Below are 69,807 nucleotides of genomic sequence, written 5' to 3' on the forward strand. Positions count from 1 at the left end.
AATTAATATTAAATAAATTCTAACAACAGCTGATCAAGCTTAAACGTGCTGCTGTTGTTTAACGCGACATCCGCTGGTTTCCTCTTTCTGGCGCAAAGTGGGCGATAAATAAACGAGAGAAAAGCCGATCAGCTGATCATTGATCAGTTTCGTGATTGAAGTAGCAACAGGAGAGAATGAGAGAAGAAGAGGCAGCTGTGCAGCTTCAGCTTTGTGTCTTTTTCATTGTAGCTGAAGTCCGGGACAAACTGTGTTCCTTTTCACCTCAGTACGAAACGCGTAATATTTTCTCTGAATACGAGACGATTCTGTGTTTTTACGGGACGGTTGGCAACTCTAACAATTAACCTTATGAACAAAATAAAGTTCAACATCAGTAACATAGCACCCACCCAGCTATATAGAAACTCCGTCATGCTAGCTAGCACGCAGTACGGAAAAAGTCAGAATAACGAAAATAAACTCCACCTAAACTTGGTTTATATCTGACCCAGATAGACTGCAGGTCATAACTTCTTACCTGAAGTTCAGTTCACACTTGGACCGGCGGCCGCTTCTCTCCTCCTCCTGCCTCCCCTTTCCCTCATCCACCTGCTGGCCTCCACCACTTGCTAATATTAGTGAATCTGTGGAAGCTCCGCGATATCCACCACACGAAGTAACGAGTAACAACCCTATCTAAATCCCAGTAACGACCAGTGTTGGGCAAGTTACTTTGAAAAAGTAATTCAATTATAGTTACTAGTTACTTCTTCAAAAAAGTAACTAGTTAGTAACTGAGTTACAATATTCTAAAAGTAATTAATTACTTGAAAAGTAACTACTGCGTTACTTTTAAAAAAACATTTAACCCTGTGGGGTCCAGGGTATAATTGGCCATTTTTAACTACTTTTGATTTTCTCTCCACATTTTACCTTTAAAAACTGTTTACTTTGCCTTGTTTGGTATCATCCTTTTTAGCACAACCTCACGTGTCTGAATTTACAGTTATGTTTTCATGTTGACATACTGTATTAACACAATTGATCTAAAATCAGACAAAAAACATAAAATCAGAGTAGAAAAAGTTATATTTTTACTGTAACAACCACAAACATGTTTAATGAATCATAACTTTAAAAGCAAATATAATTTGTCAATTTTAAAATCCTATGCACAAGTTTTGCAAACAACAAAGTTATTTGCATCCATTTACCTTTTACCCTTTTTTAAAATAACCATTTCAAACTATTTAAAGAACAATCAGCTGTTCTTCAATAAGATGCCACAAATTATTTGTGTCACTCCAAAAAAATCATTCCTGTCCACTACAAAGGAGAACATCACAGCCTGATACCTGCAGGTCTGACAGCAGCAGGTGTATCACTGCTGTTTCTACCTGGAGACAGCAGTCGCCTCATTGTTCTAACACACAACACAAAACTATCCACAACACTACACACTAACTACACAAGACAACACATTAACTACACACTCCAAACACGCTAAACGTCACAAATCTCACATCTCAAAACTCGCTCTCTCTCTTTTCCTGCTCTCTCTCTCTCTCTCGCCGTCACTCCTAAAACTTCCCCTGTTTTTTTTGTTTTTTTTGTTGCTCATAAGCAGAGAGTGCTTGCTAGCGCTAACGTGACGAAACTATTGAGGGAAAAACGCCGCGTATATCTTGTTTATCATGACTCTGGTTTTACGTGGCCTATCGACACAATTTAAAACTGGTATATATCACCTTGTTGCTTTGTCTTGAAGTGGTCACGTGATTGACTTACCACGACTACTTTATTCTTCCTCAGTCAAACAGCAGCACTCGATTGTTTTGCCCCCTGAGCACCAGGTGTTGTGCTAGACAGTGATCGTGATTACCGTCCGCGGGAGCGCGCAGCTGCTTAAAGCTGTAGCGTCCAGATTACTTACAGCTACTTCCTGCAGCTGATATAAGATGCTGTAAGCTGAACACAGCTTCAACCGTCTGTTTGATGAAAAATAGTAACGGACCGCGTTTTCTTGTTAGTAACTGTAACGCCGTTGTAACGATAGGAATAGTAATTAGTTAGATTACTCGTTACTGAAAAAAGTAACGCCGTTAGTAACGCCGTTACTTGTAACGCCGTTATTCCCATCACTGAAAACGACTAACGCGTTCCTGATTTTGGCATACTAACTAGTTACCGTGCTCGTTACCACAATAATAACGTAGTTACTGTAACGTGTTACTTAATAACGCGTTAGTCCCAACACTGCTTATATCCAGGTTCTTCCTTTTTGCTGCCATCCTCCTCCTTGCAGGCTTGCCGCTGCTAAAACTAAACAGAGCTCCCTGAAAGGTACAGCCAGTCACATTGGCCATATTTGTCACATGAGGTAGGACTCCAGTAGAGAACGTAATTTAAGTCTTTCTGCACCGCTGGGTGAATGAGACGTTGACAGATTGTTTTTTTCTTTCTATCGGGTTTATTTTTCTTTACTCAAAGAGATCATATTATTGGTGGGAACGATTCAATAATGGCTGGATGTTGGTGGGGACATGTCCCTTCCGTCCATGCCAAATCTACGCCCTTGGGGGACAGTTCCAGGTTCAGGTCTGAAGGGTCACTTCACTGTGATGGCCTGCAGTTTCACACAGACCTTCCTTCTTTAGGCCTCATTCTTTTATCTAACATCCAGTTCATGTATTTGGACAGTCTCTCCTGAACTCCACACATCAGTGTAGAAATAACTGTGGTTGACATGCAGCGGCTCTCACACAAAGTACTCAAATTATAAGCATTCCACAGTGATTGGACTCAGCTGCTGTGGTTGGTGTTTAGAACCAGTGAACATGAAGCAGTCAAGACTTTAAGTTCAAGTTCCTACATCACTATGATTTCTCCATAACAGTCTCCAGCTGCCCCAAACAAAAAGTCATGTGACTGAAAGGAAGGTGTGGCCTGTTAGCAGCCCATAAAAACAGCTGATTCTGTGCACTCAAGCTCAGAACTTTCTTTCTCCAAGACTGCAGCAACCTCACGACTGAACCACTAACACCTGCTGAGCAAACAGGATCAGCCGCACCTCTCTGCAGGTCTGCTTTGTCACTCTATTGCACATACACTAACCAATGAAAACACTTCATTTAAAGGGTTTTTACATCCGGATTTAAACCGTTAAAGACACGAACTGATGAAGTTTAACGAAGTGTGTGTGCGTGTGTGTGTGTGTGTATGCGTGTGTGTGTGTGTGTGTGTGTGCAGTCTGATGCTGTTTCATGCATAAATGAACAACCACGCTGACAGGGATTCACAAACGACTGAATGACTTCATAACTGGATCAACGTGCATTAAACACAGGAACAAATAGGAAACTAAATGGACAAAAGTAAATGAAGTTGGGAGTTAATAGAAAGGCAAACAAATACAAAATCAAAGCATAAAAGCAGTTAAACTTTGAATATATTCATGTATAATTTCCTTTATTTCAAACGTTATTTTTAGTGCCTGTACTTTAATCACAAATTAATTTATCTGTAATTACATCATTTATTGATTGTCTTGTAGTTTTACTAAAGTTCCTGTTGGTGTTCTTACTTGTCTTATCCTGAAAGTGTGCAGACACATGTGGGCTGGCTCGCTTGCACATGGATTTGTTTAGTTTTCAGGCTTTTCGTTGAGCGAGGGACTGAAGATGCTGACGCAGCAGGATGGATCTGCCAGCTGTCATTTTGATTTTTCTGTCACTTTGACTTTTTATTTGTAATTCAGTTTCATTTGAGTTAGTTTCCAGAGTGGATTTTCTTGTTGCAGGTTAGTTTTTATTGTTTGAAAACTTTTAACTGCAGTGTTGTAACTATTATTGTATGCAGGGCGTACGTCCTGCGCCACATTTAGAGCAATCAGCACAGGTGATGCTATGAGGACAGAACTGTTGGAAGCAGTGACTCAGAGTCTCTTACAGACATCCAGAGTCTGAATGAACACATGAATGAAAGCCTCACCAGCCAATATCACAGCAAAGCATCAAACAGACACGCACGTCCACTGTGTCCACTTCACGCTTTGCCTCTCCACAGTGTGAAATGGACACGTGTGCAGAAGTAGCAGTGATGTGCACGCCCGGCTCCCGTGTCAGTAACGTCTGTTTGAACCCTTCCCAGTGATTCTTCTCCTGCTGGCTTTAAACATAATACTTAGACTAAGAGCATTTCCTCTGCAACTGTTTCAGTTATTTTTCATTTTTTCAAGTTTATTTTAGTGAACTAAAACGTTTTTATAATATCATAAAACTGAAATGGTTTGGCAGCATCTGACAGCTTCCTGATGAAGCTACGAGACTTTTTTGAGAGCGAACAAAGACACGCAGCTCTCGTCTCGTTTGTCCTGTAAGTGTTTGGTGCTGCAGGATTTACATCGAGGCCTGCCTCGATGCTCTTGGCTTCACTGCTTTGTCTCTACTGGACGACCTCCTCTGTTCGGCCCCATGACCCCGTCACACCTGACCTCTCACCACCTTACAGAGCTCGCAGAGACCTGCCTGAAGACAGCAGAGACCAAGCTGATCAAGTTCTGAATGCTGTCAAAGATTCTCTGTCTCTGTTTAAAGACGTGATGGAAAATATTAACCCTGATAAGGTGGTAGGTGTAATCAAAAGCCTTTCAAACTTCGCTAGCCTGGCGCCTGGCATTGGAGGTGTGGTCTCCTCTGTCATCAGCATGGTCCTAGTCTTCATCCCACAGGACGACCCAGTGCTGAAGGCAGTGAAGGAAGGCTTCGCTGAAGTAAACAGGAAGATGGATTCACTCTCCATCCAGATCTCTGACCTGGCAACAGACGTAGAGTGGTTCAGCTACATCAGCGTCTACTCTCAAGATGAACTCCGCATCCTCAACGCCTGGAGGAAGTTCAACGAGTTTCGAGAGAGTGGCGAGCTGATGCGAGGTGAGGACAAACAGCGACTGGCACAGATATTCACCAACTACTATGAGAACACGGGAGCTGAGACCGGTATGATCAACCTTTACCATTACCTGACAGTCACCAGCACGTCTCTGAGCGGAAACATCAACGAACTGCTGAAGAGAAAGTTTAAATGTGACACGAGTCAGATCGGAAAATACAACTTGTATTTAAGCAGCCTGCTGTAGAAGGGGATGCTAATCAACCAGTTCTACTGGAAACTCCTGGGTTTAAACACAGCAGCCAAAGAAGCTGAACACACGCAGATGTTCAAGAAAGTCTCTGAAGCTCAGATTTCAGCTGTACAGTTCTGTCTGACCAACTATGAGCAGTTCATGAAGAATGACGTGATAGAGACCGCCAAAGCTCTCAGTGCTAATAACAAGCAAGCCATCGCTGTTCAGGTGAAGACGGTTCTGGATCAGAAGTACAACTGGTACAGCTGGGTGGTGATGGTATATGACACAGATACAGACTGGACATATGCCTTTTATAATATGACAAAGATCCTTGTGGACAGTGTCACTGTGGCTGTGGGCTACACTCTGAAAGAAGAGCAGGACACTAAAGCAGCAGCAGTGGTAAAGGAGCTGGAGTTGTATAAGCCAGAGCCATATTACTCACATATGCCAGAAACAGACTGCGATCAAATCCCACAGAATATTTTAACCTGCAACCGCGAGGTCGATGGAGTTTCTGTAGGTCAGTTTTTAAAGGTGATGCACAGCATCAGGTTTGAGTGGGACGACTTAGTGGAAGTCCCAGCAGCCATGACGTCCTTCAGATGTTGGAGGGATGATTGGCTTCCATCTCGCTTCAGTAAAATCTGCTTCCATTACTCCCGGTCACTTGCCGTCTGCCATCCTGATACGTGTCTGAACGGGGGACAGTGCAAGAGGCTGCTGGACTCCAACCAACACCTGTGTGACTGCCCTGACAGTTACCTGGGAGACAGGTGTGAACACAAGATGAACACCACTGTGCCGCCAATAGATGTAGGGTTTACTGTGCAGAGAGCTCCGCCGTCACCGCCGAACTAAATCTGGAGGATCGGCGTGCACTCATTAAAAACCAAATTACTGTGAAGTTCACAGGAAACTCTGTAGCTCATCAAAAAAGCATCAGTAGAATAACGCAAAAATGATTTTGTTCAAGAATGAAATGCGCTGACACAGCAGTCGACTGCAAACATGACAACAAACAGACAGGACCAGCTGAGGTATCTGTGATCAGGCACGTGTAAGGCAGTCATGCTTTAACGATGTATTCGTTATGTTTTCTTTGTGCTTGCCATGAAAATAATTAACTATGTGACCACAAATAAAGACAGTGTGAACCTGGACTGTGTCTGATTCTTAAAATATCTCAAACCATGGCTGTGGTTGGGGATGGGATCCACTGGGAACTCCTTCTCCTTCATGCGTCCGCTGAAGCTTCACGGGTCAGAGTAACGTCGTGAAGTCATTCTGGAAGCTGCAAAAAACGGTGAAAATCTTTCATCTTTGGTTTGACAGCATTTTAGTAGAGAAAGTCAGATGGCTTGAACATGAATTGAGCTGGAGTTTGGGAAGGCCTCAGAGGGGCCGGGCTGACCTCCGTGTCCTAATGACAAGTAAAAGAACTGAAAAAGGAGCAGGGAGGGTGGGGCAGGAAAACGAACAGCTTGTAGGGCCGGCGATGTCATCTATAGACAGAGGACACGTTAGGAGGTGCAGTCCTGCTCCTCAAATTCAAATAATTTATCTCCAACTAATGCTGTCAAATAAAAGACATCATGTCCTCTTCATGCAGCTGATAACAGTCAGTGTGAAACAGAAGCTGTGCTGCTCTACGATCAGCTGTAAGGAGCAGCATACAGGCAGAATGCCGAGGAGGAAACATGCAACGACACACGTACAGGTAACATGGTGGCTCCGCCTTTGGACTTTTTTCCTCAGTTGGTTTAGATTTGGCTACAGATATGCTTAAAGTGTGATCAGCATTAAGTGCAGACATACATGACTGTTTCATGTTGGGTGGTGCTGAGCTGTGAATCTGAGGGCAGCTGGGGACAACACCGGGACAAATGAGTCGCTAGAGCTGCAAACGTGAGACGACAGCTCAGGTCTGCAGGTCTGCAGTCCTGCCTCATTCACCTGCAGGAAAACTGTAAAAAAAAGTTAGTGTTCATTGCATTTCAGTTAATTTCTCTCAGTGGGTGTGGGCTGCACAGTCTCTGTGGCAGACGTTACTCATTAACAATGATTCAGACTGCTTTGTAACCTCCACATTAACCCTTTCAGGCACAGTGGTCACTACAGCTATTCAAAGGCTGTTTGCTGGTATTTGTGTGCACTTGTATTGGTGTTGATGGTATACTTGCACATAAACCAGTACATTGGACACTGGTGTGTCACTCCATACCCTGCCACCTGCTGGTTGTGCATGAATTATGACAACCTCAATCAGGATTTTTTTCTTAAGTATTTTTATTCATCTTTTCAGGCATAATCCTGATTGAGGTTGTCATAATTCATGCATGACAGGGTTAAAAACAAACTCTGCTCCAAAGGTGAATATTTTTCTAAACATTTTGTTAAGATCAGCAGCAGTCACCACATAAACCCGATAATATCTCACTGCAGTCAGAGCTGCAGAGCCAGCGTCTGTACTGACATGAACATGGCTGTTCATCCTTTAACTGATACAGGTGTACTTTAACATTACTTTACTGAGTCTGTCCACTAAGCTCAGGGAAACTTTGCACTTTTGCACAAAAACAAGATTCAGTTTGCTTTTAAATAAAAGTATAAAATTAATCTATGAAAAACTCAATAAGCATACTTTCCTGTGAGAATAATCGGTGCAGTTTGCGCTGTAACTAAGTTTAAGAATATCATCCACCCACTGTTACCATCTTGGAGGCCCGTTCTCACTCCCGAGGCGTAACATCCTGACGTTTTGTCACGTCCCGCGGCATTCCTGAGGAACGCGAAAGGTGACCTTCCGCGTTCTTATGGTACGTGCCGGGTTCCAGCCCTGTATTGCAGCCCTAAACCTAACCTTATCCCTAAGCCTAACTATTACCGCAGAAGCACTAGCTGGTAGTCAGGCCGTACGCGTGTCCTTGTGCAGTTGAACATAATCCACAAAGTCCGCTTGTAGTTGAAAAACAAACAGGCACATTTATTTCCACAGTCTTGAAACACAATAATCCGTTTGTATGTTCATGTACACTGCAAACACGGTAAGAAAACTGTTTGACTCCACAGCCAGTTAGAGCCCCGTTACTCCACACTCTAGCTCGTGCACGCTCCCCCCGTGCACAGTTATCATTAAAGGAACAGTACGTAAAAATGAAATAAGGAAAGAAAATACAATTTAACTGTAAATATTACGCTAAACAAAATTAGAAAGTAGAAACTGAAATTACCCATTATCTTACACTTGTCCTTATCCAAAATAATTCAAATTATTAACAAATATACACTCTGTGCAATCCAAGTAAAGTAAGAGATGGTTAGGCCTTTTTCTTATACATTCCCGGCCCCTAATTGTGCTATAAACTTATAAACAATTATTAACAATTTGGCACAATGATCAAGTTCAACAGTATAGGCATTCAGTCCTTACAACATAATTACTTCTTTCTTCTGATGTCAGAGGTCACCAGTACATGACATACCGTTGGAGTGCAGTCTTTACCACTGACTCATACAGCTTCTAGGAACAGACAGACCTTAGTGATCGGTCTATCCAGTTCACTGGTCTTGGTCTTCACACGAACCCTGCGAACAAGTCCATGTTCATCCGGCATGGCTTGAGTGACTCTACCAATGAGCCAAGAGTTTCTCGGTGCGGTCTCGTCCACGAGCAAAACGATATCTCCAGGCACAAAGTTCCTAGACACCCGTGTCCACTTCTGCCGTGTCTGAAGCTGAGGCAAATACTCTCTCACCCAGCGCTTCCAGAAAAGATCTGCCATATATTGAACTTGCTTCCATCTTCGGCGGGCATAGATGTCCTCCCTCTGGAACAGTCCTGGAGGAAAGGATGGCTTTGCTTTCAAGAGCAGGAGATGATTTGGAGTGAGTGCTTCCAAGTCATTAGGGTCGTTGGAGGGCGTAGTAATAGGCCGACTGTTGAGGATTGCTTCGGTTTCACAAAGAAATGTCTGAAGGCTCTCCTCATCCAGATTCTGAGCTTTAAGGGTGGCACTAAGGATTGTTCTGACCGATTTAATCAAACGTTCCCATACCCCTCCATGGTGAGAAGCAGCTGGAGTGTTAAAGATCCACTTAATGCCCTTTTGCGTCAATGTGCTTTCTATTTTGCAGGTGTTCCACTCTTGAATAGCCTTCGTAAGCTCTCGTTCTGCACCGACAAAATTGGTCCCGTTATCTGAGCGCAGCTCTACCACTTGTCCTCTTCTTGCGATAAATCTGCGAAGAGCATTGATGAAAGAGTCTGTATCCAAAGATGCTGCTACCTCCAAGTGTACAGCTCGAATGGCCAAACAGGTGAAGATTACACCATATCTCTTCACAGTGCTTCTTCCACGTTTGACCTCAAAGGGCCCAAAATAGTCTACTCCTGTCCTCGTGAATGGCGGTTCGTCAGGTGTAACTCTGTTTTGTGGCAAGTCAGCCATCTGTTGTTGCCCGACGATGCCATGCAGTCGTCGACACACAGTGCATTTGGAAAGAACTTTCCTGATAGCGCTGTTTGCTCCGGGAATCCAGAACCTTTGCCGTAGCTTGGACAGGACATGGTTGCGTCCGCTATGACCCACCTCCCTGTGTATTTCTTGTAGAATGAGCTCAGACACCCTTAAGCTCTTGTCCAGAATGACGGGGTGTTTGAACTCTTCTGGCAAGGATGAGCGACTGAGCCTTCCCCCAACTCTCAAGATCCCATCCTGGAGAAGCGGATTGAGCTTGTATATGTGGCTGCTCCTTTTAACAGGCTCACCCTTTTGTAGGGCAGTGATTTCTTCTTGAAATTTTTGTCTTTGGCAGTGGCTTATAATCTCAAGTTCAGCTTCTTTTAAGTCATCCACTGTGAGGTTTTCTTTGCGGTGGCTTAACCTGATGTTTGTCAGGTTTCGACTTTGCTCTCTCTGTGCTTTACTGATGTCTTGTGCAGTGTCAGCAGTCTGTTCTAGCCGTTCTTTGGCTCGAACCAGCAAGATGTTCTTTGCCTTAAGGATCCATGCCACAGCTTTCTTAAGGCGTATCCATGAGGAGTAGTGTTCTATCAACTGCTGCAGTACATCCGTTCCTTTATTTAATGCGAAGGTGCTGATGGACACATCTTTTTTGATCTCCGGGTCTGCTGGGTTAAGAGCTTCTAGATGATCAAGATTCTTTGGCCAACTGGTGTTTGGTGCCGCGAGAAAGTCTGGTCCAGAAATCCAGACATGGTTCTGTAGGAAAAGGCCTACGTTCTGTCCTCTTGAGACACAATCAGCCGGATTGAGATGTGAGTTGATATGTCGCCATTGAGAAGCCACGGACACTTTTAGGATTTGAGAGACTCGGTTGGCGACAAAGGTGCGGAACCTTGTTGTCTCATTGTTTATGTACTTTAGCACCGCTGTACTATCAGTCCAAAACACCGACTCTGCGAGCTGTATTTGTAGCTCTTTCCTTAACATCCTGTCCATTCGTCCTGCCATAGTTGCTGCTGTTAATTCCAGACGTGGAATGGAGGTGTGTTTGAGTGGTGCAACTCTTGCCTTCCCTATAACAAAGGAACAATGGACTTGACCATTCCAGCTTTTCTGTACTAGATAGGTTACAGTACCATAAGCCTCCTCACTAGCATCACAGAAATGATGAAGCTGAGCAAATGAAGTGCCTCCAAAATGTGCTGGCTTGAAAGATCGCTTAACTTCAAACCCCTGGAGTAACTCCAAATCGTTAAGCCATTCATTCCATTGCTGAGCAAGATGTTCTGGCATGACGCTATCCCAGCCAATTTTTAGCCTACAACACTCTTGCAAAATCCTTTTAGCCGGCAGAACCACTGGCGCCAAGATGCCCAGTGGGTCATAGATGGAACTTGCAGTAGAAAGAATGCTCCTCCTTGTGGGCTTTTTCTCTTGAATGGCAATTCGGAATTTGAAGCTATCCGACTGGACACACCACTGTACTCCCAGTGCTCTCTCTATGGGCAGTACATCCTGATCCAAGTCCAGATCTTTAACTTCCTTTGCCCTTTCAGTGTCAGGAATGGATGCCAGCACCACACGGCTGTTGCTTATCCATTTCGTCAACCTGAATCCTCCCGTTTGACAGGCTGCTTTCAGATTGTGGAAAAGCAACACAGCTTCATCCTCAGAGCCAACTGACTTCAGGCAGTCGTCCACGTAAAAGTTCTGCAGTGTAGTTTCAATAGCTGTACTGTCAAACTGGTCCCTGTTGTCCTCAGCACACCGTCTCAGAGCATAGCTGGCACAGCTTGGTGATGACGTTGCGCCAAATAGGTGCACAACCATCTTGTATGCCACCAGAGCTTGGTTAAGGTCACCATTTGGCCACCATAAGAACCTTAAGAGGTCTGTGTCTTCTGGTGGAACCTTTACCTGGTGGAACATGGCTTCCACATCGGCCATGACAGCTACAGGTTCTTGGCGAAATCTTGTGAGAACTCCAATCAGAGTACTGGTAAGGTTTGGCCCTTGAAGAAGTTGCCCATTCAACGTGAACCCCTGGTAGGCAGCTCCACAGTCGAATACAACCCGCATTTTGTGCTTTTTGGGATGGTACACTCCATGGTGTGGAATGTACCAAACCTTTCCATCACTGCGCTCGAGGTCTTTGTCAGGAACCTTCGCGGCATAGCCCTTGGAGATCAGATCCTTCATGAAGGCACTATAGTCCTCGCAAAATGTGGGGTTTTTTAGAAGCCTCTTCTTCAAATTCAATGCACGCTGTTCTGCTAGCACTCGGTTGTTGGGCATTCGAATCTCTTTGTTCTTAAGAGGTAGACCGATGCAGTAATGTCCGTTAACCAGTCTGGCAGAAAGTGTTACACTGTCCATGAATTGGAGATCTTCCCTAGACATCTCCAATTGCTCTTCCTGATTGCATTCAGGAAAGTCATATCTGAGCTGCTGTTTCCACAGGTCATCCAGTTTGGCTACGGATATTCGATTTGATCTGATAGTTACTATTCTGCTCCTTGCAGCTCTGCGATTGCCATCCCGCAGCGGTCCATTCACTGTCCAGCCAAGGCTTGTTTTTACTGCATAGGGTCCGTCGTCTATGCTGTGAATGACTTCCTCTGGCTCCATAGCCCTTGGTACATTAGTTCCGATTAGCAGACCTATTTCTGCATTGATGTAGGGTATTCGCACCCGCTTTAGATAAGGCCATTTGTCCACGTCTGCCTGCAGTGGAATGTTCCTTTTATCAGCTGGGATTGCCTTCTGAGAAAACACTTCCTGCAGCTCAATGAAGTTGCATTTTTCTAGGCTGCTAACCTCTAGGCCTGTAACAAGATGGCTGCTGACCGTTTTCTGTTGCACCATGGTTGTCAACAGTATGTCCATTTTCTTTCCACTGAGATTGAGCTCATTCATTAGCTTTTCGGTACAAAATGTTGCAGTGCTGCCTGGGTCCAAGAAAGCATATGTGATAGCTGCCTTGTCGCCTTTCTTTGCCTTAACTTGGACTGGAACAATAGCAAGGATGCTATCTGCGTCTCCGGCCCCAGTACCAGAACATAGTGTATTAGCTGTCTCTACAAACCCACTGCTCACAGACTGCTTCTCATCATGTTCTGGTGACTCCTCCTTTGGTGCAGGCTTATCCTTGCTCCTGATGTGCGACACAGTTGGATGAGTCAATGAACAGAGCTCACAGTTCAATTTCTCCTCACAAGACCTACTCATATGGCCCTGCTTTAAGCAGCTGAAGCAAAGTCCCTTCTCTCGAAGAAAGTCTAGTTTCTCTTTGTGTAGAGATTTCCTCAGTCTCTTGCATTGTGCCATGGTATGTTCACTGTGGCAAAACAAACATGGCTTGTTGAATGCGGAGGTAGGATTAGTGAGTCCCTTTTTGCCTCCCTTTGCCTCTGCATCGATGCTGCCTGAGTGGTTTACAGGTGTGGCTGTTGTTGTAAAAATGGTCTTGCCACTCTTCCTCCCTAAAGTGACATTTGGTGGAGACTTGGTTGGTGCCTTATTGCTGTCTTTTATATCTCCAAACACTGGGTGTAATGCTACCTTAGCCTGCGTGTTAATAAACTTGACAAGGTCCATAAACTTAGGCTGCCGAGCTTCTGTCTCCTCTATTTCAAAGGCAACACTCCTCCACCTTCCCCTGAGTTTGTACGGTAGCTTATTCACAATGGCACGCATGTTGGCAACATTATCCAACTCCTCCATGTACTCCATGTCTGACATTGCATTGCCACAACTGGTGAGGAATAGTGCCAATGCGCTGAGGGCTTCACCATCTTCTGTCTTTATTGGAGGCCAGCCTAGAGCCTTATTTATGTATGCCACAGAAATCCTGTATTCGTTGCCAAAGTGCTCTTTCAGAAGCCTTTTTGCTTCACAGTAGCCTTTTTCTGGATCCATATGCAGACAACTCCGTATTAGCTCCCTGGGCTGTCCAGAAGTGTATTGCTCCAAGAAGTAAAGACGATCCTTTCTGCTTTCTGTTTTACACTCTACTCCATGCTCAAAGGCTCTGATAAACAGTCTATATTCCAATGGATCCCCACTGAAGATGGAAATGTTCTGAGGAGGTAGAGTAGAAAGTCTTTGTTGCGTTGCAAGGACTTCTGCAATGTCATTCTGTCGTTCCATAACAGCTAACAACGTCTGTGAAGCTTCTACGCCCGCTGAGTGAGAAGAACTGTTGCCTGAAGAACAGTGGCTGTTCTTTGTGATAGCTGGCTGATTTACCTGTACAGAGTTAGCTGATTGAGGCTGGATGATGGGCATCCTGTTTTGCTCACCACCACAATCCTCAGTAGTTGCTCTGGGATGATCAGTCTGTACCACAGCTGGCTGCATCTGGATGGAAGATACTTTGTCATCTCTATGTGACACATCTGAGCCCTCAAACCTCTGCAAAATCTTAAGCTTAGCATCAGCTGCTGCTAAAGCAGTTCGCAATTCAAGCTCTTCCTTCTCAGCCTTAAGTTTAGCTTCTTGCTCCTCCAAAGCTCGCCGTTCCTTTAAAGCTGCTGCCTGTGCCAAGAGTGCAGCCTTCTCCAATTCCGCCTTCAAGCGAGCTGAAGATGCTGAAGATTGACCAGTGCTGCTTTTGGACATTCTAGACTTCCTAGATGCTGCTACTGATATGCTGTCAGTGGGCTGAACACTCTCATCAACCATTTTTGCTTCCTTTGTACGTTGATGGACTTCCTTTATCCAAGCATCCACACTGTCAACAAAGCTTCTCATTGCATCTGCTTTGGGCTCAAACCAATGCTGCTGATCATTATCCATGTCCTCCCTTGACACAGCTTGCTGAAATAGCCCCTTTACAGTTGTATTCAGTTCACAAAACTCTCCAAAGATGTGATTAAATTCTGTAGCCAACTTGGTTTTAACTATTTCCACATTGCCATCATCCTCCATTAACTGCAGCATCTCATTATTTTTCTCTGTTAGCTGACCCAACTTAGCCTTTCTTGAGCCTATTTTCCTTTGTAATGCATCCTCCATCGCCTTAGCTGTAGGCTTCACCTGTCGCTTTTCCACTGTTGCTGAACCTTTATCATCTTCCATGATTCTCCGATTAGCTTGTTCCACTTAGCTGGGAGCTCAATACTATGAGCTCAAAATGTGGTCATAAATATTTTGTACTTGTAAATCAGTTTTGTACTTGTAAATCAGGATTTGTATGTGTAAAAAGAATTTGTGCGTGCGTAAAAAAGATTTGTGCGTGCGTAAAAAAGATTTGTGCGTGCGTAAAAAAGATTTGTGCGTGCGTAAAAAAGATTTGTATGTGTAAAAAAGATTTGTGCGTGCGTAAAAAAGATTTGTGTGTGTGTAAAAAAGATTTGTATGTGTAAAAAGAATTTGTGCGTGCGTAAAAAAGATTTGTATGTGTAAAAAAGATTTGTGTGTGGACTTAGCCAAAAACCCCCCTGCAAGTTACAAGTACGAATTTTGACCCTATTTTTCTTCCTGTCATCTGATTGGTCAATGTCATGTCAATCACAAATGTAACAATCCAATCAGAGAACAGATGGGTTTGGCTGTCGGAGGGGCGCTTTTTTGAACTGCAGGTCCTTGAAGGGTAATACAGTTTGAAGCTGGAGGATCTCTATATAAATATCCGATAGCAGCTAGGTCCCCTTACTTTCAGCAGCTGTTGAAAGGATAAAGTTGTGGTATGTCAATGGTTAGAAATACCATTATTACTTTAGGATTAGTTTAACACAAAGTCAGGGCTGACCCGGGACCATTGCTGTGAGTCACAGTGCGCAGCATAAAGGTCCTTTCACATCGGACGCAGGATGTGCTGCTAATGCTAACTGCTATCTAAAAGCAAAGGATCCAGAATTTGTTGCGCTGGCTGCTGAGCTCTGTGGGTTTTTGCAGCAGCTCTACCTGTACTAGATGCACCTGCTCCTTGTCGTTTCTATCTCTGACTTTATGTCCTCTACAAGAGTTTCTGGTTTTTTTGCTAGTTCTTCAAATGTTCAATAAAAACATGTATGCTAATTCATAACGAAGAAAGCTTTGTAATGAAGACTGTCATTTCCAAAACACTGCCCCCCCCCCGCGGTCCGCAGCGCTGTTGAAAAGGCTGTGGAAGTCCCTGTATTAAGCACGTAGACCTGTGACACAAAAATCACCAAACTCGGACGACCACAGACTGTTTTCCTTCGTGGTGATGAAGGAAAACGCTGGGTTGGCATGTAAAAGGGCATTTATTCCCTTCAAGGACCTGCAGTTCAAAAAAGCGCCCCTCCGACAGCCAAACCCATCTGTTCTCTGATTGGATTGTTACATTTGTGATTGACATGACATTGACCAATCAGATGACAGGAAGAAAAATAGGGTCAAAATTCGTACTTGTAACTTGCAGGGGGGTTTTTGGCTAAGTCCACACACAAATCTTTTTTACACATACAAATCTTTTTTACGCACGCACAAATTCTTTTTACACATACAAATCTTTTTTACACACACACAAATCTTTTTTACGCACGCACAAATCTTTTTTACACATACAAATCTTTTTTACGCACGCACAAATTCTTTTTACACATACAAATCTTTTTTACACACACACAAATCTTTTTTACACATACAAATCTTTTTTACGCACGCATAAATTCTTTTTACACATACAAATCCTGATTTACAAGTACAAAACTGATTTACAAGTACAAAATATTTATGACCACATTTTGAGCCCATACAATACAGCTAACTGCACCAATAGCCTCAGGAAACACGCAAAGGGTAGCTGTTCACATGTAGTTAGCTAGTCGTTAGCGGGTCGTTCGCTGCTAATTAGCATAACACTGTGTTGCCAATATGTCACGTTTCACTCTCCAATCTCCTCCTTATCCACGACTAACTGCACTTACTTTCTGTGCTGAAGGGCTGACTGGTGAATCCTCTCCTCGTATTTCATGTCCCTGTGTTGCAGTTAAATTTCCAATCCAAAGACTGCGGCCGCGAGGAGTCAGTTTTCTTACGAATATTACCGCGGAAGCACTAGCTGGTAGTCAGGCCGTACGCGTGTCCTTGTGCAGTTGAACATAATCCACAAAGTCCGCTTGTAGTTGAAAAACAAACAGGCACATTTATTTCCACAGTCTTGAAACACAATAATCCGTTTGTATGTTCATGTACACTGCAAACACGGTAAGAAAACTGTTTGACTCCACAGCCAGTTAGAGCCCCGTTACTCCACACTCTAGCTCGTGCACGCTCCCCCCGTGCACAGTTATCATTAAAGGAACAGTACGTAAAAATGAAATAAGGAAAGAAAATACAATTTAACTGTAAATATTACGCTAAACAAAATTAGAAAGTAGAAACTGAAATTACCCATTATCTTACACTTGTCCTTATCCAAAATAATTCAAGTTATTAACAAATATACACTCTGTGCAATCCAAGTAAAGTAAGAGATGGTTAGGCCTTTTTCTTATACACTAACCATAACCTTATTTCTAACCTTAACCAGCACTTTAATGACGTGAAATAGTGTTTTCCCAAGCGATTTTAAGGGAAAGAGCAAACATGTGTAGATTGAGTCCAAACGGTTCTCATGTGTCCTCAGTTTTCCGATGTCGTCATGTAGGAACGCGTTGGGTGCCCGAAAACGTAATATGTTGACGATTTGTCACCTAGCGTAAAATGTTACACTTTGGGAGTGAGAACGTGTTGCATCTTCAATGCCCTGTACCAACATAGAGCAGAGCAGCTATCTGAACGCTACTCCAACAGAGGTCGATTATCTTGTTAATAATTTTACCTCCTCACTACGTACGACTCTGGATACTGTAGCTCCTGTGAAAACTAAGGCCTCAAATCCGAAGTACCTGACTCCGTGGTATAATAACGTTAACTAGTAATGACTTCATGAACTTCTTCACAAATAAAATTCTTATCATTAGAGAAAAAATTACCAATAATGCTGTGATTGCAGCCATTCCCCAACTCTCTGTGAATGGTACTCATGGCCATTGATCAGTGTTCTTTGATCAGTGGGTTTTGGTCAGTGATTGTTGATCAATGGTCATGGGAATTTGCATAATTATGATTAAGGAACTGACCTCACAGCCCATTGTTCCTTCAGTGGGCTGGTTTCAGTCATTATGCAAATGTACTGTTTATAAGGTTTGGGGAAACCTGCAGTCAGCTGAGACTGAAGAAGTCACTTGGATGAGTGACGAAACGTTTCTCCCACAAAACGCTACGTCCAGATGAACAGATTCAACTTTTGGAGATTAGAAGACATAGCATAAATTTTCACTGCTATGCAGATGACACGCAGCTCTATCTATCCATGAAGCCAGGTAACACACACCAATTAGTTAAACTGCAGGAATGTCTTAAAGACATAAAGACCTGGATGGCCGCTAACTTTCTGCGTCTTAATTCAGATCAAACTGAGGTTATTGTACTCGGCCCTGAAAATCTTAGAAATATGGTATCTAAGCAGATTCTTACTCTGGATGGCATTACCTTGGCCTCCAGTAATGCTGTGAGGAACCTTGGAGTCATTTTTGACCAGGACATTTCCTTCAATGCACATATTAAACAAATATGTAAGACTGCTTTCTTCCATTTGTGCAACATCTCTAAAGTTAGAAATATCCTGTCTCAGAGTGACGCTGAAAAACTAGTTCATGCATTCATTACTTCCAGGCTGGACTACTGTAATTCATTATTATCAGGAAGTCCTAAAAACTCCCTGAAAAGCCTTCAGCTGATCCAAAATGCTGCAGCAAGAGTCCTGACAGGGACTAGAAAGAGAGAGCAGATTTCTCCTGTATTGGCTTCCCTTCATTGGCTTCCTGTTAAATCCAGAATTGAATTCAAAATCCTGCTCCTCACATACAAGGTCTTAAATAATCAGGCCCCATCTTATCTTAATGACCTTGTAGTACCATATCACCCTATTAGAGCACTTCGCTCTCACACTGCAGGCCTACTTGTTGTTCCTAGAGTATTTAAAAGTAGAATGGGAGGCAGAGCCTTCAGTTTTCAGGCCCCTCTTCTGTGGAACCAGCTTCCAGTTTGGATTCAGGAGACAGACACTATCTCTACTTTTAAGATTAGGCTTCAAACTTTCCTTTTTGCTAAAGCATATAGTTAGGGCTGGACCAGGTGACCCTGAATCCTCCCTTAGTTATGCTGCAATAGACGTAGGCTGCCGGGGATTCCCATGATGCATTGAGTTTTTCCTTTCCAGTCACCTTTCTCACTTACTATGTGTTAATAGACCTCTCTGCACTGAATCATACCTGTTATTAATCTCTGTCTCTCTTCCACAGCATGTCTTTATCCTGTTTTCCTTCTCTCACCCCAACCAATCACAGCAGTTGGCCCCGCCCCTCCCTGAGCCTGGTTCTGCCGGAGGTTTCTTCCTGTTAAAAGGGAGTTTTTCCTTCCCACTGTCGCCAAAGTGCTTGCTCATAGGGGGTCATATGATTGTTGGGTTTTTCTCTGTATGTACTATTGTAGGGTCTACCTTACAATGTAAAGCACCTTGAGGTGACTGTTGTTGTGATTTGGTGCTCTATAAATAAAATTGAAATGAAAATTAAAATTGAAATAATTGCCAGCTGGGTCAGTCACGTCCGAACACCTGAAATCTCTGCAGAGCTGATCAAGATCAGCACACACAGAACAGGGCAGACTTTGTGCAGCTCTCAGTAAATGAGATCAAACTTCCACTTTACATTTAACAACTATACGACCACGAGTGGCATCGCCATCCAGGGTGGAGGAACCCATATTTTGAGCAGTGCGTCGTGGAGGAATCCAATAAACATCCAGACAACCTGAGCAAGTGGACCGACAAAAAGAGGAAGACCTACTCACAAACGACATGGGGTAAGTGTTTTAGAGTCCATAAACACAAAGCTGGATATCCTAGGGATGCTCCATCAGGAGATCAGAGAGTTTATATACAGAAGGGCAACACAGAACTCAGACTTTCTGTCGCAACAATAAAAACAATAAATCAACAGAAAAACTGTCCCTGACATACAAACGAGAAGTATGTGAGACAACTTGGTTTTGAGTCTTAAATGTTTGTGCTCATGTTTCATAGGTCTCGACGTTAATTTGTTGTTAAGATGGATTTTGTGTTTGAGCATTTGATTTTGGATAGTTTGTTCCTGCCTCATGTTTTGTTATGTTTTGCAAGTAGTGATGTGGAGATGACACCTCACGGAGGGTGTGGCACATTGTGTTTATTGTGTTGATGTGTGTCACTGGTCCAGGTGACACCTGGGTGAAAATCAAATCTCAGGACGTTCCACATTTCACGGATCACATTAACTCGGTGGACCGACACGTCAAATTCACCAGGGAGGATATGAAAAGTGGCAGGTTAGCCTTCTTAGACTGTGAGATTTCCATCAGTAATGGGGGACATCTAAAAGCTGACGTGTACCGTAAACCTACACATACGGATCAGTATCTAAGGTTTGACTCTCATCATCCACTGGAGCACAAACTGGGTGTCATCAGGACGCTACAACACAGAGCGAACACCATCCCCACTGACACAGCGGCCAGGGAGGCAGAAGAACAGCACATCAAGAAGGCCCTGAGTAAATGTGGTTATCCCAGCTGGACTTTTGTCAAAGCTGGGAAGGCACCTAAAGAAAGCTCCAGCTGATCCAGGAGAGAAGGACAACCGCTGCCCAGGTGAAAACCTGTAGTGATCCCATATGTGTCAGGAGTATCGGAACAGCTGAGACGCATTTTTTCTAAACACCGGGTCTCTGTGGCTTTTAAACCCCAAAATACGCTGCGCCAAAAACTGGTCCACCCCAAGGATCGGGTCCCCCGACACAAACAGAGTAACATAGTGTACGCTGTTAAGTGCCAGGAGGATTGGCAGGATTTATACATCGGGGAAACCAAACAACCTCTAGCGAAGCGGATGGCACAACACAGAAGAGCAACCTCATCAGGCCAGGACTCCTGTAGTTCATGGACGTTGGTGTTGATGTCATCAATCTGTAGGCCGAGCAGTGTGTTTGTTCTGGTTCAATCATTTATTTGTCTGTCAGTGGTCACGCTGCACTTCAGTCTGTTTTATCTCCTCGTCTGTCACTTTTGGGAAGTCGGATTTTACCCCTTACCGGAATTATTTGCTTCTCTGGCTGATGTCCAGTTGGATTGAATTTTTGCATTTTGAACTTTAACCTTGGTCTTCTGTGTTCTGTGACTGGGCCGTCTTCCCTCTGTCTCTCATTACAAGGAGCCGGGGATCGAACCACCAAAAACCACCAACCACCTTTAAATAAGATCCAATGAGACACAGATCGTGCAAAGCGAGGACCCAAATGCAGATGATTATAGGCAGGAAGGAGTTAACTGAAGCTGAGCTATTGATTTATTAAGGCTGATTGGGAGAAAATACAGAACTAAAAAGCAAAACAAAACTAAAACAGAAAACCTAAGCTGACAAACGCAGGGAACGGAGAACACGGACCGTGAAGAACCACAAGGGTAGATCAACAGTCTGACGAAGAGCAGAGGAAACACTGACGGGTGAATAAACATGGAGACAACACAGAAAGGAAACTCAACAACCTCAAATAATCACCAAACAACATAAGCACAAGAAAACAAAACCAGGAAATGAGATGGAGAAGTCCATAAACACAAAACCCTGGGTCAAAGATCCAGAACCGTGACACAGACTGAGAGCACACCTGTGTTCAGGTAAACCTCTGCAGTTGTTGTATTCTAGTTTCATTTGTAACAGACTCCAGACCACCCAACAGGGTATTCATAACAGGGGCTCAGACTGACTCTGCTGCGTTACATAGCAACATACAGTGTGTCATCACAGCACGCTCATTCCTGTGTGTCACGCTCTAAAACATCCGTGTAGCAACACAGCCTACTGCCAACAAACTGCATCTGCTTCACTGAGAGCTAAAGCCAGACACAGAACAGTTTCCACAGAGAACATTCGTCTGTCTTCAAACGAAGGATGAAGCTCCAGGGGCAAATTCTTCCCAGGAGTCTTTGCGTGTTGACGTCACAGAGCTCCTCCTCCTTCTTCAGAGCTAGCGGACGCAGCACGATGGAAGAAAATCAGTGAGTGTTTAAAGAACTTTTAACTTTTAATGAGGTAATGAGGTTCTGCTGTCGACCTTCCTCCATATGGACGTGATTAGGATAAACATGTGCCAGTGAAACTTCCTGTATGAACCCTTAAACTATTCGCATGATCAGCGTAACGATCCGTTCGCGTTCGTCTTCTTCCTGAAACTCTTCGGTGCTTTTGCGAGGAGGAAATCGTTGGAAAATTGTCTGAAGCTTGCTGAAGAGGGTGGGGAGGGTGTTCGTGGTTATGTTGTTGCGTGTGTGCGACTCAGTTTATGTTCATGCTTTCTGAAATCAATCTTATCTCTATAAGACGACCATGCACCTTTGTAGAGCGCTGCAGGCCCTTTCTGTTTCACTTCCTGACATTAGGAGGCGTTCCTGACCGATTGCTGCTATGTGATTGGCTGTGAGGAAGTGTCTGTCTTAGAGGAAAGCAGAATTATTTTAATGCTGAGTTTTCCGATTTTCTTCTGCAGGAGTCTAAAGTTGTGTGATTTTTAACAGGGCACAGGTCATGATACTGCTCCTGGAAGAGCTGAACAGACTGACTGAGGAGCAGTTTACCAGTTTCAAGTGGCAACTGGGACGCAGGATGCGGGATATACCTGCATACAAGCTGGAGAGGGCAGACCGACATGAAACTGTGGATCTGATGGTGCAGCATCACCCCCATCAGGCCGTGGTCTTCACCACTGACATTTTTAGGGCCATCGCCAGGAACGATCTGGCTGAGCATCTGACTCAGCAACTGGCTGATATCAACATGGGAGGTGATGAACCTGCTTTTTCTAAATGAAGCTGTAGCAATGTCCTCACTTTACTCACACTGAGACAGCAGCAGAGCGCCAGCTGAAGCAAGAAGAATGATTTCGTTATTTTTTTAAGGGAGAACATTTTATAAAATTACCTTTATTTGGTAAAACTTTGAATTTTTCATGACGATGGTGCGGAGTGGTGTGTGAACTTGTGAAACACGCCAGAACCAGCGTGACAGAGTGATCATGTGACTCTGTGGTTATTCGACTGTTTCTCTGTTTCAGATCTGAGATGACGGGTCTTTGCTTGAAGCTCTGGAAGCATCATAACACTCTCAGCTCCCACAGCGCCACGTTCACCAGCACGAAATACAAATCCATGTTTGTTTATTGATAAATAATCAACTTGTTTGACATTATCTCTGCCTCTGTGACCCAAACTCTGTGTTACAGCTCCACCGTCAGGGCAACACTGGACTGTCCACCCTTATGTAACCGGGTTATAATTACACAAAATATGTTTTAAAACCCACATTTGTCCCTGGTATACCTGACCTTTAGGACCTCCAAGTCTGTAGTCATCTCCATTATCAGTTAGAGCGCCTCCTCATCTTTTTCTTCTTCTTTGGTGCAACCCTGTAAATTTGGGGTAATCCTTTGGCCTCTCCCCTTTTCTATAATTCCCCTGTGGGGGAATTACTCCTAATTATATCTTTATCCACCTTGATGTTTGTTATTGTGTGTTTTAGTTCGTTATTGTCATCATTACAGCTGTCTTTACTAAATGCTGTGTGTAGTACGTGTGTGTCTCGTGTGTAGAGGCTAGCATGAATAGATCATTCTTGCTAGCTTGGAAGTGTAGTGAGTCTGGTTAACCACACTGTTTATATTTTACTTGGAGGTCTTTCTTTCTACCTTTCATTGTCAGGTATGTCAGATTTTGTGTTGGTGTTTTTTTTTTCCATGTAAGTTTGTACTTCATGTTTAATGTAAAAATAAATGCAGCCCCTTTTCTACAGTTCCCCTGTGGGAGAGGAGCTGGAGCTGGCAAGTTGTTTACTTGGAGGTGTTTCTTTCTACCCTTCTGTGGGAGACAATGCAGGAACGCACCGGTTACACTTACAGGTCCAGCACAGCCTCCATCTGAAGCATGAGTTGTACAAGATGATTTACCAGTGAGCATAGGTGTGCCCATCAAACCAAATCATTCCCAAATGAATTGTTTACTAATTAATCTCAGAACCTCCACCAGGTCACCAGCTACCTGGCTAACATCAGGGGCAGGGCACACAACAGTCTGTTTGGCACGCCACTAAAAACAAAACCCTGACGGTTCACCCATGTCCTGCTGCTGGGTGTTAACGTGATCTCCTAATCATGCTTCAGCAGCAGAGAACCTGCAGACGGTCGTCACTTACCTGAGCTCACAGTCCAGCATTTAAGCTCAGTGAGTTCAGTAACACCTGGAGGCTGCAGCAGCCTCTGTAAGCAGGTAGAAATATTTCTTTACTCCAGGTTAATGGATGAGCCTTCTTTGCTGTGCTGCTCCCCCAGCACACCACAGCATAGAAAAGTACTCCAGCAACCACTGACTGGTAAAACATCCTCAGGAGCTTCCTGCAGATGTTAAAAGACCTCAGCCTCCTAAAATCACTGAAAGTCCATCTTATTTTACATTTTGAACCGTCGATTAAGTTTAAGAGCGTGCAGTTTGTTTGTGCCCATTTTTATTTAAAATCACATAATTACATATGTACCCACTGGTGTCAAGACAACCATCTCACCCTCAACGTCGCAAAGACAAAGGAGTTGATAGTGGACTTCCGGAGGTGCAGGGAAGTACACACCCCCATCACCATCAACGGCGCTGCTGTGGAGAGAGTGAGCAGCTTCCGCTTCCTTGGTGTACATCTGGCTGAGGATCTTACGTGGTCAGTACACATAAACAAAACAGTGAAGAAGGCGCAGCAGTGCCTCTTCTTTCTCAGGAGACTGAAAAGATTCGGCATGAGCCCCCGCATCCTCAGGACCTTCTATCGCTGTGCCATTGAGAGCATCCTCACTGGATGCATCACCACCTGGTATGGCAACAGCACCGCTTACAACCGCAAAGCTCTCCAGAGAGTGGTGCGGTGTGCTGAACGGATAATTGGAGGTGAGCTTCCCTCCCTCCAAGACATCTACAGGAAGCGGTGCCTGAGGAAAGCGGGGAGGATCATCAAGGACTCCAGTCACCCCAGCCACAAACTGTTCAGACTACTTCCATCAGGAAGGAGGTTCTGCAGCATCCGGTCCCGTACCAGCAGACTGAGAGACAGCTTTTTCCACCAGGCCATCAGACTGCTGAACACGTTATAGACACCTCACCTTCATTACTGGAACTTCAACATTATGCACTCCACACTGTACATTAATGCCACTGTTTTGCACATACCAACCTCTGTATATTTTATATATCTTATTTTATTGTTTACTTTATTTCATTTGTAAAACATGTATATACACACTATATACACACACACACACACGTAGAAAAACATATTTAGTACACACGTTCAGTAATGTATATACCTTTATATATTGTACATATATTTATTACTTTTTAGATTAGCCATTTTTATATTTTGCTTGTTTTACGTTATTGTATTTTTGCACAACTCTGTTGCTTGTGAAGCTCGCACACAAGAATTTCACTCACATGTACTGTACCAGTGTACCTGCACATGTGACGTGACAATAAAAGTGATTTGATTTGATTTGATTTGATTTGATTTGATTTGATTTGATTTGATTTGATTTGATTTGACCCACTGCACGGGTAATAATGAACCACCGGCGAGGGCCACCAGAGGGCGCTGTTGATCTGCCCAGAGAGGACTGACGGTCTGACTGTGGCTTCTTTGGCAGACAGGATGCAAACTCAGGAAAGGAGGGGAAAGAAGACAAGCCAGGACTGGCAGGTCAGAGAGGGCGGAGCTAAAGAGAGAGAGAGAGAGAAACCTGTTTGAGTGATCTGGGCTCGGCCCTCCAAGATCAGAAGAGAAAAAAGTGAAGTAGGATGGTTGGATCTGCCTTTTACTGCAGGTAAAACACAACAAACCCTCTATTTATCTGTGTGTGTGTGTGTGTGTGTGTGTGTGTGTAACTAGTTGTAGTTGAAGACATTTGCTTTGTTACATTTTTGTGTGTTGTTGTTGTGTTTGTCTAGATAAAAGTGTTTCCAGTGGACTTGTAAACCCTATGTCACGGGGACCTGGTCCCACACCTGCATTATGGGGACTATGAGTCTGTTTTTAGATTCAGTGCATGTGTGTGTTTGTGTGTGTGCGAGTGTGAGACTGTGTTAGTTGCTGGTTTGTGTGACCGGGTGTGACACAGTGTCCTGATTTCAGACTGAGCGGGCTTTTTTCGCTCTTAATTAAAAATCTATAGAAATGACAGAATCACAGTGAGAGTGTGTCTGAAAACCCGCCGGGCATAAGAACAGGTTTTACTGTAACTGCAAACTCTGCTGTTGTTGGTGGTGGTTACACTTAGAAATGGGACGGTCCTAAAGTTGTCGTTCGACGCACACTTCAAACCTGGAGGTAAACATTCACAGGCCTCGGAAATATTCACGTTTGACTGTTTTATCGCCACAAATCACAAGCGAGAGCTAAAGACAGAAAGAGTCAAAGGAAGAGCTCGGTACAGGAAAGAAGGGCCTTCATCACAGCCTTTTATTCTGAAAGCAACCTGCTAAACACATTTGACAAAGTTGTGGTCAAAGTCCTCGACAGGCTGTAAACATGCAGAAGGTTCACCTGGGCTTGGATACGTGCTCTTGTATTCCTCACACACAGACAGAAACACAGCGCATGTTTTATGTCTAAATCTTATTAGACGTGTTTTGTGTTATTACACAGGGACACATCTTACATGAAACATACAGAACCACATGTAACAGTGTTCTGTATGTTTAATAATGCAAAAATATTGAAATCACACATGTTCATCGTGTGTTTATGTGCGACGTGGAGAACAACTTGAATAAGTGAAAAAAGAATTCGCTTCCACTAAAGTTTTTAGAGGCGAGTCACATGACTCCACGTCGCAGGCTGGAGTTCATCATCAAGTAAAAACTCTGCACGTTATAATTCTGTATGCTAACAAAGTGGGAACGTATCTCATTTTTATAAAGTTTATTACATTTAGATGTTTCAGAAAACAACAGACGCTGAACATCTGCATGAACAGATAAGAGCTCAATAATAAGAATAAACCTGCCGCTGTAGTATGTGTTTATAATAATGTTATAACAAGTGATAAATGTGTTTAGTTTGTGTTTGGACACAGGGCTGTGTGCTGTATTCTCCACAAACTCCATAAACCGGGCTGAACCTGAACCCTGACCCTGACTCACAGTGTTTTAGTGTGTGGGGACTCTTTGTTTTCACGGGGCTCAGGATCACTGAGCCATCCTTCCATCAGGTTACTGAGGAAGTTTGGAAGGTTTGAAACAGCGTGCGAGGAGTGAGCGGGCAGGTGCTATCCAATCAGAGCCGTGTGTTTGTGCTTAGAGTGTGTGATGCTTGTGTGTGTGCATTCCTGTCAGCGTTGGTTTGGTTCCAGCCTCGTCTGGGCGGAGCCAGCAGACAGATTTATGACCTGGACTTGTTTATTTCTGTGTGCTGTGACCACACCCGCTCTCACACAGGGTAAAGGTTGAACAGTCTTTAGATTAAGCGAGCTGGGATTGGCTGCTGGGTGTATGATGTCACTTGAGGTGTGGCTGACGAGGCCCTCGCAGATTCTCCTTTAAATGTTTTATCTTTTCTGATTGGTGGACAGGGTGTGTCCCGCCACAAACCCTCCAGTTTATTTTTTCACATGCTTCGCTCCTGTGGTCACACAGAGCAGTCTGTGTGTGTGTGTGTGTGTGTGTGTCACATACCAGCCTGCTGGTGCGGCAGAGACACAATCACAGTGAGCGAGGAGGGGGAGGGGCAGCAGCATTCCAACATACCAGCGTCTCTGAAACTCACCTGTCCCAGGTGTGTTTAAATAGAGAACAATGGATTTCAAAAATAAAACTTTGTCTTTGCAGCGGCAACAAACAAACAGCAGGAGAAAAACACAACAATAATAATTATTAAAAATGATTGAAGTAATAAATAAATGAACAAAATCACAGTAAGATTCTTAATGCCATGTTTATGAACGAGTGAATTCCTTCATGGTTTTTGTACAGCAAAAAAAACCTCCAGTAACTGAAAACCAGAAAGGTGAACTAATGATCCATGAGAGATAATAATCAGTGATGTCTGTGAAGGTTCTCAGTCATCCAGGTCATCGTAGTCAAAGGAGTTTGCAAAGAAAAGCGTCTGGACTTAATCAGTGATCATGATTTTCATCTACGGCCTAGAAATCAACATGGTCCACTGAAATCAGCATGATACCAGTCAACTGCTCCACTGCTGTACAAAGCTACGTTCATTATGGAAATATTCCACACATAGCCCGCAAATAAATCTGCAGGCGACGTCATACCAGGCTCTATTATTTATATCTTAACACATGAAACTCCTGCAGTGACCTCACAGTATGGCAACGCACGCAGCTAAACATGGTAACTCCTGACATGGAACACAGTTTAAAATAATAGAAAAACAGGAGGGTAAGGGTGGGGTAACAGGAGGGCAAAGAGTGGGGTAACAGGAGGGTAAAGAGTGGGGTAACAGGAGGGTAAGGGTGGGGTAACAGGAGGGTAAGGGTGGGGTAACAGGAGGGCAAAGAGTTGGGTAACAGGAGGGTAAAGAGTGGGGTAACAGGAGGGCAAAGAGTGGGGTAACAGGAGGGTAAGGGTGGGGTAACAGGAGGGCAAAGAGTGGGGTAACAGGAGGGCAAAGAGTGGGGTAACAGGAGGGCAAAGAGTGGGGTAACAGGAGGGCAAAGAGTGGGGTAACAGGAGGGTAAGGGTGGGGTAACAGGAGGGCAAAGGTTGGTGTAACAGGAGGATAAAGAGTGTGGTAGTAGGAGGGTAACAGGAGCCCAGAGTTCACAGGTTTGAGGCCGGTCGTTTCCAGGTCCATTGGTGACAGAGCAGCTGATTGGATGTTTGCTGAAAGCTCTGGGCCAGATGACATCATCAGATTTTAAATATTGATCTGTGATTGGTGATTAGTGATCAGTAGGAGTTGAAATGTTTGGCTGTCCTGCTGCTCTGTGAGCCCACACACACTGTTGTTCCTTCACAAAGACAGGAAACACACCACTGTGTGATGTCACTAAGCGGTGGGGTCTACGCCGCTGTGTGGGCGGGGCTTGCAGCAGACAGGAAGTGCAGGCGCTTCCCTGTGTAAACAGAGCTGCCCTGAGATCAGCCTCCTGCTATTGTTCTAATCGAATGCCTGGCTCAGAGGCTGCTGGGAGGGAAATAGCCCCGTACTGCAGACAGGGTGGCTGTAGCTCAGGAGATCCCTCACTCTCCCTCTGAGTGGCTGAACGAGGCATGTTACATCTCAGACAGACGTCCAGGTCAACATAACCTCTGCTGCATCGCAGTTCACCTGCTTCTCTCTGTCCAATCAAATCAAAACACAGACTCAGGTGCTGCTCGAGTGCAGAGACCCTTCAAGGAACAGGCAGAGAGCACGTGAACTGCCAAACTTCAAACCAGGGCAGTGAATGCAGCGCGTGCTCCTCAGCTCCGCCTCAGACTTCAGGACGGACAAAACCACATGCTGTACGGCCAAATATTCACAGCTCTGTCTGCGTGTGGCGACGTTCGATGCTGAGGATGCAGGTCCAGGTTCATCGTTTCAGTCACAATCACCTCAAATGAGGCTTTGCATGTGCTTCACACCTGAGTTTTGTTCCTCCTGTTGGTGCAGTACATTCTAGTTACAGCTACCACCCCCACCCCCAAGGTTGAAAAATGAGCACTGACCAAACCCTGCAGTCCCTCTACTGTCCACCAGAGGCTTCGGCATACGATAGTGTGGACGCAGAGTGTTTTCAGACGAAAACGCTGTTTTCAAATCTATCCGGGCTAGTGTGGATGTAGCCTTAATCTAAAGCTGACTAAAATCTGAAGTGTTTTCAGCAATGAGAGCGTTTTTTTGTCCTGGACATCAGATGTGAAATGTGTCAACGTTTTGTTGTCTGTTCATGAGAAGCAGGGAGCTCCTGGCTACAGATCAAAGCTAAGCTGACTGTACAAGGAGATTACTTCTGATTGGATCACTTCCACACCGTCCCGCCTTTCTACAAAACCTAATTAATTCTGATTGGATCTTGTCTCTCCAGAATATTTTCGTTTCGTTTTAACTGATGAAGTGTCGATACATTTGATCACTGTTTTTGTCCTTGTTCGTTAGGTTTTTATGTAGTTTACGCAGATATGAGGAAAAATAAATGTTGAATGTTCAGTGAAGGTTTCACACAAAGGACTGACAAACTGAAAGCAGACGGGCTTCAGCCTGGAGTCTGCTTCCTCAGACTCTCTGTGTGAAACACAGCTAACCTATTTTAGTCACTTTAAACTGTTTGTCTTTGGTTAATGAAACACAGCAGCGTTAACTCCTTCACTGCGCTGGAAGATAAATGTGATGTTTGTTAAGTGGACTGAAGCGTTTTTGCTTCGGGGCTGTGGGAGGAGCTCAGACCTCACTGTGACTTGTTCTGACATGAAAGCAGAGGAGCTGATAACTGTCATTCCTCTGCTTTCAGTCCATGAAGACGGTCTGTCCTTTCCTCAGTGTTAGAGACTTTCATTCATTCAGACACGTTTGTTCTACAGCTGTTAGAAAAGTGAGTGAGGAGAAACTAGAATCTTACAGACATGGAGGAAAGACAGATAGCCTTGGCCAAGGTATGAACCCCAAGTTGCTCTCAGATGCATTTTTTCAGAGTGTGAATGTTGGATGAAAAGCATGAAATGTGTAAGTGTAAAAAGACTGTGAGCAGCGGCCATGTTCTCGCTGTGCCTGCAGTGAAAAGGCAGGTCTGTTGGGTTAGCATATGCTTCTATGTTGATTTAATGCGGTGCAGCCCAAAACTGTGGTTTGTAGATGCGCTACAGTTGGCCCAGCTCTCACAGCTCATCAGACAGAAACACCCACAGACGGGTTATACAGGTGTTTCCACGAGCTCGCCAGCATCTACCTGATGTTATCATCAGACAGACACGAAGGCTTTGAGTGAACAGAAACACCAACTGAGTCAGCACACCTCCGTGGTTTCTGCACCTCTCTCATCCATTAACACGTTTAACAGGAATTAATTATGATCACCAGTTAACCCAACATGACTGCATCTCTGTCTCTGGACTGCAGCAGCAAACACAACTTACTGCTGTTTTTATGAGTGTGTTTTTCTCTCAACTGGCACAAAGGAGCCGAATCTTTGGATGAAAGTAATCAACACATGAAAGAACCAAGGGCAACAGGCGACTCATGACAGATGTACAGAAATGTGTTTTTACATGTGTTTGTTTGTTTGTTGGTTGGTTGGTTCATCTGCAATGTTATTTTCTTTGAGTGTTTGCTTGTGTGTTTGTGTGTGTTTTTTTGTTTGTTTGTAGGTTTTTGTTGTTTGCTTGCTTGTTTGTTTCATTGTTTGCTTGTTTGTGTGTGTTTGTTGGTTGGTTCATCTGCATTGTTTGTTTGTTTGTTTGTTTGTTTGTGTGTTTCTTTGTTGGTTGGTTGGTTCATCTGCATTGTTGTTATTTCATTTGTTTGTTTGCTTGTATGTTTGTGTGTGTTTTTTTGTTTGTTTGTTTGTTTGTTTGGAGGTTTTTGTTGTTTGCTCCCTTGTTTGTTTCATTGTTTGTTTGTTTGTGTGTGTTTGTTTGTTGGTTGGTTCGTCTGCATTGTTTGTTTGTTTGTTTGTGTTTGTTTGTTTGTGTTTTTGTTGTTTGTTTGTTTGTTTGCTTGCTTGTTTGTTTGTTTGCTTGTTTGTTTGTTGGTTGGTTGGTTCATCTGCATTGTTGTTATTTTATTTGTTTGTGTGTGTGTGTGGTGTGTGTGTGTGTTTGTTTGTTTGCTTGCTTGCTTGCTTGTTTGTTTGTTTGTTGTTGGTTGGCTGGTTGAAATGCATTGTTGTTATTTTATTTGTTTATTTGCTTGTGTGTTTGTTTGTTTGTTTGTTTGTTTGTGTGTTTCTTTGTTGGTTGGTTTGTTCATCGGCCTTGTTGTTATTTTGTTTGTTTGCTTGTATCTTTGTGTTTGTTTCTTTGTTTGTTTCTTTGTTGGTTGGTTGGTTCATCTGCATTGTTGTTATTTTATTTGTTTGTTTGTTTGTTTGTTTGTTTGTTTGTTTGTTTGTTCGGTTGGTTGGTTCCTAGGCATTGTTTTTATTTTGTATGTTTGTTTATTTTTTCCTTTAGGAAGGGGGTGTAGGATCAGGAGTGACCTTTGACCAGTCACCTTCAGATTAGATCTACCTGAGGGGGCAGGGCCTGAAAAGCCCAGGGTTGTCAAAATGGCAACAACGTCCTCCTTGCAGAGCAAAGGTGAGTCATCCGACTGTTGCAGGTGAATTCCAGCTTATTTAGACTCTGATTGGATGAAATCACCACATTCACACCTGATGAAGCTGTAGGGGAGCGTTCGATGGCGCTGCTCTGGTGCGTCTGCATGTTTACAGTCACAGCACATAAGCACATGTGCTTCACATTATTGCCATCTCCCTGCTCGTGACCAGCTCGTCTGTCTCTTTTAAAACTACAGATAGCGTCAGGAGGAAGTGAACCAGACTTCATTTTGACCTCAAAAACTGAACACAGCAGCTTTGAGAAGGTTGGGTTAAAATCTGTGAAACTTTTCTGTTCCTCTGTCTGATCCTTTCTTTCAGGTCTGGGTCTGGTTCTGGTGGAATTTGGGTATGAGTACGAGGGTCGGGATGGGGTGCTGGTCACAATCAAACCCAATGAGCGCTATATCCTTCTGGCGAAGACCAACAACCACTGGTGGCAGGTCCAGGAGGATCGCAGCTCCAAGCCCTTCTACATCCCGGCCAAGTACGTCAAAGAGCTGCCGCTGGAGTTACCCTCTCCTCTGGACTTTGCTGATCCTCCCAGTTCCGAACCGGTGCTGCCTGTCATGGCTCCAATCCCTGTGGCGGTGCCTGTCCCCATCCCAAAGCCTCTGGAAGAGTCCAGAACCAAACCAAGTGATGACATGACCATCAGACTCACACCCGATGCGGTCAAAAGGCACCACAAAAATGAAAATCGGATGTCTACATTTGGCGTCCCGCTGGACTTCCAAGATGTGGCACCTCGGCTACCTGGGGCCCCTGCTGGTCCTGCAGAGCCCGGGTCAACAGCAAACAGCAGAACTGCAAACTCTACCGATGGCAAGAAGCAGCCCCACCCGTCAGGCTACGTGGAGGACGTCAGGGACGTCGGGAAACCTCGCGTTCCCAGCTTCAGTCCGGCAGACCCCCTCTCAGTGCCCCGGCCCCACGTCCAACCCATCCGAGTCGAGACGCCGGTGATCCCACCCCACAGCAACCTCCACAACATGTCCTCCTCTCCAGCAGGACGTCCGGACGGCCACGAATCTCCAATAGAGCCAGATGAGGAGGAGCTGGCAGAGGATGAAGCAAGCGTGGAGGAGAACGGTGAGGAGGAGCGGGACTCAGTGAAGGGCGAGGATTCACACCACATCTACGAGTCCATCCAGGACCTGAACCTGGACCTGGAGGCTCTGGTCGGAGGGAGAGCGAGCCCTGCAGCACAGGCCGAGCCTGCAACACCTGAGGCTGCACCTGCCCCACCTCCCACACAGGTACGTCACCAGACTATGAAAATGACCCTTTGATAAAGTCTCTGATTGTTCTGCATGACTTTGATGTAATCAAATATCTTTTTACAACACCTGGACTTTATTTTTATTGAAATGTTTGGTAGAATGGCACAAAGGTAAAAATAAGTGTTCACGAACGGTTAAAGAACAACATGTTACAGAGTCCTCCAAAATAAAAGTCCTGTGCAGCGTGTCATTTCCTGCAGTGTCCACGCAGGAAACAACTTTTGGGGGAAAAGAAAATCCCAGCTCCTCTTTTAATTCTCAGCATACCAGAAACAAACTGCTGACCTTTGACCTCCAGACCCACTGAAACTAAAGAAAACTTAGTTTAAAGATTTAATTTAAAACATTTTTTTTGCACTGTTTACTGTTTTTGTTAGTTGTGATCTTAATGTTTCTTTCATTTGGTTTTAAATTTAATTATTTACTGTTTTTTTAAATATTTGTTTAGTTTAACTTTGTATTATTTGTATAAAATAATTTCATTGAACTCAAGAAGAAGATGGATGGATGGATGAACTCAAGTTGCTTAAAATCTACAGAGAGCAGACATTTGTGCAGGCAGGGTTACTGAGGGGAGCTTTTCCACAGTTCAGGGTCTGGTGATGTCACAGCAGGATGTAATGAGGTCAGCAGGATGTAGTGATGTCACAGCTGGCAGGATGTGTTCAGGGTCGGACAGGAAACTGCGAGACGATGACGTTGCAGCGACACCTGCTGGTGAAAACAGACTTCTCCTCACACACACTGTGAGGAGTCTTCAGTCAAGGTTAAATCATGCTGCATTACAGCAGACAGAGCACCTCCTACCCAGCATGCCGTTCAGCTGCTTTAATCATCCGTCCATGCGTTTTCTTTTGGTTATCCAGTTCAGTGATGGGGGGATGGAGCCTCTCCCAGCTGTCACAGGGTGAGAGGTACACCTGGACAGGTCTCCAGTCTAACACACAGACGCTGACTGCACGTGTTTGGAGGAAGCTGGATACTGGAGTTGAACCCAGGACCTTGGTGCTGAGGCGACAGCGCTGACCGCTGCAGCATCGTTCAGCTGCTTTACTTAGTAAAAGTCTGTTTGCTCGATCCGGCTGTGAGCTCCTTGCTGATGTGTAATTACAACAGTGAGTGCGTGATGAAGTGGGTTTGTCTACTCTTCAGTCATGGAGCAGGTAGACCGGCTCCTCGCATTGCTTTCCGATGTCAGCAGGTAACGATGAAGATCAAGTGTGGGCGTCGCCTTTAAAGTGAAAGGTTTGAGTTTTCAGAATTTGAACTTTTTTCTCGTCAGAAATTTGCTGCTTGGGTTCTAAGATGAGCTGGCAGCTCTGAGTTTGTCTTGCTGCAGATTTATCTACGTCATATCCACAGATCGCTCTGAAACATGACCAGCACCTCCCTGACATGAGCCTCGGATAGATTTGAAAACGGCATTTTCGTCTGAAAACACTCCGCGTCCACACTATCATTTTCACAGAGTTGTGCGTCCACATTGCAACGGCTGAAAATGCTTAGGTTTCAGTTGCAAAAGTGGGTGAGAATTAAAGAATCTGAAGAAAAGCTATCTGCAGCATGTACAGACTGATATTAATCTTTAATAGGGCTGTCAAACAAAACAACTGCTGTATAACGCCCTCCGCTATCTTGGTTTAATTAGTCACATGACTGCATCATATGACTAAAATGTGTCACCGTTTAAGAAAAGTCTCCGGGTTCGCTGTCTACACTGCGAAAACGGCGTTTTCAAAAGTATCCGCTTTGGAGAGCGTTTTCAGCACACTGCGTTTTCCTTGACCCAAAATGCCGTCTCAGTGTGGATGGAGACGAAAACGTATTAGTGTGGACGTAGCCTCAGTAAAGGTAAAGTAAAGGTGGCAGCAGGCCATAAATCAGTTGTTGGTGCGTGGAGATGGAGCGGTTTCAGCCACAGTGTTTCTGACCTTCAGCTCCTGTCAGAGCTCAAAGGTTTTCAGAGTCTTCGGTCTGACAAGTCTCAGTGAAACTCAGCGTCCACATGATCAGCTCGGGACTTCCTTATCTGACTGGTGGAGCATCGAGACTGCAGCTCTGCTGTTTTTTGGGTGACCTCTGACCTTTAGCAGTTGATGTCTTGCTTTAATGTTGTTCAGCAGGTGGTTTGTTTACCTCGTGTCAGCAGAGGGTGGAACAGATTGAGTCATCTTGTGTTTGAAGCTGTTTCCTCCTCTGAGGCTGTCCTGAAGCCAGGTGTGTCCCAGGTGAGGTGACCGGCTGAGCCAGGTGCGAGCGCGCTGCTGTGTTTGCAGTAAATGAGCTGCAGCTGGATGTTTTTCTGTGACGCTGCACCTTTATGACTTTACCGGCTCCTGTGGTCATCAGTCAGCTTCCTGTCAGTCGCAGAAATAAAAGCTCTGCATCCTGGTTAAAGGGCAGTCATAAAGTCAGCCTCTCCTGATTGGCTACTTATAGTGTGTGTGTGTGTGTGTGTGTGTGTGTGTGTGGACAGCACAGTCCCCTCCGTAGTGTTGAAGGTGGTCACGTCACAGACTGTATATAAAAGATGGGCGTAGCCTCTGGACCTGCTCCTCTGAACGTCAAAAGTTCATGTTGATGTTGATTCATGGTTTTCTTCAGTTTTTGATCGACTGCAGAATATTTATAGTTATCTGTTATAAAAAGCCAGGACAGGAAAACCTGCTTCATGTGTTTCTGTTTTAGTTACTTTGACACACCTGCTGTGACGCTCACACCTCTGATGAAGTCTCACAGCTTTGTTTTCATGCTAAGTTGACAATCGAATCGGGACCTTGTGAGTCAGAACTGACCCCGGCGCTAGTGCAGGCGTCTGTCATCAGCTCACAGAGACAACAGCAGGTTTTCACCTCACTAACTTCTCTTTGTTGGATCTCCATCCTGCTGTCAAGCAGCAGGTGGCAGCATCGGATTGTGTTGCTTCAGATTTTTCCTCAAATTCACCAAAAAGTCAAATGTAAAGAATAAAGGTGTTACAGGTGTTAGTTCGAGCTGTGACTGTGAGCAGAGGTGTGCTGCTTACAGCTGCTGCTGGACTGCAACACTGAGTTGCATGTTTCCTGCAGTCTGAGACAGCTGGAGGCTGCTTCCTGCATGCAGCGAACGCCCATTTGCAGCTCCCTGTGGACCTGTAGTGTGGACATCCCAGGACAAGTGGGGAGTCCAAGCAGAGGCTCCAGCTGTTCGAGTCCCGGAGAACTTTTTTAATGCTGGTTTGGACGTTTGAGCTCACAGCAGCATCCTGAACAGGATTGTGTTTGCTGAATCCTTTTAGAAGATTTGGCCTTTGGATTTATTGAAGCTTTAGAAAAACTCCAAGACTTATTTATGAAGTCTGATAAGAGTCCAGGGACTTGAGGGAAATGTCCATGAGAAGATTCCAGGAAACTTGAGGAAGTTTGATGAATTCCAGGTGATTCCAGGACTAAGAAAGAAAATTAGGTGGTCGTCAAAGTTGATCTTTGGAGTCATAAAATGTTTCATGAGGTCAATGAACAGTGATCTGGCTCAGCAGTGTTGACTCCAAAAACTATTCACACTGCCCGTCAGAGGGGGCGGAGTTACTGAATCAGAGGGGGTGGGGCTACAGCCTGTGCAGTCTAAACACAAACGGATTCTAAAAGACTTTCTGACTTGTTCCTGGTGAGGTTTGATGCAGGACACACTTTGGTGATACTGACACAAACACAGATGCATTATGGGTAAGTCCAGACATGCTGCATTAAACTTTGATGCTGGTTAGAGATGTTGTCACTGTTTCCCTGCGTGCAGCTGCAGGTTCAGAGCAGACGAGCGTGTCGCAGTAAAGCAGGAGAGCAGATTTGTTCAGGTTGATGTGACGCTGCAGTCGGTTAAACACTGATCCCTGTCTCTGTGTGTTTGTCTCACATGACCACTGCAGGGCTGCCCCAGTCACCAGTAGTGATGACTCTAAATGTGCAGGTTACTCCCATGGAGTAATCCTCCCGTGGAGTAATCCTGCTCCACCTGTGCCGTGCTGTGTACAAGCACAAGTTTGATGTACTTTGAGTATTTACACCAGGAAACCTTCTTCTTCTTCTCATCACATCTCAAGCTCGTGCGTAAATATTCTTACAGCTGTAAAAATGGTTTTTGTATAACGAGTCAAATCAGTGCCAGGATGTAACTGTGAGTCTATGCATCAGTAATAATGAGTCAGTGTTTAACATAGAAACCCAGCACACTGACTGGTCGGTCTGAGAAACATTAATGATGAGTAAAGTTTAGTTAATGATAACGAGAATGCCTGCTGAGCAGTGGAGCCTCGTACCCGGCAGCTGTAATGAAAGTGACCTGAAGTGAAATGTAACACTTTCTTTGTTTCCCTGTGGCCACACTCGCCTCCTCGGTGTGACAGGAAGCTGTCTGCTCCCTGCTCAGAGGAGGAAATCTTGGCAGAGGTGAATCACCTCCAACGTCTTCAGGGTGATGATGAGTTTTATCAGAACTTGGTGTATCTGTGGTGTTGTGGAGACGTGAAACGTCTTCATCACCGCGAGGACTCGTCTCCCTGAAGACTGAAAACATCCAGACGTGAGGCTTAGTGAAAGTCTGCAGGAAATGACTGCAAGTCGCTGTGTGTGTGTGTGTGTGTGTGTGTGTGTGTGTGTGTGTGTGTGTTTATAAACTCTGGGAGGAGCTCTTCCTGTACAGCAGCTGATGATTGTCGTAAATGAGGCTGACGCTCCAGCAGGTTCCTGTTTGTTTAGCGGGGACCTCGTCCTCGGTGGGTCGCCGTGCTCTGAGCGTCTCTGTGAGGACTCAGTCTGCAGCCCTGCTAACGCTCGCTCTTTGGACCCGTGGTCGTCTCTGCGCTCCTCTGACTTGCAGAGGTGTGGGAACCCCCTAAACTTTATTAAAAACAGATTTCTGCAATGATTCTTTTCACTCTGAGGAGAAAGGAAAGTTAGGCGGATGAAGCTGGATCTCCATCAGGATGATAACATCACCTCCATGCTGCCGTGTGGGTGATGGTTGGGGGTGGGCTTTAAATGGGCTCATATATGTCTGCGTTCTGTAGTTTTATGACTTGAGGCTCTGAGGCGTGCAGCACAGAGCGGTCTGTCGTCCAGAAGAAGAAGGACACGGCCGGTCGTCGGGTTATGTCACATGCAGGAGGTCTAAACACTGTGACGAATCCACGCCGTGAACATGTCACAGCTTTGACTCAGAGTGTGTCGTTTTGTGTCTGACGGTGAAAAAATCCTCGCTCTCTCTCTCTCGCTCTGTAGAACCAAAGCTCTCCCGACCCTCTGTCGCCCATCTACGCCAACGTCCCGTCTCTGAAGAAATCGGCTCAGCCTCAGAGCTCTTCTGGCTCCTCCCTCTCCTCTCCACCTCCCACAGACCACGCCCCCTCAACATCAAACCACAGCCCATCATCTTCTACCTCCTTGGGCATGATCAGCCCCAACTGCCCAGTCAGCGCAAAGGACAGATTGCAGGTAAGGTGACCTCTGACCTTTCCAGGTGTGTTTTAACTTCATCTTTGTGTTCGGGTCACTTAAAAGCGGAGATGAAGCAGCAGCGCCAAAAGACTCTGAAACTGCATGAAATGAATGTGAATGTAGACGAGAGCTAAACTATCAGGACAGATGTAAGAAGCTGATGTGCAGCTGAGGAAAAAGAAGTGCGAGAACAGAGATGACCGGAGTGGGGTGCTGGTTTAGTTCACCAGGTGGATCACATGGTTAACCCATACGGTTACGGGTTCAAATCTGTGTTTAGAAAAATGCAGGAATTCCTTCTAAAAGGAGAAAAATGTGTTTAAAACATTGAGAAGAGCGTTTGCATTATATATGGTTCATTTTTACAGGTTTCCTGTTTTATTGTGAAGAGTTTTGTAAGAGGAAGTGAACGTGGTTGTGATCGGTAGCGTGCTCTGACAGAAGTTTGTGCCCGTGTTCATGGATGGACCATCTGCTTGACGGTCTACGTGCACATTTTGCAGCTGTATGTGACATTTCTGCCCCACATCCACGAGCAGCTGCTCACTTTTGTTTCAGACGCCCGCTGATCGCTCTGCACACGCGACTGTTTCTGTACAGACAACATGCCTCAGCTGCATCATGAGCCTGGCATCACATAGTAACGTTTACATTCTGTGCAGTTTCCAACATCTTGTGATAAAACTGAAAGTTCTCCGAGCTAAATGGCTTTTCAGGAGCCACACAAACAACACAAACTGAACGCTACACGTAAAGTCTTACTGAACACGTGGACACATCTGCAGTAGGCGTTTGGACACTTGTAGATGGAAAAGTTATTTCAATCCAGGCACAGACTGAGAGTTGCCCATCCTCAGCCTTACTCTCTCCTTCCAACACCTTGCTCGTGTCCTGCATGAGACGTCCTTTCAGGTGACACTGGTAGTCCAGCAGCTGCAGGACACCACATCCATAAGTGACACTGCCAGGTGTGGTGGAGGAGGCGGGGGAGCGGGACGGGCAGCTGAAGCTGCAGGAACAACATCTGGTTCTTTTCTTAACAGTGCGTCAGCTAAAGTCATGAAGCAGGATTACAAAAAGAAAAGAAAGTAATTACAGTTACTGAGTTAAAGCTGCCATCGGGCAGCAACCCTGGAGTTACTAAAACACTGGATTCAAAGCAGTTTGACAGCACAGGAAGTGACTGAAATCTAAATGAACTAAAAGGTAAACGATAGGTCAGACACCACGGCGGCATTAAAAGAGCAGCACTGGATAACAAATAAAAGCTCAGCTAAGCTAGCAGTAAAGACACAAAGGAAGAGCGGAGATTTAAGATTTAGAATTGGACAAAATCAGAAAAATCCATTTTGAGCGAGACGTAGATGAGCGTGTACGCTCGTTTCCTAAAACGATGAACGCTGGGAGTGACGTGAAAGGAGACGACGGTCCAGACAAAAGAAGGGTTGAAGGCTGATGACGCACAGCTGAGGTAGCGCGCTTCATCATGCTGTACCGACAGATTACACACCGATGTAAAGTGGTCGATAAAGTTTAGTGAGAGACATGAAAAAAGTGACGGCAGCACTGCAAACAAAGCGCATCTGAAGAACATTTGTACGAATGGCTCGTTGGATTTCTCTGCCATCATCACTCTGAGCTTTCATTGTGTTTCACTCCAAACTCCCCGCTGCGTGCAGCTCAGAGGCAATTAAAGTTTGATCAGCTGTAATATGAGCATGTGGGGTCTGTTCCACAGGGATCTGGTGACCAGTTACTGGACACCAGTTTGTCTTACTGGTTGAGCAGGTGTCCATGAGCCCTGTGCCCCTTTCTTTCTGTCCACTGTCTGTCTGTCTTCACTGTCCCACTCTCCAATAAAGGCCCCAAAAATAATCTCATGTCTGTAGCCAACACTCACTGCACACTGATGTCACATATAAGTCTAACAGGTTTTATATATTTTATGTCGTCATTATTTTTCTGTGAACTGGTGCAGCGGTCCCCAACCCCCGGGCCACGGCCCGAGAGCTGAGACTCGGGTGTGGAATTTATGGTTTTCCAGGTTTTTAGCGTTAACTCAATTTCCCTGGGTCTTTTCCCCTGTTGTAGTTGTGTGTCTTATTTTGAAAAAAATATTTACACGTTACCATAGTGACCAGAGACCATTAAGGGGCAGAGAGGAGGATGTTACTCTCAGTGTTGTTGGAGCATTTCAGGAGGATGCTGCTAATAAAGTTACACAATCAGCAGTGTTGGGCAAGTTACTTTAAAAAAGTAATTAATTATAGTTACTAGTTACTTCTTCAAAAAAGTAACTGAGTTAGCAACTGAGTTACAAGATTCTAAAAGTAATTAATTACTTGAAAAGTAACTACTGCGTTACTTTAAAAAAAAAAAAACCTTTAACCCTGTGGGGTCCAGGGTATAATTGGCCATTTTTAACTACTTTTGATGTTTCCTCCACATTTTACCTTTAAAAACTATTTACTTTGCCTTGTTTGGTATCATCCTTTTCAGCACAACCTCACGTGTCTAAATTTACAGTCATGTTTTCATGTTGACATACTGTATTAACACAATTGATCTAAAATCAGACAAAAAACACAAAATCAGAGTAGAAAAAGTTATATTTTTACTGTAACAACCACAAACATCTTTAATGAATCATATTTCATAACTTTAAATGCAAATATAAATTGTCAATTTTAAAATCATATGCACAAGTTTTGCAAACAAAGTTATTTGCATCCATTTACCTTTTAACCTTTTTTAAAATAACCATTTCAAACTATTTACAGAACAATCAGCTGTTCTTCAATCAGATGCCACAAATTATTTGTGCCACTCCCCAAAAAAATTCCTGTCCACTATAAAGGAGAACATCACAGCCTGATACCTGCAGGTCTGACAGCAGCAGGTGTATCACTGCTGTTTCTACCTGGAGACAGCAGTCGCCTCATTGTTCTGACACACAACACAAAACTATCCACAACACTACACACTAACTACACAAGACAACACATTAACTACACACTGTCCTTGGACAGTAAAAGTGACGAAACTATTGAGGAAAAAACGCCGTGTATATCTTGTTTATCATGACTCTGGTTTTACGTGGCCTATCAACATAATTTAAAACTGGTATATGTCACCTTGTTGCTTTGTCTTGAAGTGGTCATGTGATTGACTTACCACGACTAGTTTATTCTTCCTCAGTCAAACAGCAGCACTCATGCGATTGTTTTGCCCCCTGAGCTCCAGGTGTTGTGCTAGACAGCGATCGTGATTACCGTCCACGGGAGCGCGCAGCTGCTTAAAGCTGTAGCGTCCAGATTACTTACAGCTACTTCCTGCAGCTGATATAAGATGCTGTAAGCTGAACACAGCGTCAACCATCTGTTTGTTGAAAAATAGCAACGCGACCACATTTCCTTGATAGTAACTGTAACGGCGTTGTAACGATAGGAATAGTAATTAGTTAGACTACTCGTTACTGAAAAAAGTAACGCTGTTAGTAACGCCGTTATTCCCATCACTGACAATCACACAGTGAATTCGCGTTTATTATTATATTTATAAAATTCCAGCTTTTGTCTCGGTCGTATCGTTTTATTTTGTTGTATTTATCTGCAACACCTTAAAGGCCGATCCGTGAAAATACAGTCTGATATTAAACTGTCCGTGGCACAAAAAAGGTTGGGGACCGCTGGATTAGTGAATCTGGTCCACAGCCACAAACAAGTTTTAACCTGTAGTGTGCAAACAGCAGAAGAAAGGCCTGATCATCATTTTACGGAGCACTAACTACTTAGAGTTTGTATAAGTAATATTAAACAGTGGAATAAATGTCATCAATAAACCAAAGTGTAGGAATTACACCCAAAGAACTGTATATAAAATTAAATTTATAGACAAGTTTAGCGGAGGAATAAAGTAAAGCAGGAAAAATATACAATTTCATTAAAAATACAAAAATGTGATTACAATGAAGACAGAATACAACACAGAACATGTAAGAGTGTGAAGAAGGACAGCAGGAAGTACAACAACAACTCTGATGACCAAACAGAACCAGAACAGACTTCCTCATGTAAAACTTCCAGTGAATAAGGAAGGTCCTGGATGTGATGCCTTCCATGTGAGTGTACTCAGTCCTGCTGTGCTGACCTCTGTGCAGGGCCACACTGAGCAAGACAGCAGGAGGCAGCCTGGAACCAACCACATGAACGACTCTCGCAATCCTCCACCCGTGCCAGTTAGAGACCTGGACCGGTCCAAGGGAAAAGAAGGGGGTCAGCTGACCTCCACTTCCCCCGTCATCTCCCCCGCCTCCTCTCAGGTTTGAACCGCTGCCTTCATAACCCCCCAGTCCATTATCAGGTCCTCAAAGTGACGTTGTCATGCTTCCTGTCAGGGCTCCGGTGGCTGGGAGAAGGTGTTTGATGAAGTCTCAGGAAGACCTTACTACTTCAACCGCAGCACACGAACTACATCCTGGAATTTACCCGAGCCATCCTCCCCGTCACCCCCACCTGGATCTGCATCCCACAGGAAGCACGAGGGTGGCCCGGTACGACCCAGTTTAAGATGATGACCAGGTTGAAAGTCAGAACATGACAGTTCACTGTAAACTAGAACAACAAACTTAGTCATTTTTTAAATTCTGAAATATGTCAAAGTGTCACTTCAACAACTGAAAAACGGAAATACATCTGATATGTTATGAGCTGTATCAGGTGATGCTTAGTGAACAGGTGGTCTTTGTATTAATGAGGGTTTAGGGTTGATTAAAATGGTGAACTTCCTCCAATGACTTCTCTTACTTTGATTGCTGAAAGCCTCCCCTGCCAGAGGAAGATTATCCTGTAGGCGACCATAAAGACGCCAGCTTCAGAACGGTACCACACACACAGACTGAGCACGCGGTTCATTGTCATACATCGATGATAGTCCTTGGATTGTTCAGAATATTCTCCCACATTTGTGCCTTTTTCTCTCCACAGCATCCTCAGCAGAGCTTGGGCCTGATACCCAGAGCTCACCTGGACCTGAAGGATCCTCAGGTAATCAGTCGGTCAGCGCCATCTGTGTGTCTGCATTTTATTTGCATTACTCCATTGGTTTGTTGACTGTTACAGATTCCCTCAGTGCCCCAAAGTCTGATGGGAAATGGAGTTTGTGAGGACGGAGCGTCGCTGCAGGCCAGGAAGCTGAGACTCAGCATGGGAGAAGACGTGAGTGAAAACCTTACGGCACAGCAACAACCTTTATAGGCCTGCGTCACACAGACTTTAACTGGTTTCTGGGTTTCAGACGTGTTCTCATGGCCACCGGAGGAACTTCTCCGATCACACTGACATGATAAGCAGACACGCCTCCCCCGACAGTCCACAGGTAGACACTTACCTGTGTCACTATCACAGCTCCATTCATTCGCATTGACTCGCTCGTTCCTGCTCATCCATTTGCTCATTTGTCGATCTGATGTCACCCTGTTCTCCCTCATCAAGCTCTCTAATAGGTGCAGACTGAAGAGGAATCTGTCCAATCAGAGCACAGGGTCCAGCTCACAGCATGTAGGTCTTGGCACCTGATTGGCTGTTGGGGAGATTAGTGAAGGTTTCCAGCAGATCTGGTTCCTCTAACTCATCACATTAACATCTTACTAATCGCTGCCTGACGGGAACTTTTTGGGCAGTTCAGACTGACAGCGCCACCTGCTGTGCTTCCTCAGTATTATGTGTTAAACATTTAAAAAGATTTTTCCTAACACCATGAAGTTCATGTGTGTTTATCGGTGTTCAGGTTTTTATTGTAAGGCTGAATTTGCCCAGAAAGTTGCTCAGTGTTTCTCCACTAACCCTTAAATCGCTCAATAATACCCATCCATCACGTATTAACAGCTCTGAGGGTCTGATTGGTCTCTTTCTATGGCACTGCTTTTGGTTCTGGTAACTCCAGCATCTCTGACTTTGTCCACACTGTATTCTGGAGTCTGGTGTGCACACTGAATCAGACTTTGTCCACAGGTTCACACCACACTCTGGTGGTCCTCCTACTTCTCCTGTAGCATCAGCAGACATTCCTGGCCTGATTCTGTACACAAGCATAGCTGGTCTTTGACCTGCTGCTTCACTCATACAAACTCTGTGCAATGTTCAAAGGAAACAGGAAACCACCTGCAAAGGAAACATGTGCACATTGTCCAGAGTTCATGAGGAAAATGGTTTAAGACATAAAAACTGAGAGCATTAAAAGAAGACGCTGCTGTGTGCAGTGTCCGTGAACGCCCCATCCATCCTCCACTCACGAGAATGAATTCTGAACGATGTGCAGATCGTCTCTGATGATGAGCCAAGGACCGAAACCAAACACCGTCTTGTGTGACACTCCCAGAAATCTTGGACACAATGCTAAAATCAACAAACGCTAAGTTTAATATTTGCAGACTTCAAAGCAAGCTGGCCATTAACTATGACTCAAGCTGTAAGCTTACCAAAGGAGTTTACCCTCCCAGACACCACTCCATGTGTTACTGCCTCAAGCTAAACAACAAGAAGTGTGTGCATGACAAAATTACATGAAGTAGAATTTATGAAAAACAAACTCACAGTAAGTTCTGCTGAATGAATAAAAGGCACCACACCTGGGCCAGCTTTTATCACGTTGAAGGTACAGGTGTGCTGCATCAGCTGACCGCCTCGCAGAGAGGAGAGCAGCAGCAGCACGAGGGCAGTGGGAGTTTCAAGGCTCAACCTTGATTAATGCACGAGTAACACGCTGGATTGTAAAAATGGCTGCTGTGGAGAAGCTTTGGTTCACGTGGTAGTAAAGTCCCTCCTGTGTTTCCCCAAAGCAAACTCTTCCTTTGTCAGATGAAAAGTGTCTTTCTGTAAACAACAAGTTCAGTCATGTTTTATAGTTTTTGTTGATGTACTATTTCATTAGGGATGCAAAGGAAGTCACTGGGGGATTTCTGGAGGTCTCTCGAGGCCTTGTTTGTGTCCGTTAGGAGGTCCTCTGTGCACCGAGAATGTTTTAGGTGTCCTTGAATAATCACATAAATCCTTGAGTTTGGTTCCTGGAAAGATTTTCAGGTATTTAAAAACGTTTCCAGCACTGATCAGACTGATGGATGAAATGGGACAGGCTGATAAAAGGCCTTTCATTAGACTCTTACCACTCCCGTGTTTGCAGAGGAGTCACATTTCAAAGCAGGTAACCTGAGGACTCAGCTGTGTGTCTGCATTCCTACAGGGACACCTGCTGGAGAAAGCTGGGATTCTCAACAAGACTAAAGTGGCTGAAAATGGAAAAAAGATCAGGTGAGAGCAGAAAAGTTCAGTTTGTTTTTTAAAGCTAGATGTTCTGTCCTAATCTCTGTTACAGTATACTGTAAAGCAGGGCTCTAGAGTGCGACCAAATTTTTCAGTGGTGCGACTAAAAAAAATATTTGGTCGCCTAAATATTTTCGGGTAACAAAAAAAAAAAAATCTCTGCAACTGTCCGTGTGGTCAACAACAGACACACATTATGCCCCTATCGTGGACTAAACCAATCAGAGATAGTCAGGGGCGGGACCTCTCTGATTGGCCGTGGTCCAGTTGAAAGTGCAGGTGGAAGAGAGAGGTGAGTAGCTTGAATAAAGCGATATCAATTCATTAACGGATTCCACACAAAGACGTAAACACAGACCCGACGCATCAGGATCAGCTTTGTCTTTCTCGGCTTTCTCACCCCACGGCCCGAACACGGACACGCTGTCGGAGCTTAGTGATTCTGATGCGTCGGTCCGCGCTGTGTTTCCTCTTTTTTGCGCTGATTCTGAGCTGCAGGTTTTGTCTCTCCAACCAAAATTCGCCGAGCCAAAAAGAAGCAGCAAACTACGCTTCACATTTGATCAATGTCGTCATGAATTCCCTCTGACTTTTGCTGTTTTGCTTCCACCACGATAAAAATCACACTTCATGCACAGCTCTCTCTCTCTCTCTCTCTCTCTCTCTGTACTTCAAGAACAGTTTCCCGTCTCAAATCTCTGTTTTCTGCATTATTTATTCGCTTATTACCCACCAGTCTACCGTTGTTTACAGCGCTGTCGGCCGCTGTCTTTTTCTTTTCTTTTTCTTTGTTTTCACGTAAATGACCTCGGACAAGAAAGCCTAATTTCTGCTGTTCAGTACTGAAGAAATTTAAACTTCTTAAAATTATGCAAAATCGCTGAATATTTTTAAGGTTATCTGCTATAAAACGCCAGACCAGGAAAATCTCCTTCATGTTTTTCTGTGTTTTATTCTCAGTTACTTTGACACAAAGGCATCTGCTGTGATGTTCACAATTCTGATGACGTCTCATGTGTATCAGTGCTGATAAATGATCAGAATTATAATATTTCTGACTGTCTGAGGCTAAATTGAATCGAATCAGGACTTTGAGAACCGGAATCGAATGGATTATAGAAATCAGTGATGATACCCAGCCCTAGTGAGCAGCCTAGGCCTGACAGAAGTGGATGTAGCTGTGGGTAATAAGAAAAGATGAAAAGAACTATTGATAACTTTTGTGTTAAGTTAAGGACTGATCCGTCTGAAATTCATAGCCAGCTCTGACACGGAGCCATCAATCTTTGAATGCTGAAAAAGCAGCAGTGCATCCAGAAAACACATTATATGCTGCAATAAATGCACTGCCCAAGTGTCCCCTCTCCCCACTGCCTTTCAGCAGCAGGCAGCAGCAAACAGGTCGTCAGAGGAGCCGAGATGATGATTAAGTTTAACATTTTCTATAGTATTGACAAAGCACTTTAAGCACAAGTTTGTTAGTTAATAATTTAGAAATGAATATTGTCTGTATGGACTTCCCCCCAAAGAAAGTGCACATGTAAAACTGCGGTGTTAAGCGATGCGGTTGAAAAATTTGAGTGTGCCTAACTTTTGTGCCGGTACGCCTAAATTTTTAAAGTTAGGCGTACCTGTGCGCCCATGGCAAAAAGTTAGTCTAGAGCCCTGCTGTAAAGGTAAGGTGTGTACCCATATCTGTTCTGTGGGTTTTGCTTGGAGGTAACTGTGTCTCCTGATTTTTGGACAGGAAGAACTGGAGTCAATCGTGGACTGTCCTGCATGGAGGGATCCTCACATTCCATAAAGACCCCAGACCAGCCGGGAATGCTGTAAGAATCAGTTTACATAGTCCAACAGGAGCTCAATGCACCTTCTGCCTCGAACCATTACTTGTGTTTTCTACTCTCTGTAGTAATAAAATTTCTCAGGACTAAACACCTGAGAAATGTTTGGATTTCATATGTGGAAGACTCTTAGATTGATCTAATAAATGAACAAGGCAACCAGAGAAAAACTAACCTGAGAAGGAATTCAATGAGTTATTAAATACAAACAATGCCGCCAGCATTAATAAATGGCTACGATATAGAAACTTTAGATTTCCATCCATGAATAATTGATCCTATTGTGCTATTAAACTATGGTGGTGATGATGAGGAGGAGGATGACGATGATGGTGATGATGAGGATGAGGAGGATAATAAAAAAAAATCAAAAATTATTTCTATAGCATATAAAAATACACCAAAGTTGACCAAAGTGCTTCAGAGTCGGTCAGAGCAAAAGCATAAGAAGGAATGAAAGAAACAGTTAGAAGGAGAGCAGGAAACAATATGAACAATATGGGTAAAAAAAACATAACTAGCCACAAAGTAACAAACTGGTTTGAATCAAAAGCCAAACTAAAATAATACGTTTTAAGACGCAACTTAAAAGACTGGAAGGACTCAGAGGAACGAATCTAAGGAGGGAGGTTATGATGAGGAGGATGAGGATGATGATTATGATGGTGATGAGGAGGAAGGAGGAGAATGAGGATGATAATGATGGTGATGATGATGAGAAGGATGAGAATGATGATTATGACGGTGATGATGATGAGGAGGAGGAGAATGAGGATGATAATGATGGTGATGATGACCATGATGATGAGAAGGACGAGGATGATGATTATGACGGCAATGATGATGAGGACGATGAGGAGGACAATGAGGATGATAATGATGGTGATGATGAGGAGGAGGATGATGATGGTGATGATGATGACGATGATGATGAGAAGAATGAGGATGATGATTATGACAGCGATGATGATGAGGACGATGAGGAGGAGAATGAGGAGGAGGAGGAGGAGAATGGTGATGAGGAGGAGGAGGATAATAATAATAATAACAATAATAATAATACATTTTATTTGAAAGCGCCTTTCAAAACACTCAAGGTCGCTGTACACAGTAGAGTAAAAACCAACATAAAAGCAAAGAGTTTACACAATCATAAAACATAAACAAATTTAAAATAGCAAAGTGGAGAGGTTATGTGGGATAAGCTATTTTGAACAAGTGGGTTTTGAGTTGGGACTTAAAGAGAGAGAAGGTAGAGATATTTCTTAAATCAGGAGGTCGGGAATTCCAGAGTCGAGGAGCAGAGCAGCTGAAAGCCCTGCTCCCCATGGTGACAAGACGGGGGGAGGGGACGGAGAGTGAAAGGGAAGAAGAAGATCTGAGACAACGAGATGGGGCGGTGATGTTAACCAGATCAGAGAGATATGGAGGAGAGAGATGATGAATAGCTTTAAATGCGTACAAGAGTATTTTGAAATTGATACGATATTTGACCGGGAGCCAATGAAGCTGCTGCAGGACAGGAGTGATGTGGTGGACAGAAGGGGTCCTGGTGATGATACGGGCAGCAGAATTCTAGACGCGTTGAAGCTTGTGGATGGATTTTTGAGTAAGACCAAAAAGAAGTGAATTACAATAATCAATCCGGGAAGTAACAAGGCTGTGGACAAGAATGGCAGTGGCATGTGAGGTGAGAAAAGGACGGAGACGATTAATGTTGCGCAATTGAAAATATGCAGACAGAGTGACATTATTAATGTGTGAATTGAAAGATAGAGTACTGTCGAGGATGACACCCAAACTTTTCACAGAGGAAGAAACGGAGACCGGCGAGTTATTGATAGTAATAAAGAAACTGTTGGTTCTGGATAATGTTGATTTAGTGCCTACCAAGAGGAGCTCGGATTTATTACGATGATGGTGATGACTTGTTTTCCCTCAGAGCAAAGCGTCACAGATTGTTCCAGAATACACCGTTGAACTCAGAGGAGCTTCGGTGAGCTGGGCCTGCAAAGACAAGTCGTCCAAGAAGAACGTTCTGGAGGTACAAAGTCCTTTTACCCCAGTTACATCAGCTGCACACCTTCACTTCTTACCTGCTTGTTGAAGACCACTGTGGTGTTTGTGTGCAGCTGAAGACACGTCAGGGCTGCGAGTATCTGATGCAGTACGACAAGGAGAGCATCATCGGCGACTGGCTCAAAGTGATCCAGGACACCATCGGACAGCTGGTGCCAGACGGAACACACAGACCGGTAATCCTTCGAAGCCTCGCGCCTCATTCAGGCTCTTTGCTTCTGAGCGAACTGCAGGTGAATTACAGTGACGTCTGTTTTCAGGAACAGGAGCACCTATCAGACAGTGAAGACGATGGTAAACATGTTACCAGCTGGTGTTTCTGATGTCTCTTCAAAATGACCCACAGAGTGATGGAATAAGTTTATTATTAAGAACTTTTTATTAGCAGGTATTGCACAGTGGTTGTCATAGTAACACTGAACGCTTTCTTCTTCTGCTGCATCTTCAGCGAGCAGGATCCCATCGGGAGCTGACACGGAGCAGACGCGAGTTCGGTCCAAACTGCGACGCTTCCTGCAGCGAAGGCCGACTCTGCAGAGCGTCAAAGAGCGAGGATACATCAGAGGTAAAAAGGCCTCCCGATCGCATGCACCGACCTTTAAACGCTGTGAATATCATTGACTTTTCTATCAGATGCAGATGTTTACCTGCATGTAACTGAACCCGCTCTGTGATCCAAAGCTAACTCACTACAATAACTGTTGTTTCTTGCCTACAGACTCACCTGTATATTCATTTGGTGTTAGTTTAATGAGTGAGATTAGCAGCTGAGTTAACCCTTACACATTTACATCAACATGTGCACAGCGCACGGATAAATACAAAGATCCAGAGGTGAACAGAAAAACATAATAGAACAGTAATGCATCCGAGTGTGAGTTTATCAAGTTCAACAGAGACGTGAATCACGATGTAGACGATATGAAAACTGTAAAATGATGCTAAGCCTGATGACACAGAAACATGCAGCTCGTTGATCAGACTGGAAATGTCTTCCAGACAACGTCTTTGGCTGCCACCTGGACACTCTGTGCCACCGAGAACACAGCACCATCCCCAAGTTTGTGGAGAAGTGCATCAGGACAGTGGAGCGCAGAGGTGACGGAGGCACACATGTTACCCACACGCTACAGGAGACGCACAACAAAACATCCCGAAAGGTTGATTGTTCATCTGGACGTAACGTTTTCAGTGGGAGAAACGTCCAGATGAACAATCAACCTTTTGGGATTGACTTACCTGGATGATTGAGCATGGATCGAGGCACATCAAAACGCACGTGTGTGTGCACGTGTGTGTGCGTGTGTGTGTTAAGGCTCACATCATGTTTTGTTGTGTTTTAATGGTTGAATGTGTAACTCTGTCACGCAGACATGGGTCGATTTTTAGGCTCTTTCGCTCATTAGCTTAGATTTGTAGTCGTATTGAATCTAATATGATGTTGCAGCCGTACAGCACTGAAACAGGGATTTATGGTGAAGTGTTGTGCGACAGAATTCAGACGTTGTTTTTATCTAAGGTGGAAATGAAACAATTCTTAAAGGTTTAACCCAGTGACTGATAAACTGGAGTGTTTGTCTGCTTACTGGCTTCACTCGCTGTGTTCAGGTCTGGATGTGGACGGGATCTACAGAGTGAGCGGAAACCTGGCCGTGATCCAGAAACTACGACACAAAGCCGATCACGGTAATGCGGCGCTGACACAGTTCATGTTCGGTAACAGTCACGTGATTTCTCCCTGGATTCAAACGGTTGGATGGATCGTTCAGACCTGCGGCGGCAGCACGAAGCTGTTCGGGTGTAACAGATTAATCTGAACCCAAAGTCTGTTTGATCTGAAGTTTGGTTTCAGGAGACTGAAGCTGTCCTCTGTTTCTGCAGAGGAGCACTTGGACCTGGAGGACGGACAGTGGGAGGAGATTCACGTGATCACCGGCGCTCTCAAGCTTTTCCTGCGGGAGCTTCCAGAACCGCTGTTTCCCTTCAGTGTCTTTGAAAAGTTCATCGCCGCCATCCGTCAGTGCACACGGTGTTTGACACATACATGTTAATACACAGCAAAGGAAATGTCATACACACTGTACCAGACCTGCACTAAGCCTGGTCTACTAATGTTATCTTATGTCTTTGAACCCAGCTTTTAACTCAAGGAGGGTAAAGCTGGGCATACCCTGTGCGATTTTTTTCAGTCATGTTATTCAGCTCCTGCTCTGATGCGACCTGAGTGCTCACACTGTGCGTCCATAACACGAAGGTTGCAACACAAAATCTGTCTCTCGCTCTCCCTCTCTGTCTTTCACATACACAGACACATACACAGACACGCACACCACCACCATCAACTTTGCTAAATTGCTAATGAAAAACATTGACCAGGCAGCTGTGATTGAGCAGCAGTGTAGATCCAACTCTTTTCACGGTTGTTGCGGTCGTGATAATTTTGTGAGGCCACATCGAAAAGGATCAGATGAGCTTGCCGAAGTTCTACAAGTTGTGCCTCCATCGCTTATGTCCAGATCACGTGCCGTGCTGCTCCGTCTTTTCACTTTCATTTCTGTGTTTGCGCGTGCGCAGTGTGAGAGGCTGCGGTGACACCGTCACGACGGGCGACAGGATTTCAAACAGGTTTGATTTTCTTACGACCAAACGATTGATGATCGAGAGCTGGTTGTGAGGTGTTAATCGCTTCTCGTTACCCCATGTATACTACACGATGCACGACACACGATTAAGGCGAAACTCGGGCCGATCCCCAAAACGGTCGCACGACTGAAAAATCGGCTCAAAATGGGCCAAAAATCGCACAGTGTATGTCCAGCATAACACGTTGAGTTTATTTCAGACAGAATTAGTCCATACCAGTGGAAGAAAATCTCAGTCACTTGTTCCAGTGTATGTAAAAGTATACCTCGTGTCTTATAACCGTCCAAGCTCTCACTCTAGACTCACTGGAACGGCACATAAATTTGCACACATAGTTCGTCAGTGAGGCAGGAAAACTTGGGACATTACTCGTGACACACATTTGGCTTGCAGATCTCCATCTTGGAAAACTCTACATCAGGGGTCCCCAATCCCAGTCCACGAGGGCCGGTGTCCCTGCAGGTTTTAGATCTCACCCTGGGTCAGCACACCTGAATCACATGATTAGTTCATTACCAGGCCTCTGGAGAACTTCAGGACATGTTAAGGAGGTCATTTAGCCATTTAAATCAGCTGTGATGGATGAAGGACACATCTAAAACCTGCAGGGACACCGGCCCTCGTGGACTGGGATTGGGGACCCCTGCTCTATGCATCCTGACAGTCCAGCTGCAGTTTTTACATTATGACTTTACTGTAACGACACCACAAGTATAGCCGGACGTACAGCAGGCTGGAAAAAGGGCCGCTTTAACATCATCTGAGCACAAGTCAAATTTAAGTGCTGACACAACTTACAGCACTGTGCATCACATCATCATCATCATCATCATCATCATCACCACCGCCAAGATCACTTTTTTAGATATGATCCAAGGATCTCACCACCTCCAGGTTTGCTAAATAAAAAGATGTAAAACTCCTGATCCTCCGTGGTTATAGCAATCACAATAACACTCTTTTTAGGGTTAAACAAAATATCACACTGGGCTCCATAACTAGCACAAACTCTAAGTAATGATTAAGAAGAACGTTACCCACACAGTCATTTAACATGACAGGATCATCAGGACACAAACTGAGTCTTTAGCTCTTTACACTGTTAAATATGCCAGTAAGCCCATCAATACGATAGCAATAACACCTCACTGCTGTTAGTAAACTTTTCTTACTAAAACTCTTACAGCTTGTTGTGCTGAAGCCTGCATTAAATATTTGCGAACTCGAACAGCTGAACACATCTGATAAGTTGTAAATGTGCAGAGGTCAACCGAGGAGTCGACTCCTTCCAGTCAGGTCTCCTGATGTCACGGTGACCGCAGAGAAACACAGAGTAACTAGATCACAACAAGCCCAGCACACGTTTCTGATGAGCAATACACCAAAAAGTGTCATCATGCCTCTAAACTGTTGCAGTACAGAACCTTAGCTGTGTGTGTTTGCAGAAGTCCCAGACTACAGCCTGAGGGTGTCCTACATGAAGGATTTGGTGCAGACTCTTCCTCTGCCGAACCACAACACCATGGAGCTGCTGTTCAGACACCTGCGAAAGTGAGTTTGCTCCGAGGCGTCCACATTGATACAGCGGAAAACGCTTACGTACTGCGCATGCGTGAAACACAAGACGATTCGACCCGCCTCATTTCTGTCTGCCGCTTATTTACTTTCCGGCTCTTTGAAACGTCGCCGCAAAATGTCGAGGAAAAGCACCGAGTTTTTTAAACGGACTAACAATGAGGTGGAGTTGTTGGTGCAAGTAACAGAAAAAGTACAAAGTTGCAAAAGTGAGTGAGAATTAAAGAATTTGAAGAAAAGCTATCTCGAGCAAGTACAGACTGATATTAATCTTTAATAGGGCTGTAGAAAAAACAACTGCAATATAATGCCCTCCGCTATCTTAGTTTAATTGGTCACATGACTGCATCACATGACTAAAATGTGTCATCATTTTCGAAAAAGCTCTGTTTTTGCTGTCCACACTGCGACGTAAAAGCACCATTTTCAAATGTATGCGTTTTGGACGGAAGGCCAAAACGGAGAGAAAACAACGCGTTTTCAAACGAAAACGTATTAGTGTGGACGTAGCCTAAGCATGTCCAGTCTGCTTTCTGTCAGATACACCCCTAACAGTCCCAGTTACACACTGGGTAAAGGTGTGGAATGCACTGGATCATGACAATGGTGAAATAGGTCTGCAACTCCCAAATAATCAGCCAGCTAAAATAAAATTAATCTGCAAGTAGAAACGAAGCAGCAGAGCATGAAGGTGATTAGGTCTGCTTTAAAAACAACATGTGTATCTGTCTGTGCCTCTCCAGGGTGATAGAACACAAGGACTCTAACAGGATGTCGGTTCAGAGTATCGCCATCGTGTTCGGACCCACACTGCTTCGCCCCGAGACCGAGTCGGCAAATATGACGATTCACATGGTGTTCCAGAGCCAGATTGTGGAGCTCTTGCTCAACGAGTTCCAGACTGTTTTCTCAGAGAGCTAAAAGGAAACTCCTGGAATTTACTCTGCATCCTGCGAGAACCCTCAGAGGACACATGACTCTTCCAACACCCTCGAGAACATTGACCTACACACCTACACACCACCTGCTCTCTGACCCGGGAACCGAATGTGGAAATTATAACTGAATCTGAGAGGACCACCTGATACCCAGGGTTGGTTCTGAAACCTCTCTCACTCATCTTTAAAAGGAGCAGACCTAATCTGACATTTTATTGGCACCTTAAAACCATCAAACATGTGACAAAGACATCTTTCGCCAGACTTGTAGCTCTCTGGACCGAAACAGGAACTGATCCTGGGTGAACCTCTAGGACAGGTTTGAAACCTTACCAGCATGTTTGCTTCTCCTTCAAGACAAAACACCAAAATGGTGAATGTCCTGTTAAACCTCTGAATGCCTCACATTAAACCAGACTGGTTCAGGACCCTTTGAGAAACTCGTGGAACTCTGAACTCATCTTCTATTGCTTTTTTGTTTTTTAACTCTGTGGACGTTAAACTTTGAACCGGAACCTGCTGGCTGTGTTGTCTGGACCCAAAAACCCTTTTTATAAATTTCATATATATAAAATGTAAATGTATATTATCAGCATCACGCCTTAAATGAGCTGAAAAACAGCAGAACAAACAGTATCCTGATTGAATGGCACCGTCTCAGGATCCTGTGCTTCTTCAGTGTACAGACACAATCCAAGTATTTTTGAATTTTCAGACCTTCCTCTGCAGATGACTGGAAATTTACCTTCAAGGTATGACTTGGTATGACTTTCTGGTATCTTTCTGTGAACCAGAAAGTCATACCAACCCAAAGAGGGTGAGTCTCCATGGAAGGAGTTTATTAGCCCTGAGCTGCACATATGATTCTGATCCTGAGAATGCAAAAACCCTAACAGATCCTGAACACGACGCTGCTGCTGGATTAGTCGTGTCCTGATGGTTCAAATGGGTTCTGGGCTGATGAGGTACATTTCGGTATCTCCATCCACCTGTTCAGGTATATCTACCAGAGCAGCCATCAGTCTGTGCTGCATTCACTGATGCTGGGAAACACAGCTTCACGCGGTAAAATAATTTTCTACATCAGTGTTGATACCATGAGTATGTTTAAGTTACATAAAACATGCAACACATTAAACACTGGATCAAACTCTATAGACTTTATGATGTGATAATCAAGTTTTCTTAAATATGGAGCTTCCTCAACAGATGGAACATTATAGAAAACGTATCTGAAACGCTTGACTCCGAATGAGAGACAGAAGTTTTATCGACTGTTAAACTGTAGATCTGAGTGAAAGGAGGCTCCACTGAACACAGAACAAAGGATTTAAAACTATATCACAGCCAGGGATGGATTTTACAGGACAGTTCTTACTGTTATAATTAGTTATGTATGTTTTAATAGTACTGAGTTTCTATGCACTACAGATGCAGAACTAAGTTACTTTGTTAGGGAAGATATTCCTTTCTGTACAAGAGGGCATTTTCCTGACTTTAGTTTGAAATAAAGTGTCATGTATGACGGTATTCAGCTGGGTCTGTTTCTCTTTCTCAACACACCCAGAAATCAAACACATCAAACTCTTTATTTAACACAAATTCACCAAATGACTAAAAACACAACCACAGAAATATAACCTGCAACCGTAACGTCATCCAATAAAGATGGCTGCTAAAGCCTCGACAAGACAAAGTGTGAATCATCGAAGTTCAACAAAGAGCTGAAGCTTTGGTGGGAGGACTCACAGATGTGCTGCTCCAATGCTTGGTTACTGGCGTTCCTGGCATTTGGTGGCCATTGTTGCTGATACTGCCATAGCAAAAATGACCAATCAAAGTGCAAGCTAGCAAAGCTTCCATCAGCAAGTAGCATTAGCCCAGCTAGCTGCCTGTTAGTAACTTTGTTCGTATTGTGTTATTCTGTATTCATTAGCCGCTGTCCCAGGTTATTTGCATAATGGGATTTCATTGGCTATCGGCCATGATGAGCCACTGAATAAACATGAATAAAAGACAACAGCAGGTAGAAATCTCAGGTTTTCAGATCCCTTATTGTGAAACTGTGTGTAGCAGTCATACGTGCTGTATCGCCTCTTTGTGTTATTTGGGAGATGTGATCATGGTAAACTGTTACCATGGTACCAGGTGCTCGTCGGACGATGCTCATCTTCTGCAGTTTCACCTGAGATTGTGATGTGGATTGTCGAGCTGCATTGGACCTGAGGGTGTAAAATAAAACTCGTCTGAAGCTTTCACATCATGATCGGCAGCAGCTGCTGCTTCATTCTTGTGTTTCAGAAATATGTGAACAGGTTCTTCTTCTTCTTTTTCCCTGAGAGCTTACAGAAACGACACAAACCCCCTGAGCTGTGAATCCTGATCAGTCTGCAGCAGATTTTATTCTTCAGGAAAATCTTCACTAAAAAATTCTTGAGTACAAATGTTTGTTCATGTTGGTGCATCAACAACAAAGGTGGATATCAAATTTTTGACCTGTTTTACTTCATAAGAACAATTTAAGGAAGGCGTCATCTCATTCTGATTTCAGTCTTCGTTAAGAAGGCATCAGCTTAAAGTGCTGGCACTGACCCGTTAACATCCCACCCAGGATATATAAGACTTACTGGTTTCTGCAGTAGAAAACTCTCTGAAAACAAACAACTGTCAGATTTAAATTATCAGATTAAATCAGGCCAGGAAGAGCTGAGCTGGTCCTGTGCTGTGGGTTTACCTGTGTTGTTGCTCATGCATTCCAGACTCTCAACTAGGTCGCGCCTCCCCACCTTCTCCAGCACATACTTGGCCACTTGCAGAGTATCAGAACTGTTACTGTCCATCTCTGCTCAGGACAGCGTTAGGACGCCTCTAGCTAGTAAAAAGGTCCTTTGTGCCAAAAGCAGACAGTGTGCTGAATAACGAGATGCTGGGATGTGTATTGTTGCGCTGAGGTTTTGTGTGAATATGGTTTGATATGAAGTGACTTGATTGATCTGTTGATGAACTGGAAAGAAATTTCCATCGATATGGAAAATAAAGTTTTCTATGCTATTGTTCTGATCCAGGTGCAGTGGATTTATCTGGGCTGCAGGCGGCGCCAAACTTCACACACAATAAAAGATTCTTAATGAAATATTTCAGGTTTGATGTTTACTGTGATTCATGGAATACTTCATCAGCTCCTTCCTCATAACATGCTGCCTGAAATAAAAACTGCACCAAAACCAGAAACGAGAGAAGCTGCCGAATAAGCAAACACCAGAACTCTTCCTGTTCACTGCACTGAGCTCGACCTGCAACCCGCACACCTTCATCTTATCTACTGTGATCGCCTTTAACATTCTTAGTTCGTAACTTTTTACAATGAATTTTGCCACACGGCTCAGTTTACTGCATGTTTCATTTCCTTATGGTTGTGTCCTACATATACATCATGTATGACATATAAAATACATAAACTTATGAGATGTTGTATAGAAATATTACCTTGTTACCTAATATTAAGTAGAAAATGTAGAAACAGTGGAGGCTTCGTTATGGCTTCCTGTTTGGTTTACGTTGGAGTTTGTGCGTAAGTCACTGTGCTGGGATCTGGGTGATCCTGATCCTGTCCGGATAAATCCGGATCACAATCATCATGTCTTTCTCTTATTTTTTTTAATATTTCTCCTGTTTAATATTTATATTTTATTCCAGCACAGATGGTGTGGCGCGCCCACGCCAACCCACGCTATTCTGTTCTGTTTTGTACGGGCGGATCCCAGCCCTACAGTTCCGCCAGCGGCCACAGGCGGCAGCAGCGAGCAGACATCGCTCAGAGAAGAGAAGAAGAAGACGGGAGCGGCGCGTCGTCATGGAAACGGGTTGTTTTCAGTCTCAGACGAGAGAGTTAACGGAGGGAGTGAGAACGCCTGAGCTCAGGTGAACACAGAGAGGATTCAGGCTGTTACAGGTGAGCACTGACGTCAGACTCGAGCTGCGTTCAGGACCCGGTCGTGTTTTCAACTTCCGCTAGATCAAAGCTGCTTTAGTTAGCAGCTGTGAGGTCACGTGACCAATAACCGTGTACGCTGTTAGATCGGTGTAGCTGCTGTGATGTCACGTTGTGATGTCACCGCTGTTTGCACCGTGATGTGAGCTGCAGCAGAGGGAGGAGGGGCTTTATGTGACCTCTGACCTATCTGCTTTCTTATCAGAATTCCATCAGAAGTGATCAGGTGACTCCTCGCTGCCTCAGGCTCACTTTTATTTTTCTGCCTTTCTGATGAACTCAGTACTTAAACAGGAAGTTCATTGTGACTTACAGGAAGTCAAGAAGCTGTGTGACATCATCAGGAGGTGGCGATGTCACAGCGTGACGTCATCGACTTCTCTGCGTTGGAGAGAGAGCTGCAGGTGGTGGTTGAGTCTGAGCGGCGACATCAGCGTGAGAACGACGCCAAGCTGAGAGCCGTCAGCCAGAGAGCGTCCTACGACCAGTTCAGGTAGGCGGGTCCTGGAGAGGCCTGGACCTCTTTCAAAGCATTTCAAGGGTCCTTGAATGAGTTCCAGGAGATTTTGAGCTTTGGTTGGCGAGGCCTGCTGAGTCCAGGAGGGCCCTGGTCAGTGATGTTTTAAAGGTTTTTCTCACAGCTGGGTGTGGTTTATGTGTCCCTCAGAGACCTGGTCCTGGCCTGCCACATGAAGCCTCTGGAGAAGAAAGATAAAGACAGCGCACCGCGGAAACAGCCCTGGAACCCCGTCGCCCGGAGCAACAAGTGATGTCCGCTCACCTGGACCAGCTTGGACCGACACGCTGTAACCCACAGAGTCTTTGATGTTCTGATGTCAGAACATGTGACACATGATGAAAGCTGTAAACAGGAAATGAGATCAGATGTAACAGTTCATCATTTTCTAATAAACATGAAGAACGCGAACCATTCTCCCAGCATCACTGACTCCTACACCTGTTCATTCACCTGTGACCTGTGGACGTCTTTCACTGTACTGACCCAACACTGAGGTCAGAGGTGATCAGGTAGTCGTGCAGGTAGTCCCACCCTGAGAGTGTAACAGCAGCGGATCAGGTGTGTAGACAGGTGTGCAGTTCTGTGTTTTTTCTGTCCTCACTCCTCACTCCTCTGATTTCAGTTTCTCACACTGAGCAGCAGGGGGCGCTCCAGGTCCACCGCTCAGCTTTGTTTGGCATCTCCGGATGAAGGCTGAGCACTAACAACCATGACAGAGCGAAACAGCTCACATGTGACCAGCTGTGAAAAACACTGAGATGATTTTTTATTACAGGAAGTGAAAAAGGAAAAGTAAGTGTCAGCGACCCTGGAAATCATGTGACTCATTGGTATCACTATAAATATAACAGACAGATATCAGCTTATGTTCTGTCTGTGAAGGCTCTCAGTCATACAGGCCGTGGTGATCTAAGCTTGGAAGAAACGCGACTGGACATCTTGTGAAGACTTTTCATCACAATCAGGATATCTTGATAATCCCAAAGGAAATTATGTATCCGACAAGCTTCTTCAGTTCCAAAAGCAAATGAGTCCTAAGGGGGTCGCTGACCCACTGTTGATCCTCTGCCTAATCACATGAGCCAAGGTGTGAAAACAGGTGTCACTATCAGCCAACGTTGTGAAACCTAGCCCCATCCTATCATGTGACTTACTGAGGTCAAATGATCCAGGATGTGAGTGGGCATTAAGGCGTCTGGGAAGGGTCTCAAACTGGATTATAGATGGCAGACAGTTGGTGTGGAAGCCCCGCCCTCTGTCCAAATATGGTCGTTCACAGTAGACATAGATGCTTCTTTCACTCCTCTTTCAAACCATCTGTCTTCTCTGTCCAACATCTGCATCTAAACCTTTGACCTTTAGATGCAGATGTACAGTTGAGTCTTGTCCTGTGGAGGTGGCTCTTCTATGTTGTGGCTGTTTGGAGTCTCCAGTGTAGTCTGAGCACTCCTCGCTGCTCTGCACAGCTACGTTGTTGAGTTTGTCTTTGTGATGAACCAGTTTGTGTCTTTGTGTGTTGCTGGGTCAGAAGTACACTGGCATGTCGTGCTTGGAGAAGACTCTCCTGAGTGTCTCTGATAAACCTGCTACATCAGTGATCACAACGATGTTCTGTTTCTCCATAGTTGGTGTCTGATCTTCTTTACTGGGGATCGTTTTTTCTAATCCACTCTGATAACCTTGCTACAGTCTGTTACTGTTATTAATACTTTACTTTCACTTTGTTTCATAGCTTTTGAAACGTCTTGCCCCAGCTTAGTTTTTCCTAAATTGTAACTTGTGTCCTCACGCTGATGTGAAACAGGAAGTGGTTTATGCTGAGCAGGTCTGCACACAGAGGGGCAGACGGGCGCAGGAGTGCTGCCTCTCACTCATATGTGGAGACTGAAGTGGGGCCGGTCCCGAGGGTGACGGCTGTTATTGGTGGCCCGGTACAGCAGAGGAGTGAGCCCTCGCGCTGTCACAGAGGATCTCTGTGTGCACAGCGCTGCAGCACACATGAAAGTTGGAGCTGCACGGTGAAGTTTCGCAGAATCACATGGGAGGAGGCTTCATCACAGCTCCGGCTCATCAGACGGCTGCTGGTGACTTTCTACACTTTTCTTCAGGTACGGTTCTTCCTCTATGGTTGTGAGATGTAAATCTGCTGCTTTCTGTGTGTTATTCAGATCAATATTCTAACATATTGATCAGCGTGCCTCCATCACACTCAAACTGATTTATGAAGAGTCTGTTTTAGAGTTTCAGAGAGTCCCTCGCACCTACAGTTACAGCATGTCAAAGGAAAGACGTTTTTCTACTTCACTCTGATTAACAGCACGTTTCTCTTTGGCTCAGGTGGTAGAGCAGATCAGCTACTGATCGGAAGGTTGGTGGTTTAATCCTTGGCTTCCCCAGTCTACATGCCAAATATCCTTGGGCTAGATATTAACCCCAAGTTGCCCTACGGTGCGTGAATGTGTGTAAATGTTGGTTAGATTGCACTTGAGGTTAGAAATGCTTGTATGAATGGGTGAATGAGGCTTGTTGTACAGAACGCTTTGAGTACTCCAGGGGAGTAGAAAAGCGCTATATAAGAATCAGTCAATTTACTCTGGCTAACAGCCCTTTCTATTGCGCTCTACTCTGATTAAAAGTATGTTTCTACTGCACTCTACTCTGATTAACAACCCTTTTCTATTGGACTCTACTCTAACAGCAATTTTCTGACTATCTCTCATTTAAATGGCCCAGATTAGTCACTTTTATTTGGTTGGTTCTTATTGCTCTCTGGTTTCTTCTGCATGTTTGTGCTGCTCTTAAGGATTAGTTTGTAGAAGCTGAGCTTGGAATCATGAAGGATCAGAACTTAAACAAGGATGTGATGAAGATCCTGGAAGAAGCTCCTAATGCCAGAAAAGCTCTGAGGGAAAACTATGACAATCTGCTCAATGTGGCCGACTACTGCTACAACAACTACATACAGGTACTAATCAGGAGCTAGTCTTTGTTCTAAGTTAGGCAAATGTTTTCCCTTTGCCTCCAGTCTTTGTGCCAAGTTAGGCTAACCATGATGTGTCTCTATCAGGCTGGTGAGGGCAGTGTGAAGGCATTGGAAGAAACTAAAAAGTTCACCACCCAATCACTGGCCAGTGTTGCTTACCAGATAAGCACTCTGGCCAGTAGCGTCCTGAGTCTACTTGATGCCCAGACCAATCAGCTTCGCCACATGGAGTCGTCTATCAACCTGATTGGTCAGGTAGGCCCCACCTAGTCCACATTGCTGATTGATGGTTAAAATATGACAGGGGTCTTGAACTCCAGGCCTCGAGAGCTGGTGTCCTGCAGGTTTTAGATGTGTCCTTGATCCAACACAGCTGATTTAAATGGCTAAATGACTTCCTCAACATGTCCTGAAGTTCTCCAAAGGCCAGGGTGAGATCTAAAACCTGCAGGACACCAGCCCTTGAGGCCTGGAGCTCAAGACCCCTGAAATAAGAGATCTTGTTTTCCTTTCAGGATAAGAGTGTAAGTATGATGTAAAGGTCCTGATTAGAGTCTGAAGCTCCTGACCTTTGACCCTCGCAGTGCTGTGGTTCTCACCTTAGGCAGAAAACACAAAGGCTGTATCCCAATTCAGGTTCTGCAGCCTTAAAGTACGCAGTCTCAACGGTCCTCAAGGGCCACGTACTCAAAGACCGCTAAGGCCGGAAGTGCGAGGCTTGTAGGCTTGTGAAATGAGATGGTTTAGCCTCCGTCGCGCTGCCCAGGTTGCCTAGCAACCATGATACTAACAGCTGGAAACGTTTCATACAGCATCATTTGACAGAAATGAAGGAGAACATATTTTGTTCATTTGTTTCTACATGAGCTTTGTGTGATTAGTTGAGTATCTGAGGCTGAGACCACAGGACTGTAAAACATGATAGTTGGGCTTCATTTCTGTACTGAACAGTCATTTTAAGATTAGTTAGTAAATAACAATTAGCTAATGTTGTTCATGAGACTAAAGTCATCTCACTGTGGTAATGTAAATATAATATAGCCAATATTATAGTTATTATATTAATCATGATTAGTTATTACAGCAGTGAGTTTGAACTCTGTGTCAAATACTGAGCTGCAGTAAAGATTCAAGTAGCAGTTATTCATATTTCCTATCACCTTAAATCTTCACTCAAAGACAAGTATCTCTGACAGTGTATATACAGATGTATTATATATAAGAGACAAATATTGTTCTTTCAATATGTTGGCATTACTAAATTTGGCTCAATGCTTACATATATGTGTAAAAAGAAAATGTACGAGCTGTGATAACTGTTTCTGATAGAATGAAGATCAGACTGATATATTAAATATTCCTTTATTGGGTGAGAAAATCAGACCATGTCATAACTGCTTTAAGTCATACAGAATAGATATCAGAGCCTTAAACAGGCTGACTTCTGCTAAATGGGTCAAACTGGGCAGAAAGTCTACAAACACATAACATCCTTATAGAATATGATGTAAGACTATAGATCAACTTAGCTCAGAATATATAAAGCATATAAACAATTACAGCAATATGATGCAACAAACACAGCAGTGCTACTAATCCAAAATACTCAAAGCTTCATAGAACTGAAACAAACATTTATTTTTAGCTCCATTCTGCTGCTGATACATACTTTAGGTTTCTGAATATTAAACTTGTTGCTGCCTTTCATAGTGTGTAACTTGAAGGCCCTGAGTACTTTCTCCCACACTGAAAACACTGGGATGATAACATTATTTGAACATTACCTAATAAGACTGATTCAGGACAGACAATTAGTTATGTTAAACTTTCCTAGCAGTCCTTCACAAACAGGGAACAGTCTGTCTATTCTCTCCATCTGTCAGCTGCTGCTGGCTCTTCCTCCTCCTCTTCCTCACACACTGCTGAGTTTGTCCTGGTGGATCATCAGGGGTGCAAAGCCTCACAGATGATGTGCAGCAGTGGGTCCCTCAGTCTGTCCTCACTCTGGACACTTGCAGTCGTCACACATGGAAATCAAATGTGTGATAAGCTGCAGGATTCAAACACAAGTGTAACTTATAAATACATGTTCATACTTTTATTCCACAATCAGAGAGAAAGAAACAGAGAGAGAGTGCAGGACAGACAGACAGGTGACAGTCTCAGGTGTACACACTGCTACAAAACAGCACAAGAGAAGGAGGATTTAGTGTTTGTGTTATTACGAGTGCTAAACAAGAAGAGTTCCAGATGGTCCAGTGGACACATGTGTGACTCCTGTGATTAAAGCATCTTTCTTTCAGCTTAACGAGGGAACCGTCAGCTCGTTCAAACACACCCCCTCCTGCAGGGAACGAGGGGGTGGGTAGTGTGGTGGTAAGACCACACACCTTTGGAGCGGAAGTCGCAAGTTTGATTCCCTTCCTAGTATCCATTAAGGGCCCTTCCTAGGCCCCCCATGCCAAACACCAATCCCTGAAATTGCATGGCTAAGTATGCAGCCTGTCCGCAGCTTGGATGATTGCGTGAAGATGATTGCATATGTGAGTGTCTTACACCTGCATTTTCTCTAATGTCCAGCAGGGGACGACTACTCTGAAGTCTGCTTTCATAGATCTATATGGGAAAGTGAGCCTCACCTGATTCTGAGCTCAGTGAACTGTTTGCCGACAGTTTCACGTTTCAGGTCCGTCAGAATAAACGTGAAGTCCATGTTGTAAATGCCGGTCTTTCGAAGAGTCACAGTAGCAGAGCATCAGAGACCTATCCAGGGTCCATCCTGCCTCTCACACTGGGATGGGTAAAGGCTAACAGTATATCACTAATTATATACAACAGCAGGCTGAATTATTCACATTTAGAACGATGGGTGGATGTAGAGATAGGATAGGTGGATGGACGGGTGTCACCCGTGAAATGTTAGAAGCTTTGAATTTGAAAAAGAAGTAGGAAATGACGAGTGCATATAAACAGTGTAATGCAGTAAGTGTAACAGAGTGGGAGGTTCTAACAGACTGAAGGTGATTGGTCGCTGTCCTCCAGCAGCACCACACCTGTTTTAAGCTAGCATCAACATAAAGCTGTGTTTCACATTACAGACTCAGTGCATCAGAGACATATGAGCAGTATGACGTATGATTACAACCTCTTCAAAGGTCAGAGGTCACCTGTTTCTCCCTGTGTTTGTCTATGATGCCGTCACGTTCACTGAAGCTCATGGTTTCTGCAGCCCATTAAATTTAAATGGAGCCACCATGTTGGACCAGCTCACACTGACCTGGTCCAGACTCGGGCAATTAACTTCTGACCTTTGTCCTCAGACCGTGGACATGCACAAGGAGAAGGTTTTCAGGAGGGAGATTGGCGTGTTCACGGCAGTGAGACGAGTCCCGCGCAGCCACAAGATCCTCCCTCCCACCAGCATGCAGCCACGCCCATCATACAGCCGCAAGCCAATCAACTACCAGCAGCTGGACAGTCTGGGCCACGGCATGAAGGTAACACACACACTTGTCTGCTCTAACATCTTCAGCTTTGAGTTTGTCTTTGATTTTTGTCCAAAAAAAGCTCTCACTGAGGTTAGAAACACTTTTTAAAGGTGATGCGTTAGACCGCAGCACACACACAAACACAACCTGTGACATCAGCAAATGACCTCCAGGCTTTGCTCTGTTTTATCCACGTGCTAAAATCCAGCAGAGCTGCTCTTTGGTCAGCTGATGTGAGCTTGTGCACAGTGACAGGTGTGAGAGGTGTGGGAGGCGGAGCTCTCGGTACAGTGTTTCAGTATTTCAGGCCTTCGTGACCTTTGAAGCCCTGAGGACATGAGAGGGAGGCTCAGCAGCAGCTGGTGTGAAATCAGACACGGGAAAGCAGAAGTGACGCTCTGCTCCGTGTGCTGTGTTCGCGATGCTAACAGGAAGTGTCTGAACCACAGAAGCAGAAATGACTGTGCAGTGAGACTTCCCCCTTCAGATGTTGGGTCACCTCTGTAGGCTGCAGCGTTCTCGTGCAGGTTTAGTTTCATCTGTAATATTCTCTGTTTCTGTTTGGGAAACGATGAGACTCGTAGCACAAATCTATAACAGCCGAGCGTGTGTTCACGGCACGCCATCAGTGTAGCGTAACCTCCACATGCTCAGTTTGTTCAAACAGCCGACAAAACCGGCCTGACCTCGTCAACTGGTTTATTCTCTGCGTCACGCCGGTCCTCCGAGGCTGGCAGGGATCATGGGTCGCGGCTGCAGCCTAAACATGTGAAGTGAATCTCAGCCAGGCTTCAGATCACATCGCAGCACCATGGGCAGCCATGGTGCTGATCTCTGATCAGACCTGTGAGTTGACCGAGGAGCGCTCTTCTCCATCCTGCCCTGTGTGTGGGAATTTTTCCTTGATGCCACGCAGACCTCCGAGGTTCCATGCCGGGCTGTTCAGGATGTACCTGATGGTCACGCACACTCGGCTCGTGCTCTCAGTGTCACAGCTCTGTTTCATCACACAGCGTAAAGGAAACATTCACAGAAACATCACATTTGTGGAGATTTTTAATGTTGCTGTGCTGCACACACATAAACGTCACATGAAGGATGACCGTATTAACACAAAGCACTGCAACAGCATGCGTACGAGCTCTGCTGCCCACCTCAGCCCAACTTTCAGCTTTTTGTCAAACACATTTTTATCTTGAGAGTAAAAAAAGACAGGAAGAGCTTGAGAGTTTCTCACATCAGCTGCAGCGAGCGCTCGCACACTTCCTGTCTGCTGTCGCCTTCTCTGTGCGACACACGAAGCTCTGCTCAGGTCACAAAACAGCAGCAGCAGCAGCAGAAGAAGAAGAAGTGCTTCTAAAATAACTTTAACACATTAACCACACACACTCACACACACAGGCACACACACACATTTGCTGTGCTGTCTTTGTGAGGACCCACATGCACGCAGCACCTTCTCAGGCCCCTGACCATGAATCGACAAATGTTTCATTCACCCAGACAAAACAACTTCCCCCGATTCCAAACTGTCCTCACAGTGCGGTGATGCCCCCTCCATCCTGTTCCCCACTCACATGCACACACAAACACATGCACGCACACACACTCTGGGAGCCCAGCGTCTTTGTTGAGCGTGGGAAAATGTGCGGAGAGACTAATTAGTGCTGCAGCAGCCTGAGAGGCTCCATTGATGCTCACATTGGTATCTGTGTGTCTTCCCTCCCCGCAGGTCTCTGGGAAACAGTCGGACAAAACCGGAACGATCCGCAAACACGGCGCCTCCATCAGGTTTACTTTAGTTCTACTGTGTTTCTATTCAGAGCTCCTTCTGCTTTCACATCAGTATGCTCAACAGGAAGCTGAGCTTTTGTGTGTCTGTATGTTTCAGGTCCAACAAAGCTCCAGAGGCAGTCCAGTGCCCCGTGGTGCCCCCTGCTGGCGGGTAATAACCAGATACCTTTAATCCTCTGTCTGCAGCTTTAGGTCTGGTTTTAGGGTCAGGATCTCAGTTTAGCTCTGAGCTCTGACTGCAGCATCACAGAGCCTTCAGTCAGAGCTCAGGGCTGAAACCTGACTGCTGCTCCCTGAGGTTAAAGGAAGTCAAACCCACTGATGGGACAAACACAGTATTAAACAGCAACTCCAATCTGAACTTCATTTATCAGCTTTAATGTTGAAAAGTTTGTTTTTCAGCTCCAGCTTTGGGAAACCTGTAGCTCCACCCACCATCCCCACCACCTGGCAGGCACCGCCTGAGGCTGACATCATCACCACGCTGCTGGACGATGCCCCACCCCCTCCTCCTGCTCTCATTGAGATGCCAGTTCCAGACGGTGCCTTGGCCTTGCCTCCCCACCTCCTCTTCCTGGTTCATCGGGAGATATATTAGCCCACCCCCTCCTCCTCCTCCCCCCCTCCACCTTTTTCAGGCGCTAGCACTCCACCACCAGCTCCACCTCTCAGCCTCGAGACAGGTGAAGACAAAACAGAAAAATGTTTTTGATGATACCATAGCAACTACAAATCAGTTAGAAATGCAGAATTAGTTAATCCTGGTTTACGTAATCTGAGTTATGCAGGTTCATTCATAGCTATGTCTGGATTAGTTAAGCCTGGACTACTTTACCCTGTATCAGTGTGGTTGGTTTGGGTAAACCATTCTATTTCTAAATATCGCAGCGTAACCCTGATCAAACTGTGTGACATCATGATGACATCACGTTTCCTCCCTGTCCTCAGTGGTGGAAGAGAACAGTTTTCCCTGTGCCTCTCTGCCTCCTCCTCTTCCTCTTTCTGAAGACTACGGCTTTCCTCCGTTGCCCGGTGACACCGCAGACCTCCTGGCCCCACCCCCTCCACCTCCACCTGACCAGGAGATAGACGGTAGCATTTTTCATATTGAACTACATGTGCGTTTCCTGAAGAAAGAGGCTGAAACATTTAAAAATTGTGCAGTTTAACCCAGTTTGGAGCCTTTGAAAGTCTGATTTTATGCATATGCAACAACTTTTACTGTAAAAATCAATGAACCAGTGGTGCATTTGCAGTTTGATTTTCTAAAATCAGCTTTCTTGAACTCAGTCATAAGTCTCAAGATTCTCTGAAAAGGTTCAGGTGAAGAATAAAACAGTGAACACACTTCCTGTGTGATACATGGAAAGTCCGAATCATTCACAAATCTGGTATTTTAAAAGACGCCAAAAAACTTCCATTCCAAAAGTGTGCAGTTTAAGTATCAGTTTCTTCTTCTGTGGTGCTTTTTGTCAGCCTTCCTTTGCTTTGTTTTTCTCCAGTCTTTTCTTCTTCTGTGGTTCTTTTGCAGTGACCCTCCCATCCAGGAGGAGTCGCCGCCGTCGCTCACCCCCGACCACTCGCTCTCTCTCTCTGAGGGTCCGCTCAGGCCCTGCCTCTCGCTGCCGCTATACTCGCTCTCTGTTCCTGCCTACTGTCCAATCACGTAAGCACAAAGTCGGGGAGCTACAGGTCTGAGAAGTCATGACTTTCGGGGCCATGAATGTTCCTTAATAATGTTCCAGGAGTTCCAGGCCTTTATCTGCCCACTGTCCATTTCAATCCAAACTTTATTAGGAATCTGTCGTGGACGCTGAGTCCTGATCAGCAACAGTGTGAGAGATGGATGTAGCTAAAGCGCCTTGTAGCTGCATTGGTTTTAATGGCCATCAGGGGGCGACACCTGTGGACT

General features: G+C 44.6%; 4 protein-coding genes, 1 long non-coding RNA gene and 1 pseudogene across 16 annotated transcripts in view; 5 read left to right on the top strand and 1 right to left on the bottom strand.

Annotated features, from left to right (window-relative positions):
* Nucleotides 1–4,360: 4,360 nt before the first annotated feature.
* Nucleotides 4,361–6,273, top strand: LOC112846649 (SE-cephalotoxin-like; annotated as a pseudogene).
* Nucleotides 6,274–20,717: 14,444 nt separating this feature from the next.
* On the top strand, nt 20,718–23,505 carry LOC100696075 (uncharacterized). Its single transcript, XM_003442546.5, has 3 exons — nt 20,718–21,687; nt 22,204–22,469; nt 22,740–23,505. Exons 1-3 carry the CDS (start codon nt 21,581–21,583, stop codon nt 22,748–22,750), a joined length of 384 nt encoding a protein of 127 aa, XP_003442594.2. The 5' UTR covers nt 20,718–21,580; the 3' UTR covers nt 22,751–23,505.
* A 1,942-nt stretch (nt 23,506–25,447) lies between these two features.
* On the top strand, nt 25,448–56,649 carry LOC100706005 (rho GTPase-activating protein 27). 9 transcript variants are annotated; one of them, XM_003442417.4, is made up of 22 exons: nt 25,448–25,538; nt 31,822–31,947; nt 32,289–33,226; nt 38,506–38,718; nt 42,881–43,042; nt 43,118–43,273; nt 43,542–43,601; nt 43,707–43,766; nt 43,842–43,937; nt 44,017–44,097; nt 44,214–44,279; nt 45,961–46,028; nt 47,788–47,869; nt 49,827–49,928; nt 50,017–50,139; nt 50,224–50,257; nt 50,412–50,528; nt 50,963–51,061; nt 51,572–51,649; nt 51,845–51,979; nt 54,052–54,157; nt 54,925–56,649. In XM_003442417.4, the coding sequence occupies exons 2-22, from the start codon at nt 31,917–31,919 to the stop codon at nt 55,100–55,102; spliced, it is 2,985 nt and encodes a 994-aa protein (XP_003442465.2). In that variant the 5' UTR covers nt 25,448–25,538; nt 31,822–31,916; the 3' UTR covers nt 55,103–56,649. The 9 variants fall into 9 exon arrangements, with proteins under 9 accessions (XP_003442465.2, XP_025762295.1, XP_025762297.1 ...); XM_025906510.1 differs by having other exon boundaries at nt 43,542–43,766; XM_025906511.1 differs by lacking the exon at nt 25,448–25,538 and adding an exon at nt 30,161–30,306 and having other exon boundaries at nt 43,542–43,766.
* On the bottom strand, nt 43,130–45,964 carry LOC102082259 (uncharacterized). Of its 2 annotated transcripts, none has more exons than XR_003219764.1 (2): nt 45,014–45,964; nt 43,130–43,334 (listed from the first exon to the last, which is right to left on the bottom strand). It is a non-coding gene; the product is annotated as an uncharacterized LOC102082259 (long non-coding RNA). The 2 variants fall into 2 exon arrangements; XR_002061770.2 differs by lacking the exon at nt 43,130–43,334 and adding an exon at nt 44,325–44,882.
* Nucleotides 56,650–58,916: 2,267 nt separating the features above from the next.
* On the top strand, nt 58,917–60,658 carry dnaaf19 (dynein axonemal assembly factor 19). 3 transcript variants are annotated; one of them, XM_003442545.3, is made up of 3 exons: nt 58,917–59,071; nt 59,426–59,603; nt 59,778–60,658. In XM_003442545.3, the coding sequence occupies exons 2-3, from the start codon at nt 59,464–59,466 to the stop codon at nt 59,878–59,880; spliced, it is 243 nt and encodes an 80-aa protein (XP_003442593.1). In that variant the 5' UTR covers nt 58,917–59,071; nt 59,426–59,463; the 3' UTR covers nt 59,881–60,658. The 3 variants fall into 3 exon arrangements, with proteins under 3 accessions (XP_003442593.1, XP_005469244.1, XP_005469245.1); XM_005469187.4 differs by having other exon boundaries at nt 58,980–59,071; nt 59,394–59,603; XM_005469188.4 differs by lacking the exon at nt 58,917–59,071 and adding an exon at nt 59,086–59,336.
* Nucleotides 60,659–60,990: 332 nt separating this feature from the next.
* The window catches only part of abi3a (ABI family, member 3a), a 9,890-nt gene continuing 1,073 nt past the window's right edge, over nt 60,991–69,807 (top strand). The window contains exons 1-11 of the mRNA XM_025906664.1: nt 60,991–61,738; nt 61,968–61,998; nt 62,434–62,595; nt 62,698–62,868; nt 65,934–66,110; nt 67,834–67,892; nt 67,993–68,046; nt 68,298–68,492; nt 68,741–68,754; nt 68,844–68,987; nt 69,427–69,561. Of these exons, the coding sequence (XP_025762449.1) occupies nt 62,464–62,595; nt 62,698–62,868; nt 65,934–66,110; nt 67,834–67,892; nt 67,993–68,046; nt 68,298–68,492; nt 68,741–68,754; nt 68,844–68,987; nt 69,427–69,561 (1,081 nt within the window). The 5' untranslated portion in view covers nt 60,991–61,738; nt 61,968–61,998; nt 62,434–62,463. The remainder of the gene's footprint in view (nt 61,739–61,967; nt 61,999–62,433; nt 62,596–62,697; nt 62,869–65,933; nt 66,111–67,833; nt 67,893–67,992; nt 68,047–68,297; nt 68,493–68,740; nt 68,755–68,843; nt 68,988–69,426; nt 69,562–69,807) is intronic.

The sequence above is a fragment of the Oreochromis niloticus genome, linkage group LG4 (genome assembly GCF_001858045.2).
Source record: "Oreochromis niloticus isolate F11D_XX linkage group LG4, O_niloticus_UMD_NMBU, whole genome shotgun sequence".
NCBI classification, from domain to species: Eukaryota; Metazoa; Chordata; class Actinopteri; order Cichliformes; family Cichlidae; genus Oreochromis; species Oreochromis niloticus.

What these genes read in the sequence shown, in the direction of transcription:
- dnaaf19 (XM_003442545.3), top strand. Translation starts at nt 59,464, where the DNA reads ATGTCACAGCGTGACGTCATCGACTTCTCTGCGTTGGAGAGAGAGCTG. An exon ending in GCGTCCTACGACCAGTTCAG is followed by an intron (nt 59,604 to 59,777) that starts GTAGGCGGGTCC and finishes TGTGTCCCTCAG; the next exon opens with AGACCTGGTCCTGGCCTGCC.
- LOC100696075 (XM_003442546.5), top strand. Translation starts at nt 21,581, where the DNA reads ATGAAGCTCCAGGGGCAAATTCTTCCCAGGAGTCTTTGCGTGTTGACG. An exon ending in AGCACGATGGAAGAAAATCA is followed by an intron (nt 21,688 to 22,203) that starts GTGAGTGTTTAA and finishes GATTTTTAACAG; the next exon opens with GGCACAGGTCATGATACTGC.
- LOC100706005 (XM_025906510.1), top strand. Translation starts at nt 31,917, where the DNA reads ATGGCAACAACGTCCTCCTTGCAGAGCAAAG. An exon ending in TGGACCTGAAGGATCCTCAG is followed by an intron (nt 43,767 to 43,841) that starts GTAATCAGTCGG and finishes TGACTGTTACAG; the next exon opens with ATTCCCTCAGTGCCCCAAAG. An exon ending in ACGACACAAAGCCGATCACG is followed by an intron (nt 51,650 to 51,844) that starts GTAATGCGGCGC and finishes CTGTTTCTGCAG; the next exon opens with AGGAGCACTTGGACCTGGAG.